The 65267-nt window shown below is 45.0% G+C and overlaps 1 long non-coding RNA gene across 1 annotated transcript; it reads right to left on the bottom strand.

Annotated features, from left to right (window-relative positions):
• Nucleotides 1-19259: 19259 nt before the first annotated feature.
• LOC120395044 lies at nucleotides 19260-23082 on the bottom strand. Its single transcript, XR_005592463.1, has 3 exons — nucleotides 22934-23082; nucleotides 21325-21477; nucleotides 19260-19685 (listed from the first exon to the last, which is right to left on the bottom strand). It is a non-coding gene; the product is annotated as an uncharacterized LOC120395044 (long non-coding RNA).
• Between the last annotated feature and the right edge of the window lie 42185 nt (nucleotides 23083-65267).

Raw genomic sequence — 65267 nt, 5'->3', positions numbered from 1 at the left:
ATGGTCTGTAAATATCTACACAAGGAAAGGATTTCTGATAGTAGAGGACTCTTTAATCTAATAATAGGTTTCAGAGTAGCAGCCCTGTTAGTCTGTATCCGCAAAAAGAACAAGAGTACTTGTGGCACCTTAGAGACTAACAAATTTATTTGAGCATAAGCTGTGGGCTACAGCCCGCTTCATCAGATGCAGTCTAATAAATCTAACAAAGGTATAAGAAGATCCTAGAAGCTGAACATAGATGAATCTAGGCAAGAAATAATACTTAGTATATTAAGTGAGGATAATTAACTATTAGAACAATTTATCAAGGGATGTGTTGAAGTCCACTGAAGTCTTTAAATCAAGATAGGTAGTCTTTTTTTAAAAAAGCTCTAGCTCAATCAGAAGATTGCTTGCTGCAGTAATTCCTAGGTGAATTTCTATGGCCTGTGTTATGCAAGAGATTGGACTAGATGATCATAATGATGCATTCAAGACCCCAAATCTATTAATCTACTCATGGTAGCAAACACTCTGGGGCTGATGCTCCACTTCCTTCACCTTTATATACTCATTTACAGCTGTACAAAGTAGGTGTGAAAATGCTGCTATTACCACAAGGCAGTGAAGAAACAAGCCCGATGCCTGGTGGTAAGTTCTTGTAGGCAATAGAGTAAAAGATAACATCACTTGAGGAGTACAAAAAAGAGAGGATGTGGAAGGGTAATGCACATGTCTAGAAGGAAATGAAGAATTATATATAATACCTTATAACATTTTAGCTTTACTTATATTATTTTGTATTAGTAATGGAAGAGAGGTTACAGTTTATGAGCTTCTTTGAATAGCAGATATTGAGAGGCTGTTTCAAGGAGGAGCTATGTGAGCCTTTTCACTGATTTCAATGGGCTTTGGACCAAGGTCCACAGTGAGAAGAATGTTCTTCTCTACTGAATAGGCAGAACCACAGCCCTAAGAACATAACGACAATTCTGCTCCCTTATAATCAATTTGAGACTAAATGGTAATTTGTATCAGTACTTAGAGAGATATAATATATACATTTGTATGCCTTTAAATGTAAGGCCTGGTCTACACACAGTTTTTGTATCAGTATACTTTTTGAGTTAGGAGACTTATTCTTTACTGAAATATTAATACTGGTACAAATCCTAGTGTGAACACAGTGATACCAGGTACCATGTGGGAATACCGATACTGTTATAAAGCACTTTTATATCACTATAACTGAAACAACATAGTGGTGTTGTACCACTTTATCTGTGCCGGTACAGTTAAAGCAGTACAAATTTTGTGCACAGACAAGCCCAAAGTCTACATGGTCCCTGGGGCATTGCTGTGAGGCAAATCAAGATGGAGAATTCACAGAATATGAGAGAGGCACTTTGCTTTCTCTATGGGTATATCTACACTACAGGATTATTCCGATTTTGCAGAAACCGATATTTGGACACAGATTGTATAAAGTCGAGTGCACACAGCCACACTAAGCACATTAATTTGGTGGTGTACGTCCATGTACCGAGGCTAGCGTCAATTTCCAGAGCATTGCACTGTGGGTAGCTATCCCATAGTTATCCCATAGTTCCCGCAGTCTCCCCCGGCCATTGGAATTCTGGGATGAGATCCCAGTGCCTGATGGGGCAAAAAAACATTGTCGCTGGTGGTTCTGGATACAGCCTCACCCCTCCCGCCATGAAAGCAACGGCAGACAACCATTTCACGCCTTTTTTCCTGGGTGAACTGTGCAGACGCCATACCACGGCAAGCATGGACCCTGCTCAGTTCAAGACAGCAATCATGAACGTTGTAAACACCTCGCGCATTCTCATGCAGTCTATGCTGAACCAGGACCTGAAAAACCAGGCGAGGAGGAGGCGGCTATGGCAGAGCAGTGACAAGAGTGATGAGGACATGGACACAGAATTCTCTCAAACTGCGGGCCCCTGCGCTTTGGAGATCCTGCTGGTAATGGGGCAGGTTCTAGCCATTGAACGCCGATTTGGGGCCTGGGAAACAAGCACAGACTGGTGGGACCGCATAGTTTTACAGATGTGGGATGATTCCCAGTGGCTGTGAACCTTTCACATGCGTAAGGGCACTTTCATGGAACTTTGTGACTTGCTTTCCCCTGCCCTGAAACGCCAGAATACCAAGATGAGAGCAGCCCTCACAGTTGAGAAGCGAGTGGCAATAGCCCTGTGGAAGCTTGCAACGCCAGACAGCTACCGGTCAGTCGGGAATCAATTTGGAGTGGGCAAATCTACTGTCGGGGCTGCTGTGATGGAAGTAGCCAAAACAATCACTAAACTGCTGCTATGAAAGGTAGAGACTCTGGGAAATGTGCAGGTCATAGTGGATGGCTTTGCTGCAATGGGATTCCCTAACTGAGGTGGGGTGATATACTGAATCCTGCCAGGAGTGCAGGAGACTGGACTAAATGACCTCTCGAGGTCCCTTCCAGTCCTATGATTCGATTATTAGCTCTGAGCGAGGAGTGGGGCTCTGTGAGTTAAAGCTTTTGGGAACCTGCAGCCCTGGTTTTTATCCTGGCTCTGGAAAGAAAGTGGGGGTCATTACGTGCTCTTGTAAAACCCGAATTTGTTCCTCCAATGTCTGTTGCTTTTGTCTGCATGACAAATAGACTGCAGGAGTGCCTGCTACAGTTAACTTTTTTGGGTCAACTCCATGTGTTAATGCATCAATTTTAGGTATTAAAACTCTCAGCTTTTCACTTTGAAATTCTTTTTTATCCTCTCCCCTGTGACCAAGTGACAGCTCTTGTCTCCTAATGTGCTCTGTGAAGCATTGCATTTTTTCCTTCATCTGATTTACCAGTCCAGTGAAAGTACTGTTTGCTGCTTCTCCCTCCCGTGCATTTACTTCTCCCGTTCTGACAGGCACCAGTCTAGGTCTCGGTTTAGGTTTTACCGGAATCAGGTTTTTACTTTATGATGGTGGATGCAATGCAGTGGCCTCTGCTCATGGGTTGTTACATGGCTGATTTGGCTCATTCCCAATGTCCCCATTGCAGCACCCATTCCAATCATTCCATGTTACAGCTTTTAATTTTGCTCAGGTCGCCTTTTTCCATTTCTGTCCCCACTTTTCAGGTACTATATAGGTACCCGAAGCCTGTTGCTGACCACCCATATTTATAACAGGACAGCACTTCTCTTTCTTGTGGAACCTTTACAGCTGTTTCCAATGTTTTATTCTGTCCTTGCACTTCCTGTAACGTATATATCTGGACTGCTTGCCACCCTGCTAGGAGAGCGGGAGCATTCCAGGGCTCTGTTGCTTCTCTTGATTCTTTTAACCCTTTGTTTCTGTTAATTGCCCTGCCAGTTTTGTGGCATGTTGTGTACATTTCTTACTCTTATTATTTTCCAAAGCTACAGACTGTGCTCTAGCCTTACAGATCCCATTCCATGTTTCTTCCCCTTTGCCGGCAACCCATACATTATCAAACTCTGTGAGAATTTGCAGGGAGGAGTTTGGTTCCCTAGCTCGTAGCTTTCTGCCACATCAGATCACGATTCCTACAGAGGACAGCTCACCTACTTACCAGACTAGTTGTCAAGGTCACCAGTGTAGTCAGTTGTTGGCTGCATGTGTGTTCACGCTGCATGCTGCACTGGCTGTAGCCAACTAGCTTGTACAGTAGGCTCCAGTCGAACTGCCCAATAATACCACAGATTCAGTTCATAGCAAAGGCACTTGGCCAGGTTTATTGACAACGAAGCACGGTCCTAATGCCCTGACTCAATGGTTACAGTTACATTAACACATATGCTCGTTGCAATGGACTCGGCTCAGTGAATGGCAGGACTTTCCATTCCCGCCTCGGCCGGGCATCTGAGACTTCTTTCTAGACACCGATACAAATGTTACATATTGTCCCTCTGACTTGGTTAGTTACCACCCTTTAACTTGCACCCTGTGGGGGAGGGATAGCTCAGTGGTTTGCACGTTAGCCTGCTAAACCTAGGGCTGTGAGTTCAATCCTTGAAGGGGCTATTTAGGGATGAGAGGGTAAAACAACCTGTCAAAGATAGTACTCAGTCCTGTTAGTGAAGGCAGGGGATTAAACTCCACAACCTTCCAGTTCTATGAGAGAGGTATATCTCCATATTTCTTTTTTTTTAAACCTGTTGGTTTGATCAAAACATTTCAATTCATCACCCTGTCATCCTGACCTTATCTTTAGGAAGGGTCAGTGTGTCCTATATTATCTTTGGGGAGTGTGTTTACACCATAACCTTGTATCATGGTGTCCTGGTACTACCCTTCTGGGATCTGTATATGTGAGTGTGCTGTGCCTAGCTTAGGAATGTTGGTGTTTTCGCAACACCAGCCCTGTTCTCGCCAGGTTCTGTGAACTTGCAAGTTGGCATGTTTTGTTACAGGGCCTGATTTCTGGTCATAGCTGGACTTTTGCTAACTCTGCTTTATATCAGCAGGGTCTGACCTTATACCAGGCCCCTTATACCAGGACTCATGTCTCAAGATCTTTTTCTACTACAGGTGATATCAGAATCCTTGGAATGATTTCAGAGACAAGACTAATCTGGGCATCTTGGTAACTCCTTTTTTGCATTCAGTCCTGAGTTCCTATCTGCCCTCTGCCAGAGTGCCAGTAGCTATGCCCTGCAGAACTTTTCTGAACCATAAATCTCTTAATTATACCAGGTTGCTTCCACTTAACCCTAGAGCACTGTACCTTCTTCTGTGAGGAATTGTCATCTTAGTTCCCAGAGGAGATCGCCCAAGAACACTAGACCAAGAGTAGGACCAGGGATAACAAGGCATGAGGGGGACAAGCAACACAATGTCCTTCTTCTCAGATTTTAGTTAATTAAATTTGGCAACTACAGTAACTAGGGGATGCTATTTGATTGTCAATAGGAGGGTAGATGGCCCACGTGGCAACAAATGGGAGTGGAGGTGTACCTGAAACAATGTCTCTATTTAGATGTTGTCTACAGTATGAGAAAGTTTGGGGACCCCTGGTTTAAAGCATTAACGCTTCCTGTGAGTTAGTCCAAACATACAATATATGTCCTTATACTAAAGAAAAAAAATGGTGATATTTTTTAATACTAACTACAAAGCTTAGCATTTCTGTAGTGGTTTTTTACACATTCAAAGTACCATACAAACATTTACTAATTTTTCCATTTGTTTTTCAATAACTATCCAGCTGCATTCTATTGGGATGCAAATTCAGGGTGGATCCTCTTACTTATTTTCCAATACATATAGGAAACACTTTGCATTTCTCATCTGGTCTGTTCAGTAAGTCACTAAAAGCAAATCACTGTTTTGTTAAACAAAGGAACTCTGGGAAACAGAGATACAGATCATGGTTTGTCTCTCCATTAAAGGTAGATTTGAGGCCAGCTGGAAGTCACTGGAGCTACATCAATTTACCCTAGCCTAGAGGAGAACTGAAGCATGAGGCAACCAAAATATAGCTCCTGTAAGGCACCATGGCAATATTTCTGAATCAGATATTTTGGTTTTTTTGGCCAAAATATCTCATTTTTCTGCCAAAAGTTGCTGGTTTTCAGCCAAAACATATTTTGTTTGAATTTTCACAACCCCTACACACAAAATTTGGATGAGGAAAAAAAATAATCTTCTGACCAGATATAATCAAAATACATTAATATTTTCTGACAAATGAATCATTGGATATACTAGAACTCCACATATTTTACTTTGTGTCTGTCCCCAAACTACCTTGTTAAAATAGATTATTACCCAGTGACTGTCAATGGGTTACTTCAGGAACTTGAACAGTTTTCCTGCATTTTAATTAATCTCAATCTCTTATATCATTTTTTAAGAGTGTTAAATAAATATGTTTTAGTTCTAAGAGTATATTGTTTGTATGGGGTTTATAACTGGGACGTTTGGGTCAGAGTCATTGCATAGATTAGCTCAGGTTTATTCCTGGAGGCTCCCAAGATGTGTGTACAGGGCCTAGTCAGGGCATCACCAAGAGTAATTTCCTTATAAATAAAAGGACTGCAGCAGAGGAGTGGATGGAGGATCCCCACCTATCCAACGTCACTTCTGGGATACTTGGGATCTGCTTTTTCATTTACAACATCAGGTGCCAGGCCACAAAGGTGAGTGCAGCCTGCTCCCGAGTAACCTGGGAAGGAAAGGGGAGGTTACATCTGTAGAAAATGATACCAGTAGCAGTTGATCAGTAATGTTAGCAGTTGGTCAGTGGGATACCGGGAGGAAACATAAGGAGGAGGATACAAAATGAGAAGCCTCCTTATTCATACTGAGAAAGTAAGGCAATTGGCTAGTTATCTTAGGTGCGTGTACACGAATGCAAGAAGCCTGGGAAACAAGCAGAAAGAATTGGAGGTCCTGGCACAATCAGGGAACTATAATGTGACTTGAATAACAGAAACTTGGTGGGGCAGTTCACATGACTGGAGCACTGTCATGGATGGGTATAAACTGTTCAGGAAGGACACATATGGGAGGAAAGGTGGAGGAGTGGCATTGTATAGAAGAGAGCAGTATGGTTGCTCAGAGGTCCAGTATGTAACTGGAGAAAAGCCTGTTGAGAGTCTTTGGGTTAAGTTTAGAGGTGAGAGCAACAAGAGTGATGTCGTAGTGGGCATGTGCAATAGACCACCGGATCAGAAGAAGGAGACAGACAAGGCTTCCTTCAGACAACTAACTGAAGTTTCCAGGCCCTGGTTCTAATGGGGGACTTCAATCACCCTGACATCTGCTGGGAGAGCAATACAGCAATGCACAGAAGTTTTTGGAGTGTGTTGGGGACAACTTCTGGTACAAGTTCTGGAAGAACCAACTAGGGGCCGTGCTTCTTTTGACCTGCTGCTTACAAACAGGGAAGAATTGGTAGGGAAGTAGAAGTGGGTGGCAACCTAGGCAGCAGTGACCATGGCATAGTTAAGTTCAGAATCCTGACAAAAGGAAGAAAGGAGAATAGCAAAATACGGACCCTATTTTCAGAAAAGCAGACTTAGACTCCCTTAGGGAACTGATGGGCAGGATCTCCTGGGAGGCTTATATGAGGGGGAAAGGAGTCCAGGAGAAATGGCTGTATTTTAAAGAAGCCTTATTGACAGCACAGGAACAAACCATCCCAAAGTGCAGAAAGAATAGCAAATATGGCAGGCGACCAGCTTGGCTTAACAGTGAAATCTTCGGTGAGCTTAAACTCAAAAAGGAAGCTTACAAGAAGTGGAAATTTGGACAGATGACTAGAGAGGACTATAAAAATATTGCTAGAGCATGCAGGGGTGTAATCAGGAAGGCCAAGGGATGATTGGAGTTGCATTTAGCAATGTATGTGAAGGGTAACAAGAAGGGTTTCTACAGGTATGTTAGCAACAAGAAGGCCAGGAAAAGTGTGGAACCCTTACTGATTCGGGGAGGCAACCTAGTGACAGATGATGTGGAATAAGTTGAAGTACTCAATGCTTTTTCTGCCACGGTCTTCACAGACAAGGTCAGCTCCCAGACTGCTGCACTGGGCAGCACAGTAGTGGGAGGAGGTGAGCAGCCCTGAGTGGTGAAAGAACAGGTTAAGGACTATTTAGAAAAGCTGGACAAGCACAAGACCATGGGTCCAGAGCTATTGCATCCAAGAGTGCTGACAAAGTTGGCTGATGTGATTGCAGAGCCATTGGCCATTATCTTTGAAAATTCATTGTGATCGGGGGAGGTCCCGGACAATTGGTAAAAGGCAAATACAGTGCTCATATTTAAAAAAGGGAAGAAAGAGAACCTGGGGAACTACAGTCTCACTTCAGTTCCCAGCAAAATCATGGAGCAGGTCCTCGAGGATTCCATTTTGGAGCACTTGGAGGAGAGGAAGTTGATCAGTAACAGTCTACATGGATTCACCAAGGGCAAGTCATGCCTGACCAACCTGATTGCCTTCTATGATGAGATAACCGGCTCTGTGGATATGGGGAAAGCGGTGGATGTGATATATCTTGACTTTAGCAAAGCTTTTGATACAGTCTCCCACAGTATACTTGCCAGTAAGTTAAAGAAGTCTGGATTGGATGAATGGACTATAAGGTGGATAGAAAGCTGGCTAGATTGTCAGGCTCAGTGGGTAGTGATCAACAGCTCAATATCTAGTTGGCAGCCAATATCAAGCAGAGTGCCCCAGGGGTCAGTCCTGGGGCCAGTTTTGTTCAACATCTTCATTAATGATCTGGATGATGGGATGAATTGCACCCTCAGCAAGTTTGCAGATGACACTAAGCTGCGGGGGAGAGGTAGATACAGAGGTGAAAGTAAGCCGGTACGGGCCAGTATGGAGGACCGGTAAGAAAAGGATACTGGCTGAGGGAGGGAGAAGCCTGCCCCCTGCATAAGAATAGTTCAAACTCAGCTGTTCCCTGAGCGGTTCAGCCCCGGGGTTAGGAGCAGTTTCTGGCATCCTTGTTAATTTCACTCACAGTAGCTGGGGGGGAGGGAGTCAGGGGGAGGGTGTGTTTACCATGGCAGAGGCAGTCCTTCTTTGCCCCCAGGGTGAGGGGATCTCTCCAATACTAATATACACAACAAATACAAGCATTTGGCTGCACAGCTTAAATCCAAAGCTAATAAACGCAGGTGGAAGGGGAAAACTCACTGTCACATTGGTTTCTCGTCTCCTCCCTCCTCCTCCAGCCAGGCTGCAGACAGTAAGGTTCTGCATTCCTCCCCATCCCCCACTCAGCAGGGGCTCTTCTCTAGGCTCTAGCTTGCAGTAAGGAGACTGGCTGAGATGCCTGCAGAGTCCTACACTTAGGGTATGGCTACACTTACAAATCTGCAGGGCTGGTAGTTGCAGCACTGGTCGTCCAGCTGTGCAGGGCCAGCGCTGGTGTGTGGCCACACTCACAGCTACCAGCGCTGGTGTGTGGCCACATTTGCAGCATTTGCAGCGCTGTTGGGAGTGATGCATTATGGGCAGCTATCCCAGCATTCAAGTGGCAGCAATGTGCTTTTCAAAAGAGGGGGGTGGGGTGGGGCGTAGTGTGACAAGGAGCGGGCGAGAGAGAGAGAGCGGATTTTTGGAGCCGACACTGTGTGTTACCTTCCTGCCTTGAAAAATCAGAACATGTTCCCGATCCCTTACCCTTAACTCTTAATTGCAAACAGCCTGCAGCCAACGGACTCCCTCTCTCCCCTCTGCCCCGTTTCTGTCAAGCAAACACTCACTCCCTGCATGCCTCATTATCTCATTTGATTGTTCACAGATTGATCACAGCAAACAGGAGCTGTGTTTGTAGATAAGCAGCTCCGGGATCAACGGAGCTACGGAGCTCGGAGTTCACAACAAAACAAAGAGAGGCTGCATAACAAAACAAAGAGAGTAATTTATAAAAGCATTCTGGGATACATCCTTATACCCTGGAGGCCAATAACAGCGCTGGTGTGTGGCCACACTTGATGACCAGCGCTGTAGCACCAGCGCTGCAATCCTTATTCCCCATGCTGAGCAAGGTGTACGGCCAGCGCTGCAGACAGGGAGTTGCAGCGCTGGAAGTGCCCTGCAGGTGTTGCCACTTACTAATTACAGCGCTGGAAAGCCTCCACCAGTGCTGCAACTCGCCAGTGTAGCCATACCCTTAGAAAGGAAGAATCCCATGCACTGCTACAGGCTGGGGACCGACTGGCTAAGCAGCAGTTCTGCAGAAAAGGACCTGGAGATTACAGTGGACAAGAAGCTGGATATGAGTCAACAGTGCACCCTTGTTGCCAAAAAGGCCAATGGCATATTGGGCTGCATTAGTAGGAGCATTGCCAGCAGATCGAGGGGAGTGATTATTCCCCTCTATTCAGCACTGATGAGCCCACACCTGGAGTATTGTGTCCAGTTTTGGTCCTCCCACTACAGAAGGGATGTGGACAAATTGGAGAGAGTCCAGCGGAAGGCAATGAAAATGATTAGTGGGCTGGGGTACATGACTTATGAGGAGAGGCTGATGGACCTGGGGTTATTTAGTCTGCAGAAGAGAAGAGTGAGGGGGGATTTGATAGCAGCCTTCAACTACCTAAAGGGGGGGTTTCAAAGAGGATTGAGCTAGGTTTTTCTCAGTAGTGGTAAATGACAGAACAAGGAGCAATGATCTTAAGTTGCAGTATGAGAGGTCTAGGTTGGATATTAGGAAACACTATTTCACTAGTAGGGTGGCGAAGCACTGGAATGGGTTACTTAGGGAAGTGGTAGGATCTCCCTCCTTAGAGAGTTTTGATGCCCGGCTTGACAAAGCCCTGGCTGCGATGATTTAGTTGGTGTTGGTCCTGCTTTGAGCAGAGGAATGGACTAGATGACCTCCTAACATCTCGTCCAACCCTAATATTCTATGATTTTATGATTTGCAAAGCTGATCAAATTACTCCTTACAACTGTGGAAGTCTGATTTCCAAAGGGTATGGAAAGCGGATTTCTCTCCATCATACTCTGGCTCATCAAGTTTCACTTCCTGGCTGCTTTCACTGCTGCTCTTAGTGGGCCAGATCCTGACCCTCACTTCAGCTTCTTTGCACTGTTGCTAGTATGGGAATAGGAGGATTATAATGTTGATGTAAGGCTACCTTTGCCCAATTCTGCATTCCATGGTGTGACGTTATAACTGTGATATAATATCTCATTGAAAGGTGAAAGGGCCAGAAAGAGTTAATTAACTCATAGACTGACCTGACCCATGGGTGAACCTTGAGGACGGGTTAGGAAGATATGTAAATGACTAGAGCTTTGAAATGCAAGTCTACATTGTTAGAGGTAGAAGGGGAGATGTTTGCTCAGGTCTTGTGATGTCAGCAAACAAGTCTTGTCTATTGCTATGGTTTTAATTCAAAGATCAAAAAAGGAATATTAACATTTATGATGATACTTGAGTGAAATAGTATTATTGTCTATGTGTCTCTTTGAAGGTTATGCTAACCTGTATCTGAACTGTTTAATGGATAAATTGCTCTGTGCTAATTGCCAGGATATTTGGGAGAAGGAGTTAAACCTATTGTTTTCTCAGGCCGAAAGGCTGCTGGAAATGTATAAGAAGCCTGGGACACGATCCTTCTTCATCTCAGATCTGCTTTGGGTTTCAAGAGGGGGAAACCTTAAGCCATAAGGATTGAGATCCCCAGTCATTGACTGGAGCCACCCTGAATATGGAAATTGGACTATAACCTATGGACTATTTCTAAAAGGACTACAAGCTTATCTCTGCTGTGTATCCGAACCTCAAGAATTGAATTCAAGTCTGTCTGTAGATTAATCTTTTAACCAACACTCTCTCTTTTCTTTTTTAATAAATTTTAGCTTAGTTAATAAGAATCGACTATAGCGTGTATTTTGGATAAGATCTAAGTTATAATTGGACCTGGGTATGTGGCTGATCTTTTGGGATTGGAAGAACCTTTTCTTTTATATGATGAAGTAAGATTCTCAGGAATCATCATCATATCTGACAGGTGTGTCTGGACGGAGGCCTAAGGCTGGGCACTTTAAGGGAACTGCGTGGTTTGGACTTCTAAGTGACCAGTGAGGTACTGTAGAAGCTGTTCTGTGCTGGTTGGTAAATCTAAGTATTGGAATAACCACCAGCGTTTGGGGTTTGTCTGCCCCGTTTGGTTTGCAGTGCACCCTGATTGAGTGACCTCAGCTGGCTCCCACGGGCAACACCGTCACACATGGGTACTGCATCCAGTGGTGCTTCATCAGACCCAAGGCTCGGGCCCCATATTTTATTTAGCAGCCTCAGATGATGGGGTTCTATAGTAGAGTTTTTATTATGCATTAGCTATTTAGCAAATTGTGATGGTTTTGTTCACCATTAAAGCTGGCAAGTACTGTAGTGTGTGGAGTGGCTGGGCTGTGATTTCTTAGCCAGATGTTGAGAATTCATTGCATGAGTGAGTTATGGAAATGGTAAATGAATAATTAGGGTGCTAGCATCATTCCAGAAGGAAAAAAAAATTCTGGCGAAAATAAAGATCCATCTCCAAGCATTTCTAGCCTCCATTTGCAAGATACAGCCTGCCCTGATCGCCCCTTCTTCAGTACAGCATCTGTCAGTTTACATGGGCAACATAATCAGAGTACTCCAGAGAGCTATGTGGAGGAGAACTAGGGAAGGGCAAATATGCCATCCCTGTTATCATTTTTCTTAACATATAGGCATTCTCATATAGGCAGCATATAGGCATGTCTCACCGGTAAGCATTATAATTTATAGTGACTGTGAATGTCACTGAGCTAAAGGCATCAACCTGTCCTCAAATGATCAAATCTTGGTCTCTCTCTGGGACTGTTTAATATTTGTGTGCAGTGCCTGGCCACAGCAGCTGATTTCTGCTTTTTCTTCTGAATAGAACTGTTGGTGTCTTGGTAACCAAAGGTCTTCCATGCTGTGAACTTTAACCAGCCTAAGATGCTAACAGACAGCAAGCAAAATGTGTAACTGTCAGCTGTCTCAGCTTGCAGCTGTAGGACAGTTTGAAACAGCAAAAAGCGGCGGGGAGGAGGGGGAGAGGGGGAGGAAAATCTGTATGCATTTGTGCTGTGAAGGCAATAGATAAATATGCGAATGGGAACTTTTCTAACACGCTGAAATGTAATGTTTAAAGTAACTGCTGTTGGGAAGGGAGGGGTGAGGGGGAAAACCAAACAAAAGGCTTACACAAACAAGCGGGGTATAAATGCTGGAACCCCGCCTGCGCGTGGGTGTGCAGGATTTGAGAATGCTTTTTCTCCCTGGCATCTTATTTGGGCTCAAATAAACATGGTTTGCTTCTCCACCCTGGTGTGTTAATTAGTGCGACGCACACCGGGCAACGAACCCTGCTGTTGCTCCGCCTCGGGCCCTTTGAGCCGGCAACAGAACCGTTCTCCTTGTGGTTCAAGAATCATGTTTTCTACTTTTTCCTGATTTTTGGCAATGTCTGCAGCTTTTGGTTTACCAGTTGCTGAAGTGCCTCCTATTATGTGAAGACAATTAATGGCACCCATTGCATTTTCCTCAGGATGAAGATGAGAAACTCCAGGCAGACATCCTGGATACTCCTGTAGCCTGGGATGTCTGTAAAGAAACCTCTCCAGGCATGATGACCAATTTCAGCATCAGTTAGAACAAGCCATCACTTCTTTTTAACAGCTACATTTCCTTCTGTCTCATCCTCTTTCTCCTGTCCTGTCCTTGGCCCTTTAGAGTAGCATCACTTTTTTAATAAAGCTCATGAAGACCCTCTGCCAGCACAACAGGTATCTGGAGTAGATCATGGTCTTTGGCAAATCTAACCTGAATGCCCACAATCATGCAATCCAAACCTTGACTTCTCTCCTCATTCTCTATATTTTCTATTACGTGCCTGAGAGTTTAATCTTTTTGGATATTTTTTTCATATGACCACACCTGGTTCTTAATTTGCATTACCTCATTTCCAATACTCCTGTTTGCACAGGCCATCACCCTGAAGCCCAGTAACCCCAGTCTGAAACTGGAAGCCTTGGGTACCCTCTGAGGCATCAAGCAATCTCCCAGCAAAGAGACAGACCATAAGCCAGCCCCTGTCTTTAGAGAGTAATATTTCTTATATGACTTTGGTCACGTAAAATGTTATATAAACGCAACTGTTCTACCTCTCCAGCGCATCATCAAAGATCTACAACCTATCCTGAAAGATGATCCCTCACTCTCACAGATCTTGGGAGACAGACCAGTCCTCGCTTACAGACAGCCCCGCAACCTGAAGCAAATAGTCTCCAGCAACCGCACGCCATACAACATAAACACTAACCCAGGAACCTATCCTTGCAACAAAGCCCGATGCCAGCTCTGTCCACATATCTATTCAAGTGACACCATCACAGGACCTAATCACATCAGCCACGCCATCAGGGGCTTGTTCACTTGCACATCTACCAACATGATATCATGTGCCAGCAATGCCCCTCTGCCATGTACATTGGCCAAACCAGACAGTCTCTATGCAAAAGAATAAATGGACACAAATCTGACATCAGGAATCATAACATCAGGAATCATAACATCAAAAACCAGTGGGAGAACACTTCAACCTCCCTAATCACTCAGTGACAGACTTGAAGGTGGCAGTTTTACAACAAAAAAACTTCAAAAACAGACTCCAAAGAGAGACTGCTGGACCTGAATTAATATGCAAATTAGATACAATTAACTTAGGTTTGAACAGAGACTGGGAATGGTTGGGCCATTACACTAATTGAATCTATTTCCTCATGTTAAGTATCCTCACACCTTCTATGGGTCATCTCGATTATCACTTCAAAAGTTTTTTTTTTCTCCTGCTGATGATAGCTCATCTCAGTTGGTATGGCTACTTCCACCTTTTCATGCTCTGTGTACGTATAAATAGCTTCTTGCTGTATGTTCCAGTCTATGCATCCGTTGTAGTGGGCTGTAGCCTACGAAAGCTTATGCTCAAATAAATTTGTTAGTCTCTAAGGTGCCACAAGTACTCCTGTTCTTTTTGTGGATGCAGACTAACATGGCTGCTACTCTGAAACCTGTTCTACCTATCTAACTTATCTCTGTCTCTCCCTAATCTATACTAATCTGTTTTCATATTTTGTAAATTCCAAGGCCAGAAGAGACCATTAGATCAACTAGCCTCACTTCCTGCATAACACCAACCAGATAATTTCATCCACTTGCCCCTGCATTTACCCCAATAATTTGTGTCTGATTGAAGCACATCTTCCAAAAAGACACCCAATCTTGATTTGAATACTCCAAGATATGGAGAATCCAAAGGCTCCTTTCAGCATGATATCTCAGTCCTTATACGTAAAACCATTTTCTATCAACATTTCTGCTTCTGTTGTTTAATAGCATGTGTTAGGATACAGATAATTAGGCCTGTCTGCAAAGGCCTATACTTTAAGAATTTAGGTATATGTTTATCATTTGGCTAGTTGTAGAGGTATAAAAAAAGAATCAAAATCACTGTCTGCCTGTTTATAGGCCTTCTCTCACTATGATAGTTTAAGGCCGTGTTCTTAGGCTGAGGTCTTTGGCTAAGCAGCAGAGGCAGCCATAAACTGGGAAGTGAACGGTCACATCCTCATATGCCAAACTAGTCACACTGAAATATGGCAATCTGGGGCTGTTAGAAAGGTGATCCGATCTATCACCTCCAGAGAAAGGGAAGAGCCTAAAAAATGTAAAGAAAACTTAGTTTGATAGCATCCTGTATGGAAAGAACTCACTTATCAATAGCTGGGGTGTAAAATCCTCATTTCTGTGTTGTTCTATCACTGTAGTCTGCCTATTGGCGGAGTTCCCCAAGGGTTGGTCCTGGGGCCAGTTTTGTTCAATATCTTCATTAATGATCTCGAAGATGGTGTGGATTGCATCTCAGCAAGTTTGCAGATGACACTAAACTGGGAGGAGTGGTAGATATGCTGGAGGGTAGGGATAGGATACAGAGGGACCTAAGACAAATTAGAGGATTGGGCCAAAATAAATCTGATGAGGTTCAACAAGGAAAAGTGCAGAGTCCTGCACTTAGGACAGAAGAATCCCATGCACTGCTACAGTGATTGCCAGGAGCAGGGACTAACTTTCATTTACTTACTTTGTTTAAGGTTTATAAAATGCATCTGTTGCCTGATCTTGGAGGGCAGACACAGGAATCAGGAAAAATTTTTTTTTTTATTAACAAATAATAATGCACTGACACTCTTGTCACAGCAGACAGACCTTCACAGGCCCCACTAGCAGCATCTCAGGTAAAAGTGTGAGTAAACAGGGGGCCTGATTCTGTCCTGTGGGTCAGCAAATCAGGATTTAATCCCGACCAATGTGAGGAATGAGCCCCCAGATATCCAAATCCAGGAAAAGTGAGTGGGAGGATCTCAGATGTCATGAAGGGAGAGAGGTGGGTCCAAACTACAGGGGGGATTATAGATCAACTCCTTGAATTGCACCATGCAATGAATGAGAAGCCAATTCAGACATCAGAGAACTGGTGTGCTATGGTCCCATGACCTATAACTCGAGTAAGAGAGAAGATAAACGTGGGTCTGCAGTGTGCCCATGTATAGCACAAGAATGTAATGAAATTGGAAGATTACAGAGCCATGGAGAACTGTGCTGAGTCCACTTCACAGACTAATCATTCCAGTGATGTAGCTAAACTCAAATGGATAAAGGCACTTCTTGTCACAGATGCTACCTGAAGATTTAGGAGTAGACTTGGGGACTGTAGAAGGGTGACTCGCTGGCTGGTGTGCCCTCACATGGCTGAGCAAGGGGTAGCAGGCTCCCCTTCTTTGGCTTCCCCTTCTCCTGGCCTGTGGTCTGCTTTTTCTCATGACTCTGACCAAGTCACGTTCAGTCCCACCCCTTCCAGGGTAGCAGCGAGTCCCACAAACAATGGTCCATTGATTTAATGCCAGGTCTTTGGCCCCTGACTCTGGGCCCAGTGTTCCTTACACTCTTTGTCTGCGCTAGTCTTTACCCCTTGTATCAGGGGTTTCATGCCATCTTCCTCGGTGGCCACTAGGGATCCCTGGCCCTTCCTCTACTCTCGGTTCCAGTCAAGGGACTCTGTAGCAAACAGCTGGAGTCTGTTTCCTCAGACTTCTTACTGCCTCCCTGGACTGCTTCTGACCTTGGCCTGTCTCTTGGACCTTTTCCACAGTCCCTGTGACAGGGGCCCTGTCTGGGCTCTGCAGCAGGATCAAAGTAAAAGCTGGTCAGTAAGAGGCATGTCAGCCATTCTCCTGCAGCACATGACCTCCATAGCTGCCTTTTTGAAATGCCTCAGCAATGATGTGGGTCTCAGTGGGGCAGTACAGTAAGATGTGTGACTAATGCCAGTTACATCCTAGGCAAGATGCAGGCCCCTGTCACCTGTGCTGGGCTTCTGTGGACCAAAGTCCAGTGTGGGTGCAATGAAAGTTTTGTTTCAATTAGTTCTTGGTGTCCTCACTCTTCTGTGGGGGAATCATGGGATCGCACAACCACTGCTCATTCCAGCCCCTTGCTCTGTCCAACTATGAAGAGATTAGGAGGAGTTTGTCTACAAAAGAACCTCAGCCATGTTTTCTCTTTGTGCCATCTGCACTCCCAACAGTCCCTGGCAGAGCGGCCCCTGCGGCTTGCCGCTCCAAGCACGCGCTTGGCGTGCTGGCGCCTGGAGCCGCCCCTGGGGCAGACACCTAGCACTGCATCTCCACTCAGAGTTCAGGAATACTGGGCAGAGTGCCAGTCTGGCAATGAGTCTTGGGTGCTCCTGGTCATCTTTGGTGCCAGTGAACTTTCCCCAACAAACCCCTCTGGTGCCCTCTTCTGCTGCTCTCTGCAAAACCACACAGAGCAACAACTTCCCCTGTCATAAACAGATAGTTAAGGGTTAATGTCTCTTTTACCTGTAAAGCTCAGTAAACCTGGCTGACACCTGACCAGAGGACCAATAAGGGGACAAGATACTTTCAAATCTTGGTGGAGGGAAGTCTTTTGTTTGTGCTCTTTGTTTGGGGGTTGTTCACTCTTGGGACTAAGAGAGACCAGACATCAATCCAGGCTCTCCAAATCTTTCTGAATCAGTCTCTCATGTTTCAAACTTGTAAGTAATAGCCAGGCAAGGCGTGATAGTCTTATTTTTGTTTTCTCAACTTGTAAATGTTCCTTTTTTACTGAGAGGATTTTACCTCTATTTGCTGTAACTTTGAACCTAAGGCTAGAGGGGGTTACTCTGGGCTATATAAATCTGATTACCCTGTAAAGTATTTTCCATCCTGATTTTACAGAGATAATTTTTACCTTTCTTTCTTTTTAAGAACCTGATTAATTTTTTCCTTGTGTTAAGATCCAAGGGGATTGGATCTGGACTCACCACGAATTGGTGGGGGAACGTTGGGGGGATGGTGAATTCTCCTTGTGTTAAGATCCAAGGGGTTGGATTGGTGTTCACCAGGAACTTGGTGAAAAAGCCTCTCAAGGCTGCCCAGGGAGGGGAAGGTTTTGGGGGGACAGAAAGTGATCCAGACACTGAAATTTCTGGATGGTGGCAGTGTTACCAGATCTAAGCTAGTAATTAAGCTTAGAAGTGTCCACGCAGGTCCCCACATCTGTACCCTAAAATTCAGAGTGGGGGAGGAACCTTGACTTCCCCACTTAGCTAAATACAGCCTCTTTCCTTATTCCCAATGCAAGGTCACACAGCCCCGTATAGCTCTGGGCAACAGTGATAGTGGGTCCAGCTCTGGTTTGTTCTTCTCGGGGGATTGCTCCCTGGCAGAGTGCTCCTCCTGGCTCCTGTTCTGGGGTTTCTCCAGTCAGTCACTCTGTCCCTCCCAGGCTTCAGGCAGGTTCTCGGCTGCTTCACTATGTGATGGCCTGCTCACTGTAGTTCTCTTGTCTGGAGCTACAGACACACACACCCTGGTTTTAAAAGGGCCACATACAAGGTTTTAAAGGGACCACACTCTCTAAACCCCAAGGCGGTTACACATACAACACAACCATATCACATATACAGAGGCATTTTAACCTTCTCTTAGATATTCCCAGAGAATATAATCTCTAATTCAAGGTCTCAGTTCATATATTCAACCAAGAGCCTCAGAGATATTTAGGCCCCACAGGATCTAAAAAAAAATCACCTGAAAACTCTCTGTTCCACTTGCCAGGGGGCTACCTCAATCTGTCTTCACTAACAGAAGCTTGTAGCACATCATAAAACAAAACCACCATTAACTGCCTGTAACCCTCCAAAATCCATATGTGCTTTTGCCCCTAGGGGAGGAGGGAGAATGAACCACACATGATGACAGAAAATAATGCCACTTAACTAAGGCCCTTTTCTGACATTTTGGGGTTTCATTCAGACCAGTAAGGAGTTGTGTCACTGCCTGTCCTGTAACCCTGGATGTCTCTGTCCTGTGCAGCTTTGGCTCAGGGCCCTGACACCAGCAGCCTGATCACAGCACAGTGGCCTCACCCTGGCTTCCACCACCCTGTTTACTTCTTGGAGGGTGACATCAACGTCACCCTTCCAGTCCTGAGACTCCCAAAATCATTTCCCCTGCAATGCCCAGTCCCTCTCACTGTACCCTCACAGAAATGATTGCATTCCCTGCCTCCACAGAGACAGGGTACACACAGAAGCCTGATAGTTTGGCTAAAACCCATGCTTCAACTTAATGCACAACTCTGAGATGTTTCTGTAATTAAACAAAAAAAATGTTTATTAATAAGGGCATAAGTTGGAGTGATTACAAGTAACAGATAGGAAAGGTTACAAATAAAACAAAACATACTTTCAGGTGACTGAAATTTAATACTAGAAAGTTACAATCTTTGCCTGATCAGTTTCATAACTTACATCAAGTCATCAGCATCCCTGGTCTCCCACACCACAGGACCCAACTGTCATAGGCTTGAAAGTGCTGTGACCTGTTGCCTGGGATAGATGACAAAACAACTTTTTGCCTTTGCTTATATCTTCTCAAAGTCCATTGACCCTGCTTCAAGAGGTAGGGAGGCTTTCTGGGAGTGTAGCCTCCATCCCCCATCAAGATGGTTAATTGTTCAATTCCCCCATGATGGCTTTGTCTACCTTGCTTGTAAATGTCCATTTCATTGTCTTAGGTCACACCTTGCTTAATTTACACTGGAGACACAGGCAAGCTGCAAAAACACATTCCTTTGTTTGAGAAAGGCAGCGCTTAGGCACAGTCTGTCTAACACATTTTAGAAATACATTTCCAGCACACATCTCTATTTCTTTATACAGCACCTGTACATACATCATGCCATTATATTAATGTGCAGCATGTTAGCAGTTTGCATAGAACATCTTACACAACACCTTTTAGATACAGATTATATGAGTGAATTGGGACAATGAGAGTGTCAGGCCTCATGAGAGTTCTGGTATGGTGTGCCCTCTCTCTGCTGGCTGTCCTGGATCACAGAATGGAGGCAGAATGAACACACATGATGAAAGACAATAATGTCACTTAATTAAGGGCCTTCATTTTAGGTTTTTATTTTGTTTGAAATTTCTGGGGAATGCCTCAGTGTTTATCTCAAAAATTAAAAAAGGGCGGAAAATCAGTAGAAAAAATTAACTTGGCAGTTTTCTGGGGAAATATCAGGGAAATATGACTCTCTTCTCCTAGGATTTTTTTTGTCTATTTGTTTTTTAACTTTCAAGCCCCCCTCACCCTCTGTATGTTCTGAAATGTAAGCAGATACAGTTTTTTTGTTTTCAACCCATTTTATCATATCATAACTACTTTTATTTTGCTTTGACTGCTGATGACAATCTACACTATCTGTAAAGCTGGTATTCTGTATGTGGTGTGTGGTGGGTGTGGGATTGACACCAGTACATACACCACCACTCAAGTTGTTCCAGTGCTTTTGACCTGGCTTCCTACTCTGGAAGGAGAGATGGTGGCATGGTAACCTGGGTCATCCAGGTTACCAAGCTGCCATTTCTCCTGGAGCAGGGAGATGAAGTTCCAGCGCTTCTAAAATTTGGGTAAAAATTGTTAAAAATGGAATAACGATTTTTGTAAAACTCAGCAAATGTTCATTAAAAAATCAGTATAAACCAAAGATGAAGGTCCTTATACTTAATGCACCACTGAAAGATGCTCCAATGCTACAGTAATGGGCATGGTATATGAATTTGTATAGAGGAGAAGAGAAGAGGATGGGATGGGGGTATCTTTTAGCTGCTATCTAATTGTGTGTGTGCATTAAGGTTCCTATAAATAATGTCCATTTATCCTCCTGGATTTTAAAGGAAAGTCTGGAGTTTGGATGGCAGTTAGGGCCATCTCTGGAGTTAGGATTATTCTGTTGCTGGGTTTTTAACCATTACCACACAAGGGACGGAATGTTCATTCTCCATCCAACACCCTATTGAACAACCTGAGGTGACATTTTGAAATTATTATTTTTTGGTGGTTCAGACTACATCTCACTCTCTTATGATCCCTTATGCACCTTGTGAGAGAAGCATCATTCCTGGAATAAACTTTTTAAAAGGATTCAATATGAAAAAGCAAAAATTCATGATGAAGAAAATATTAGGAATAAAAAAGCAGGACAAGTTCCAGGCAATCTGATCAATGAGAAATTACAAGGAAAATCACAGACCCTGTCTCAGTCACACTTATATTTCTTGCAGCTACATAAAACCCCAATATAAAAGGTGACTGAACTAGATCCATGACAGGAACTATCTCTGATGCTCCCATGCCCAGTTAGCATTTAAGAGAGAAAGAGTCTAATCATACAGCATTTACATCCTCACATGATATTTGATTGGAACTCAGCGATTCTTATATTGATGTCTCAGGGATGCCAGCTTCAACGTCATCATAACCTGGGTCTCCAGGAGGCGGGAATGGGCTGTCTCTCTCAGTCCCTAAGGCCCCTTCATTTCTTAGGGAGTGCAGATTCCAATCTGAAAATATCAAAGGAGGCACATTACAGCCAATATATCTATTCTACACCTGTGTGCACTCACCTAACATGGCTGAGCATCCTATAGTATGGGCTGTGAATTATCCCCTCTGTTCCTCTGATTGGGATTCTGACAAGTTTAATCCATTATGTCATTCTGTTCCATAAAGAAAACAGCTGGGAGTAGAGTCTCTCCATGCTGAGATCTGCCAGGTGCAGAAGTGTGGGAATGCCAATGACTTGGTGACACCTCCTTGATGCTTCAGTAGGAGCTGCTCTAACTCCCGATGGCTGGCATAGTCCCTAAGGAGACATGTGCCAGGTGAGACCGAGTGGGGAGGAGCAGGGCAGGCCCCTACCCCAGGGGACATGCAAGAGCAAGGAACCCAAAAGGGGAGGATGTCATAGAGTTCATCCTGCCTGCACAATACATGGTTGCATGTTATTCTCATCAAGTACAATGAAATGCACATTTCATCCCAACCCACTTTCCTCTGAGGTGCAAAGTGGGAGCTCAGCCCTCAGCCTCAGACTGTGAGGTGCTCTGGTACAATTGGGTCCCTATGCATACTGAAGAGATTGATTACAAACCTGAAGCCAGGCCACTAACTAACCCCATCACAGGGCCCTGTTCTTGCCATTACCATCCAGGGCACTGCCACCTTGTTTGGGCCCTGATCCTGCAAATCCATTCATGTAACTTTGCTGATCTGGCCAGTCCCACTGAAGTTGGCACTAGGGTGGGGCTTGCAGGGGCTATAGCCACCCCAAAATTTGTCTTAGCATCCCCATAGCCACCCAGTAGCAGCTGCCACTCTCCAGTCGACTAGTTCTGAAGGCAGAGTGGAGAGAGTGGTGGCTGCTGGCTGGGTGCCCATCTCCAGCAGCAGCAGAGAAGTAAGCCCGGGCCGGGTGCCGGGGTGCCCAACAGCAGCCCCCAGCACATGTCCCTGCCTGCCGAGATGCATCATCCAGGGCTGGTGGACAGTCCGGGGCTCCTCACAGTGGCCTAGATTGACCTGCTCTGGCCCAGGCTCCTGGGCTTCGCCCCCAAAGAGCTCTGTTAGCCTGGAGCCAGGTCCCCCTTTTGGACAGTTTTAACAGCTGCAATCAGCCTGTCACTGCTTGGCTCTGGCTTCCAGCCTGCAACCCTGGGCACGGGGCAGGGCCACAGAAGGGGGTGGGACCTAATGGTGAGGAGGAGCACAGCCCCCCAGTTTTCTGTCTGGCCCACCTCAGTCCCCCGACCAGGAAGAGGCTGGTGTCACCCTTGAGTCAGTGAGAATATTCATGTGACAAGTGTAACAAGTGGGCTCCAGTGTTTGCAGGATTAGGGCCTTAGCTAGGAATCATCAGGTATTTCAGTCCATTTAACAGTGTTTAGCAGAACTCAGGATGGGGATACAGCTGAGAAGGTTAGTTTAACAATAGCTGTATTTTAGTGAAGTGACAGTGACCTCTAGTGGTCAGTAGAGGCTGTTCCAGGTTATTTGCTCAGCAACCCTTTCTGCAATTTCTGTCTCAAAAGTGTCCATGCACAGAGCTCTACAAGGAGAGGAGACTCCTCACAAACATCGCTTTGGCCAGCGTCACTTATTTTCTGCATAACCCACATTCCCCCCGACCCCGGAGATTGTTCCTGTGGATCACTGGGTAACACAGATGTTGTGTATTTGGTTGTCATGGGTTTTGTTACTATGGCAACTGAGTTAGACTATTAAGGGATAGCTCAGCCGGTTTCAACCGGCTGAGTGAGCTCTCTGTCTCTGTAAATAAAATGGAGGTTTTGGTTAGCTGTCTGCTCTCTGGCCTCAAGTGATTTCTTCCTAAACTGGCTGCCCCAAGGATATAACACTGGCGACGAGGATGGGATCCTGGTGCTGCTCCAGTAACAGAAGGAAGTAGAAGTCAAGGTAAAGACCAAACAAAGAAGAAAAGCTGCTTGTTTGCACTGACTGTGAAAGTGAAACTAAAAATCATGGCTACTCTGACCAGGCCCCTGGAGCCTTTTGATGAGAATACAGAGCATTGGCATGTGTATACTGAGCATTTTGAGCTTTTTGGTATTGCAAATGACATTACAGAAGTGAAGAAGGTGCCAATATTCTTAACTGTTGTAGGGGCTAAAACCTACTCTCTGCTACGCAGCTTACTGCACCCTGTTAAGCCTGAGACTAAATCTTACAGTGACATTGTGGAAATCCTGGGGTCTCATTTCTCCCCAAAACCACTGGTAATTGCTGAAAGATATAGGTTCCACAAAAGAGACCAAAAGGAAGATGAAACAGTTGTACAATTTGTAGCCATTTTAAAAAAGCTAACAGAACACTGTGAATTTAAAGAGATGTTAAATGATGCCCTGTGTGACAGGTTAGTGTGTGGCCTCTGCAATGAAGCTATACGGAAGCACCTACTGACAGAGGCTCAGCTTACATTACAGAAGGCTGTTGATATTGCTGTCTCCATGGAACTGGCTACAAGGGAGGCACAATACATCGGTGCATCCCCTAGGGTGCAAAAAGTGTCACAAGAACTGACCCACAAACGGTGCAGAGTCAAGAATGTTACCGCTGTGGTAAGCTGGGTCACCAGGCATCAGAATGCTGGTGTAAGGACCTGGTGTGTCGACACTGTGGCAAAAAGGGACACATCGAGTATGCCTGTAAACAAAAGAAAAAGAGGCCTGTGGTCTGGCTGACAAAAAGAGGAACCTTGCATACCCTAGAGCAGACCCAGGATGATCAAGGTGACACCTCCTCACAAGAGGAAGTGCCACTGCATGCTTTGTCTTTGGCAGCGGGCTCACATGAATACTGGGTAACCCCCTTATTGGAGGGCAAACCTATACGCATGGAACTAGACACCGGTGCAGCTGTCTCGCTGGTTCCTGAGACTGTGTATAAGGAAAAGCTACAGCATCTTCCGCTTAAGGCAACAAAAACTGTTCTGAAGATGTATACAGGTGAAGCTGTGCCCATGTTGGGCACTATTGATGTTAAGGTGGAGCTCAATGGACAGGCGGCTAAATTGCCACTGTTTGTGGTGAGAGGTGACTACCCAGCCTTAATGGGTAGGTCTTGGCTTGGGAAGATTCAGCTGAACTGGGCAGAAGTGCACCGGATGACTAAAGAAGAAACCAGTCTAACCCCTATACTAAGGAAACATGCTGCTGTTTTTGGAGATGATTTGGGAAGTATGAAGGGAATCACTGTGACATTGAACATTAAACCTGGCAGTCCACCAAAATATCTGAAAGCCCGAACTGTGCCATATGCCATCAGGCCAAAAGTTGAAGCAGACCTGGAGCACCTGGTCACCAATGGAGTCCTAATACCAGTTACCCATAGCTCATGGGCCACTCCTATCGTTCCAATAGTAAAGAAAGATGGCTCTCTCCGGATTTGCGGTGATTTTAAAGTCACTGTCAACCCAGTGTTGTGTGCAGAGCAATACCCGCTTCCCCGCATCGATGACCTCTTCGCAGGCCTGGCTGGGGGACAAAAGTTCAGTAAGATTGATCTGAGTCAAGCATATTTACAGATGCACATCGATGAAAAGTCCCAAGAGCTGTTGACTATTGTGACTCATAAGGGGCTTTATCGATACTGTCGCCTACTCTTCGGAATCACATCGGCTCCCGCCCTGTTCCAGAGGGCTATGGACCAGATCTTGTGTGGCTTGTCAGGAATTCAGTGCTATCTGGATGATATCCTGGTCACTGGAAGAAATGAAGAGGATCACTTAAAGAATTTAGAGGCTACCCTACAAAGACTGGAAGAGTATGGCCTACGAGTTCGCAAAGACAAGTGTGAATTCTTCAAGCCCTCTGTTGAATATTTGGGACACATCATCGATTCTGCAGGTCTTCATAAGGCCCCTGCAAAAGTTAAAGCTATTGTGGAGGCTCCCCCACCTCGAAATGTAAGCCAGCTGTGCTCATTTCTAGGACTACTGAACTATTATGGGAAGTTCATCTCACAGTTAGCCACACTGCTAAAACCACTTCATGAGCTCCTTGGGCAGAACAAGGCCTGGAAGTGGACTGAAGCCTGTGATGTTGCATTTAACAAAGCTAAGGATGCATTGTTAAATTCTGAAGTTCTAACGCACTTTGATCCGTCCTTACCCCTGCAATTGGCCTGCGATGCTTCCCCTTATGGAGTGGGAGCGGTCGTGTCACACATTATGCCTTCGGAGAAGAAAGACCTATTGCTTTTGCTTCACGCACTCTAAGCAAAGCAGAAACTAACTACGCCCAAATCGAACGTGAGGCATTAGGAATTGTTTTTGGAATTAGGAAGTTTCATCAGTACCTATTTGGGTGAAAGTTTACTCTTCTTACAGACCATCGACCTCTGACATCAATTTTTGGACCCTACACAGGCATTCCCCCATTAGCTGCTAGTCGTATGCAACGTTGGGCATTGATACTTTCTGCACACACATATGAAATCAAATATTGGAAATCCACTCTGCACGGCAATGCAGATGGCCTCTCAAGGTTGCCTTTACCGGTCAAACATCAAGATAGTGCCCAAAAGGAAATCTTCTACTTTGAACAGGTAGAGAATACACCCATCACTGCTACTCAGATAAAGAAGGCAACCCGCGTTGACCCAGTATTATCCCAAGTTATGGACCTGGTGATGCATGGAAAATCTCGACAAACCTCTTCGGTCTCACCCGACCTTTTTCCCTACATGTCCAGGCGGACGGAGTTATCGGTCCAATCTGGTTGTTTGTTGTGGGGGAGGCGTGTCATTATTCCACCACCCCTGAGATCACAGATGTTAGAACAGCTCCATTCCGGTCACTGTGGAATAGTGCGCATGAAGGAAATTGCACGAAGCTATTTTTGGTGGCCTAGATTGGATGGTGCTATTGAAGAGAAGGCAAAAGCTTGTATGTCATATCAGGGTGTAAGAAATGCACCCCAGTGGGCACCCCTACACCCATGGGACTGGCCTGAAAACCCGTGGCAACATATTCACGTTGACTTTGCTGGCCCCCTTGAAGGAAGCATGTTCTTGGTGGCAGTAGATGCCCATTCTAAATGGCCAGAAGTCTCTATAATGCAGTCCACTACTACAGAGAGTACTATCCAAAAACTACGAGGACTCTTTAGTCGTTTTGGTCTGCCAGAACAACTTGTGAGCGACAACGGACCGCAGTTCGTCTCTCAGGAGTTTCAAATTTTTATGAAGGCAAATGGGATACACCACATCACGTCAGCACCATATCATCCGTCCACCAACGGATTAGCTGAAAGATTTGTGCAGACAATGAAAAACGCTTTGAAATCAGCAAAGGGACAACACTCCATTCAAAAGCGTCTGGATACCTTCTTACTTTCCTATAGAAACACACCTCATGCTACGACCCAGGTTTCCCCAGCCTTTCTAATGATGGGACAACAGCTGCGCACTTGCTTTGATCTGCTGAAACCTTCTGAACCCAGACAAACTGTGCAACATCAGCAGCAATATCAAGTCATCAGACGGGCACCCAGAGCAAAAGACCGAACCTTTAGCCCAGGACAGCCAGTTTTGGCTCGGAATTATACTTCCAGAGCTAAATGGGTCCCGGCCACTGTCATCATTCAAACAGGACCTGTTTCCTATACAGTCCGGACTGCAGAGAATCTTACCTGGCGGCGACATGTAGATCAGCTGTTGCCAGGTCATGCCAGTCTACAGGACCCATCTGCAGTTGAGGGGTCTGACTTCACCCCTCCTGGTGAGACACCGAATCATGAGTCACCTGTTCCTGACTGTTCTCCTCCATTACTGCCAGCAGCTGAGATACCCCTTTGCCCAGCACGAGCTGATACCACCTCCTCACCTATTCGTGCTGCGGACCCTGAGCCCCTAGTACTTTCGGGTGCAACAACACCAGAAGTTCGCCGTAATCCACCTAGAGACAGAAGGCCTCCTCATCGGCTGGATCTTTAGTTAGGGCGAACCCACGGTTATGGGGCAAAATAATCCCCAGGGTTTAGATGGGAATGGAGGCAGTCTACCCTCCTTCTCTAGTTTAGTGTGTGTTTTATTTAGGGGATGTTCTTATTAGGGGGGGAGGAATATGTTGTGTATTTGGTTGTCATGGGTTTTGTTACTATGGCAACTGAGTTAGACTATTAAGGGATAGCTCAGCCGGTTTCAACCGGCTGAGTGAGCTCTCTGTCTCTGTAAATAAAATGGAGGTTTTGGTTAGCTGTCTGCTGACTGGCCTCAAGTGATTTCTTCCTAAACCGGCTGCCCCAAGGATATAACAACAGACATTTCCAGCACTGCCATCTCCAAGTGTTTGGAAATCGGGAGTAAGGCCTCAAATATCATGAGATTAGTTTAAAAATCTTGAGATTAAAACAAACATTTTGGTGTCCTTTTGGTTTCTGTTTGTCTTCTGGTTCCTAAGCCTTTAAGTTAAACTTGGTTCATGATTTGAGGCTTCTTTCTGCAACCATGAGGGCTAGAAAACTTCCTTTCTTAAACTGAAAGCTGAGATTCTCATGTAACCACCTAAGTCTAGGAGCTGAGTCTTTTACCAAATATCGGGAAAGTCTACACTAGAAACTTAAGCTGGCCTATTTCAGGTCACTTACACCACCACAGTAATTCCTGCAATGGTTCATGTACACACTGCCCTCCTTCTGCCCGTTGTGTGGGTCCTCACCAAGAGCTTTTCCACAGACTTAAGAGGGGCAGTGTAGGGGGCTGAGAGCCGTGCAGCTCCCCATGAGGAGCCTGGCTACCCCTGATCTCTTGGCTCCCCTCTGCTGGGAGCCAGATTCCCGCTTCCTGCTGCCAGGAGTGTGGCTGGCCCCCTGGGCTCCTGGCGTGGAGCTCTGTGCCCGTAGTCTGGGTGGCTCTGTGCCTGTAGTCCCAGGCAGCAGCCCAGCTGGGAGTGGGGAGCCAGACAGGTGCAGCCGGGCTGGGAGTAGGGAGCAGGGGAGCCTGGCAGGCACCACCCAGCTCTGAGTGGGGAACAGGGTGAGTGTAGCCTGGCTGGGAGCAGGGAGCCTGGGGGCAACCAGGCTCTAGCTGGAGCCCCCCACTCCCAACTCTCTTTTTTGTCAATTTCATGGCTCTAGCATGCATCCATGAAATTGACAAGAATGACAGCCAACAGCTGACGTAAGTAAGGCAGTGTCTACACAGACATTGTGTCACCCTAACTGCACTGACATAAGCCCCAGGCCTCTCGTGGAGGTGGAGTTATGATGTTGGTGTAGTAGGGCACTTACATCAGCAGGAGCAAGGTTGTAGTGTGTACAGTGTCAGAATTAGGTCAATGTAAGCTGCCTTACAAGTCTGTAGTGTAGACCAAGCCATAATGAGACTAGCAATCAAACCGCAAGAATTGCAACAGGGCTTTTCCCCACTCACCTCTCTGTGAATCCCTGTTCCTGTCACTCTCCCGAGGGGCCAAAGTAACCTCCCGAGCACACTGCCCTGAACCAGGATCATCTTCAGGGTCAAAAACTTCTCTGACATCGTCATAACTATCCCCAGGGACATCTCCAGGCAAGGCATGGCCCTCTGAAACAGAGACAGGAATTAATGGTAAATGAGAAGAGACCTTCCACTGAATAGAGAAATAAATTTTACACCAGGTATGAAGGGCCCTGAGGTACTGACACTCCCACAATGATAAGAGATCAAAAGTTCCCTTCTCCCCTGCAACCTCAGTGTCAGAGGAATTTTATACAGGTCACATTTATCTGACACATTTTAAGAACTTGATGTGTCTATAAATTGCTGGACGGAACCTAAAGCAGAAACCCAGGTCGGGGTGTGGGAGACCTGGAAAGAGGTGGCTGGGGATAGGGTCTATGTCAGAGGAAGATTTCTTCACTGTAATTTGTTGTTATACTAATTATATATCAATTAGTAATTAGCAACAGATAAATGACACTTTAATTTGTTCTGTTTATCATCCACTTCCTAAATTTTCAATTATGGTTAAAATCTTGTTTTGTTCCATGTCCCTGAAGTAGTCTAGCCCATAAACCACCCTCAGTCTGCAGTCTCTGGAAGCTACACTACTAGTTCAGGACAAGATATGGGTCTATGTGTGAAATCTGTACATCCCTTCACCTATTACAGTGCATGTGAAACTCACGTCTAGATCAGTGGACTCAGCACAGGCAGGAATGGTGGAGAGGGACCATTACCACAGATCAGAGGGCTGTGCTCAGAGAGATTGTCCCTAATATTGTGAGTAACGTTAGTGCATATGAAAGTGAGGGCCAAGGATCAGTGCGTAGAATTGGGTAGCATGGGCACGGGGAGAACAAGCTTCTTCTAGAGTCATGGGGGTGAACAACTTCCTTCCAGGGTCACACTGGTTGGCTAATGTGCCTCTATTCTGATCTGCTTCGCCACATGCTTTGCTACTTCTTGGTCCTCTCAGTGCATCTCTGGACTAAACCAGTGCACAGAGCCATGCTTTATGGGAGAAGAGTTTGTCAAACAGCTGCTTGCAGAAGGCTTGATCCTGTGAAGTGCTGAGCACTCTGAGCTCCCACTGATCACAGCAGGATTGAAGATGCTCAGCACCTTACAAGAGCAAACCCATAAAGCACAATTTTTGTCTTTACAAGGACAATATTATTCGCTTTTTCCTGGGCTAACGTAGCTCCCAGAAGGCAGATTCACTCCTCACCTTGGTTGTCTGGAGTCTGGGGGTCATCATTCAATGCAGGCTCCTCCACATTATCGTAATCCAACTGAGACCCCTCAGGGGAAGCTCCCTCTGGAACAGCAAACACAACACTCAGCTCCCTCTGAACACACCCAGTTCCTGAGCAGGATTCTAGTTCCCCATTAAGTGCCTGTTGCATTGGAGTCCAGGCTATTTATCCTGGCATTTGTAGGAGAAGTCACAGGGTGATTAAGGAGAAAAGGGAAAGTCATGGACATTCTGTAAACTAGGAGTGGTGTCACTGTGACAGATTCCCCCCAGGGTGCCACCTGGAACTGAGGTACCACTGAGCCCTCTGACTCACCTGCCTGGGCTCCGTCTCACACTGTGTTGCTGTGACAAGCTGCAGACCCACTCCCAGTCCTACACTTCCACCAGCATTCACACAGGTAGGGACACACCCAGTTGCAGTTACATGCAGGCTTTCTGACCAGCCACTGTATGAACTAACTGTGACGGTACCTCCCATAAGGCTTTATGGAAATAAGCTTAGAATGTGTTTTATGCTACATATGCCATGTAACATATATCCGTAAAGGTTATGATCTACTGAATGTATTAATCCTATTTGTATGCATGTATCATTTTTGTATTCAAAGTTATGAATGTTATGAATGTTGGCTGTGAGTCATGTGTGAACATGTGACTTGCCCAGGTGACTTCTAAACTCCATCTTGGAGCTGGACTTTGCATAGGGGTGAGGAGGGGGTTTCCACCCACAAGAGAAAGTCTATTTAAACCCTGGGGAGACCCCTCCATTTTGTCTTCTGCTGGCTGAAAGAGGAGCCATCATGAAGAACCCCTTAGCTACCACCTGAGCTGGAAAAAGAGCTGTACCAGGGGAAAGAATTGTGCCCAGGCCTGGAAGGGGTCCGATCTGAGAGAAAAATTACTAAAGCATCTCTGAAGATGAAATTATCTGTATTCAGTTTGATTAGACATAGATTTGTGCATTTTATTTTATTTTGCTTGGTGACTTACTTTGTTCTGTCTGTTACTACTTGGAACCACTTACATCCTACTTTCTGTATTTAATACAATCCCTTTTTACTTATTAATTAACTCAGAGTATGTATTAATACCTGGGGGAGCAAAGAATTGTGCATCTCTCTCTATCAGTGTTATAGAGGGCGAACAATTTTTGAGTTTACCCTGCATAAGCTTTATACAGGGTAAAACGGATTTATTTGGGTTTAGACCCATTGGGAGTTGGGCATCTGAGTGTTAAAGACAAGCACACTTCTGTGAGCTGCTTTCAGGTAAACCTGCAGCTTTTGGGGCAAGTAATTCAGACCGTGGGTCTTTGTTGGAGCAGACGGGAGTGCGTGGCTCAGCAAGACAGGGTGCTGGGGCCCCGAGCTGGCAGGGAAGGCAGGGGTAGAAGTAGTCTGGGCACATTGGGTGGCAGCTCCCAAGGGGGGTTCTGTGATCCAACCCGTCACACCAACCATAGAGAGACTACAGCCAAAACAACTGCCAGCTTCCCAGTCTAGGACCCCAGAGCTGTACCGTCCTGCCCTGGTCAAAACCCCGACCAGTATGAATTTATTATCCAGTTTGCCTCCCCCTCAATGTGCAGAGGAAATGCAACAGCCTTTTCTCCTTGAGCTAAGATTTCCAAGCACTTCATTCCAACTCACTCATTTAGATAAAGAAAAAACACGTTTACTAACTACAAAAGATAGATTTTAAGTGATTATATGGGATAGCAAACAGATCAAATCAGATTACCTAGCAAATAAACAAAAATGCAAACTAAGCTTAACATACTAGAACAGGGGTAGGCAATCTATGGCATGCGTGCCAAAGGCAGCGCACAAGCTGATTTTCAGTGGCACTCACACTGCCCGGGTCCTTGCCACCAGTCTGGGGGGCTCTGCATTTTAATTTAATTTTAAATGAAGCTTCTTAAACATTTTTAAAACCTTGTTTACTTTACATACAATAGTTTAGTTATATATTATAGACTTATAGAAAGAGACCTTCTAAAAATGTTAAAATGTATTACAGGCACGCAAAACCTTACATTAGAGTGAACAAATGAAGACTTGCCACACCGCTTCTGAAAGGTTGCCGATCCCTGTACTAGAAGGATAGGATTTGACTTAACAATCTCTCATCCTGACTGATGATACAAGCAGGATAGCAGATTCTCAAGGTACAAGCTGCACTTGCTTTAAAGCTAGGAATCCCCAGGTTTTCATACACAGGCTAGAGATCCCTTTAGCCTGTGTCCAGCTCTTCCCCCAGTTCAGTCTTTTGTTCCTTTAGGAGTCTTTTTGTGTCAGGAGTGAAGAACCATGGATGATGTCACTTATTGCCTGATATAGATTTAGCATATGGCAGGAGCCATATGTTTTAATCTTGGTTCCCAGGCCAGTTTGTGGAAAAATACTGACATCCCAAAATGGAGTCCAGTGTCTTGTGGCTTTGTCACATGCCCTTGCATATCTTGCTGAGTCACAGTGACCATTACTTACAGGCTGTCTGGAGCATTCTCAGGAAGTTTAAGCTATTCCACAGCCCATTGTCTTTGTTGATGAGCCATTGGCACTGTCTGTCTTCTTCACTGTAGTACCTGAAAGGCTGGCTGTAGGTGTGTTCCAGAGTAATCCCAATACAGATCCATAGTCAATATTTATAACTTCAGATACAAAAATGATACATGCATACAAATAGGATAATCATATTCAGCAAATCATAACTTTTCCAATGACACCTTACATGACCTCTCTTGTACAAAATTCATCATAATTATGCCATAATCATATTATAATAATATCACTGTGAAGAATATGGGGTGCAGTGTCACAGCAACCTTTACTTTCTCATAAATAATTTGGGGCCCATCCCCACTGAATCCAATAGCAATGTTGTCAAGCCCTTCCATGGGATCTGGATCTATGTTGGTGCTGAGCTAACTCTGGACACACTGACAGTAGCTGCTGCACCAGAACTGACTTTTGTGAATCCAGCTGCACTCTCAGCAAGTTTGCAGATGACACTAAACTTGGAGGAGTGGTAGATACGCTGGAGGGTAGGTATAGGATACAGAGGGACCTAGACAAATTAGAGGACTGGGCCAAAAGAAACCTGATGAGGTTCAACAAGGACAAGTGCAGAGTCCTGCACTTAGGACGGAAGAATCCCATGCACTGCTACAGACTAGGGACCGAATGGCTAGGAAGCAGTTCTGCAGAAAAGGACCTAGGGGTTACAGTGGACGAGAAGCTGGATATGAGTCAACAGTGTGCCCTTGTTGCCAAGAAGGCTAACAGCATTTTGGGCTGTATAAGTAGGGGCATTGCCAGCAGATCGAGGGACATGATCATTCCCCTCTATTCGACATTGGTGAGGCCTCATCTGGAGTACTGTGTCCAGTTTTGAGTCCCACACTACAAGAAGGATGTGGAAAAATTGTAAAGAGTCCAGCGGAGGGCAACAAAAATGATTAGGGGCTGGAGCACATGACTTATGAGGAGAGGCTGAGGGAACTGGGATTGTTTAGTCTGCAGAAGAGAAGAATGAGGGGGGATTTGATAGCTGCTTTCAACTACCTGAAAGGGGGTTCCAAAGAGGATGGATCTAGACTGTTCTCAGTGGTAGCAGATGACAGAACAAGGAGTAATGGTCTCAAGTTGCAGTGGGGGAGGTTTAGGTTGGCTATTAGGAAAAACTTTTTCACTAGGAGGGTGGTGAAGCACTGGAATGGGTTACTGGAATCTCCTTCCTTAGAGGTTTTTAAGGTCAGGCTTGACAAAGCCCTGGCTGAGATGATTTAGTTGGGAATTGGTCCTGCTTTGTGCAGGGGGTTGGACTAGATGACCTCCTGAGATCCCTTCCAACCCTGATATTCTATGATTCTATGATTCTAACTGAACTATATAAACATGGTGTAAAGTCTCCTAGTTTATACGGGCTAGATTATGATTTGGGCTTGTGTTCATGGCATAGAAGCAGGTGGGTAAGACCATAAGCACAGATTAGGGTTTTGTTTAATGCTCACTGCCAGATGTGAAATTCAGATTTTTCTATTGCAAGCAAATATTCCTGGGCCCCATTCCTTGCAGGTCGTCCCGCGGGGGTGGGTACCATGAACTGTACACAGGAAGGGCCAGAATTTGATCACATATTTCCATCACAGGGTTCATCAGAAATATTTGAAAGTCTGGTTAAATCTGATCCCACCAGAAGGGATACAATCAGTGCTGGGCCATGAAATCGAGTGAAGGGAAATGATGGCCTTTACAGAAAGTGCCGTGGAAATTAAATTCTCCACCCAGATTTGAGTCTTTGTCTTTGTATGACACCTTACCCCATTACCTTGTTCTGATCCAGAATCGTTTCCCCCCTCACTGTCCCCGGTGTAATACTGCAGTTTCGTCACTGAATCCTCTGCATAGGAGACTGGAAAGACAACAAATGAGATGTTATCACAGTGAGAGCAGCTAAACTGACTGCTGGCTGATGCACCCAGATCCTAGATCAGGATTTACAGCATCCATATATTCCAGGCATAGCTCTTCAACAGTTAAAGTGCAGCTCGTGGAGAAACTATGGTCTAACACAAGTTGTGGCTAAAGTTAATATTAACACCATTTTTTTTAAAAAGCTATACAAATTGGTGAAAGAATTTCAAAATTGGTTTTTGCTCCTACTGAGTGAACCCGATAGTGTGAGAGTGAGATTGATAGAAAGAGAAGCTCTCACTCATATGTGCATTATATCAAGAAATTGCATCATTCTGTATTCAAAAGTTGTGCTGTGTGGACCTCAGGTGCTCGTGATCTCCCTGCATTCCACAGAATACAGGCTGTGTTTACTGTTCATATGTCACATTTGAATAGTTTTAGATTTAAGTTTTAACCCTATGTTAATTTTGTGGATAACAATGGCGTCTTCAGATTGTAAGAAACACAAGCATGAAGAAAAAAAACCAAAGTTTGAAGTCAGAATGGGAGGAAGATTTTGATTCACTGTTAAAGATGTCAAACCCCTGGGCCTTATCTGCAGTGCATTGCTCGGTCACTACAAAGCAAGCAACTTGAAAAGTCATTATGAAATGAATTACAATAAATTTTCATCTAAATACCCTTCTGAATCAGAATTAAGGAAAAACAAGATAGACACATTAAAAATACACCTAAACAGTCAACAGACACTACTTTCAGCGTTCAGTAAAGAAACTGACACAACGACCAAAGCTAGTTTTGTTATGGCATGGAATAGCACACATGCTCATTTGTGTGAACCCCTGTATAGTGCAAATGATTGGTTAGTGTTTTTGCATAGCTATGTTTTAAGTAAAATAATTGGTTAAGGCATAGATAAGAGAAATCCTTATTTTAACTACATAATGAGGGTCAAAAGACAAGCTTGTTGGAACTTAACTCTAGGATACAGCTCAAGACCTTTTAACCCTGCAGACCAGACTGTGCAGAAGCCAGAGCACAGATGCCACGACCCTGACTGGCCATCAGGAGACGTCCATCTGTTTTATTGGAACTGGAGAGCATACGATGCTTGGTGTGTGTATTCTGTTGATTTGTTGCTAATTGTTAATAAATTATTGTACATGTTTAAGGATATTGACTGTGTTCTGAATCCATCTGGAATGGTGTTAGCTCTGAGCCCACGGAAAGAAAAAGTTGGGTCCCTTATGCCCTGAGTACCCATGAGGATGGGGGGAGCCCTATATTATGCTCTGAGTATCCATGAGGATGGTAAGGGCGGAGTCATAAATTGTACAGGTAACACCACTTCTTAAAGCAAAATACTCCCTCTCCCCCTGTCATGAATATATGGGGAAGGGTGGCAACCTTTATGTATGCAGTAGCATAAAATCTCTCCTTGGCAGCTGTACTGGATTCCCTTATCTGTAAAGGGTTAAGCAGTTCAAATAACCTAGTTGGCACCTGACCGGAAGGACCAATAAAGAAAGAAGATACTTTCAAAGCTGGGTGGGAAGGATTTGTTTGTTGTTCTCTCTCCAGACAGAGGAAGAAGACAAGCAGGTACAATATCACCTGAAATATATACCCGGAATAATCCATCTAAAACCACAGAAACTGTGAGGACGGCAAGGAGATGTGTTAGGTTATTTCTTGTTTTGGCTTGTGAATTTCACTATGCTACAGAGGTAGTTTCATTCCTGTTTTTGTAACTGTGAAGCTGAGCCCAGAGGGGAATCCTCTGTGTTTTAAATCTTTTTATTACCCTGTAAAGTTACCTTCCATCCTGATTTTGCAGGTGTGATTCTTTTACTTTTTTTAACAATAAAAGATCTTCTTTTAAGAATCTGATTGATTTCAAGGTCCTAAAGACAAAGGGTCTGGTTGAGCTCATGTTGCTAAGTCAACTGGTTGGTATTTTAGTCTCAAGCCTCCCCAGGAATGGGGGTGAAGGGGCTTGGGGGGATATATGGCGGCGGGATAGGGACTCCAAGTGATCCTTCCCTGAATTTTTGTGTAAATCACTTGGTGGTGGCAGCAATATACCGTCCAAGGACAAGGAAAGAAATGTGTGCCTTGGAGAAGTTTTAACCTAAACTGGTAGAATATAAGCTTAGGGGGTCTTTCATGCAGGTCCCCACATCTGTACCTCAGAGTTGGGGGGGGAACCCTGACATCCCACCTTGTTGAAAGATTAGGCCCCTCGCCTCCCAGGATCACAGCCTGTGACCAACTGGATGCACTTACCATGCTCAAGAGAGCCTCACAATGTCCTAAACTGAGAGTAGCAACTGATAGATATTGAGTCAAAGTGGCACAAAGGTTGAAAGGGCCGTGACTCAAAGTTACCCACATCTCCTGGGCTGATCTCTCTGATCCCAGGGCAGGAGGGAGCCAACCCAGCAGACCAGAGGCTGCGGTGGGAGGGGGGCACAGAACATCCCCTGCTCCAGCAGTTTTCAAATGATGCTATAGCCTGGGCCCAGAGACAGTCACTTTGCTGACCCACAATTAGTTACACTCCAAGGCTACAAGATGGGCAGACGGGACTGGCTGTCCTGAGAATGGGGTCTAGCAGAGTCCGCTGGGGAGGGGCTCACCTGACCAGATGTGGAGTACTGTTTTGTGGGGCCCTGAGCCAGAGCAAGCGGGAGTCCCTCTCCACTCTTTCTATCAGTAGTCCCCTGCCCCTGCATCTGGCGCTCCTGCCGAGAAGCAGGGTCAGGTTGTGGGGGCTTCTCCCTCTCCCTGGGAGGAGTGCCGGGCAGGCATACAGGGTGAGGCACGCCCCACACCCTGATCCCACTCCCTGGAAGGAGAGGCAGGCGGAGCAGGTCAGGGTGTGGGAGCACTGATTTTTCCAGGGCCCCCAAATTGGCTGGGGACCCTGGACACAGGCCCCATTGGTCCAGTGGCTAATCCATCACTGCTCCTATATGAGTTCAGTAACTGATCTTTCCACAAGCCCAATGCCCACAGCAGCCCAGGGTTCACAGAGCTGGTGGCCAAGGATATCTAGCTGTGGGTCATGGCCTCAAGATGGAAAGCTCAGTAGGAATGAGACACACATACCTGAGTGACCCAATGTCTGCTTCTCTCCCATCAGGTTATAATCAATCTCCTCATACACGGGATCTGAGGGTCTTGTGGCATCTGGAAAAAAAGGACAGTGTTTGCATAGGGTCATAGAAACTATAGATAGGAAACCCTATTGGATCATCCAGCCCTGAGCCCTGGGGCCAGTCCAGGACCGATCCCTACAGCACATTCCCAATGCTCAGTCCAGCCTACATTTGAATGTGCCAGGTGATGGAGACCACGTCCCTTTCCACAACAACCCTTTGATGATGGTTCCCATGGGCTAGTTCCCTGTCACAAGTCTCTCCTCATATTTAGCCTAAAAATTCCCATTATACATTAATCTCATTAATCTTTGTTATTCTCCCTGGTATCACCTGAAATAATTCCTCTCCCAAACTGATGTTTACAGCTATGAGCAAAACAGCACACATATATATATATACACATACTTAGTACATACATATATATATATATATACTTAGTACTTCTTAGTACATGCTGCCAAGGGACTGTGTGGGCATTAACTAGTGAATGTTTTTGTGCTTTTTAAAAAATGAAAAGTGCCAAATATTGGAATTGTCTTTGATTTTTTGGCAATTATCACCCAAACTCTTTTCCAGCATTTCTTCTTCCTCAAACCCTCCCTCCTACTGAGGCTCTCTGTTCAGTGTCCTCCCTCACATGCACTTTCTTGTACTTTCTCCTAACGTGATCTCTATTTTTTGCCAATATTTACCATCTCTCTAATCCCCTATTTTATTATTTCTCTGTCACCACTGCTCTCAAATTCACCCAGGTTAGTGTCATCTGAAAGTGTTATTGCTCTCCTGGTTATTTCTACAGCCAGATCATCAATGACAATATTAAATAAGACAGGACTTAGCATAGACCTGAGGTCCCCTCACAGCTCTGCCAATGCCCACAGCTCTCCACAGCTGCAGCTCCCCCTGCTACTGCAGAGACATTTCAGACAGTGACACTAATCAGGACCCACCTCTGTGCTGTGCCCTGGCCCTCTGCACCTGCACAACCAGAATGATTAACAGCAGACAGAGAAGGACCCCCAGGATAATGCAGATGACAACCGGCACCGTGACTCTCCCACTGTCGGTCAGAGGGCGGCGTGGGGGAGCTGGATGGAAATGAACATGCAACAGGGAGAGATTAATCTATGAGAGTCAGGGGGTCCCAGAGGAGCTCACCAGTGTCTGAGTGAACCATCTAGGAAGCAGGGTAATGGGCTGGGACACAGTCTGTGCACCATGGGCGCAGCTCACAGGCTGCTGTTTAAATCACAGCCCTGGTAGCTAGAACCAATAGACAGGAATTGTCCTGCTCAACATGGCCTGCAGCTCCCACCCGGGTGTCATTCACCCTTAGATTTCACACTCTGTGTAAAGAAGCTCATTTTCTTAGGCTGGAGGTTCCAGCTCATCCCCCTGTGAGCCTGGCACTAGGTAAATTTAACCCTTGATTGGAAGAGAATGTGTTACCTGTTGTAGCTGGTGAAGCTGTTGTTTCTGTCACACCTGCAAGGGGAAAAAGAAGGAGAGCTGGAGTGTGGAGTGAGGGGCTGGTGACATGCTGTCACATGATTGTTCCTCTGACTCCCCATGTGCCTCTGCACATCACCTACATTTCACCCATGATATCTTCCTCAGAGCAGCACAGGCTTAGTGGCTTAGCCTGTGCTGGATAAAGGAAGTGACATGGTCTGATGCCATAGCACATTAGAATACAAGAAGTCCCAACACATCCCATCCATTAAGGTAAAAGGAGGCCTGGTCTGTGGGCAGGAATGGGGACCCAGCTGCTGTGACACTTGCTCCCCCTTAAAAATTATATAATGAAGCAGAAACATCTCCTGTCACTTACCCGAGCAATTCACAGCAGCATCTTCCTTATGATCACAGTTACTCTCGCCCCATGGCATGGCAGGACAGTCCCAGAGAGATGACTCTGTCCCTCTGCAGTTCACTTTCTCCACCCAGATGGGACCAGTCCCCTTGCCAAATGCAGCCTCTCCTGGGACAGATACAGCAGATCCACAGCCCAGTTGTTTACACACAACGTTAGCATCTGCCATGTCCCAGCCGTCATCACAAACTGTTCCCCAGGAACCACGGTACCAAACCTCCACTCTGCCCAAGCATCCATTTCCTCCCATGACGCGTAACTTCTCCTGGCCTGGAAATGCAGAAACCTCACATGTTACTGGGATAGCTGGGAATGTCCTTAGGGACTGAGGAGGAGACACAGAGAGGCAGAGATACCTGTGCAGTTCGTAGATTTCAGGCATTCAGCAAATGGATTCTGAGATGGTTTCCCTCTCCTACCTGTGGAGATAAAATGCTGAGGTGAATGGACTGGGCGCATGTGTGCTGCAGCACTTTATAAATTGTCCAAAACTAAAATCTGGTAATTTTGATAATTAGCTCTTCCAGTGTTTCTCTAGATTTTGTAGTCTTTGATCAGTTCCCAGCTGGTATGCATGTGTCTTTATGTAACTGGCAGGACAGTATATCTAAGGGTTTGTCTACACTTGAAATGCTACAGTGGCACAGCTGCACCACTTCAGGTAATAACAAAATGTTTTTTTAAGTACATCAGAAGCAGGAAGCCTGCTAATCAATCAGTGGGGCTCCTGGATGATTGAGATACAAAAGGAGCACTTAAAGACGTTGAAGTCATTGCGATTAATTCTTTGCTTCAGTCTTCACGGATGAGGATGTTAGAGAGATTTCCCAACCTGAGCCGTCCTTTGTGGGTGACAAATCTGAGGAATTGTCACAGATTGAAGTGTCACTAGAGGAGGTTTTGAAATTAATTGATAAACTTAACAGTAACAAGTCACGAGGACCAGATGGCATTCACCCAAGTGATCTGAAAGAACTCAAACGTGAAATTGCGGAACTATTAACTATGGTTTGTAACCTGTCCTTTAAGTCAGCTTCTGTACCCGATGACTGGAAGATAGCTAATGTCACGCTAATATTTAAAAAGGGCTCTAGAGGTGATCTCAGCAATTGCAGACCTGTAAGTCTAACGTCGGTACTGGGCAAATTAGTTGAAACAATAGTAAAGAATAAAATTGTCAGACACATAGAAGAACATAAATTGTTGGGAAAAGTCAACATGGTTTCTGTAAAGGGAAATCGTGTTTTACTAATTTATTAGAGTTCTTTGAAGGGGTCAACAAACATGTGGACAAGGGGGATCCAGTGGACATAGTGTACTTAGATGTCCAGAAAGCCTTTGACAAGGTCCCTCACCAAAGGCTCTTACGTAAATTAAGTTGTCATGGGATAAGAGGGAAGATCCTTTCATGGATTGAGAACTGGTTAAAAGACAGGGAACAAAGGGTAGGAATAAATGGTAAATTTTCAGAATGGAGAGGGGTAACTAGTGGTGTTCCCCAAGGATCAGTCCTAGGACCAAGCCTATTCAATTTATTCATAAATGATCTGGAGAAAGGGGTAAACAGTGAAGCGGCAAAGTTTGCAGCTGATACTAAACTGCTCAAGATAGTTAAGACCAAAACAGACTGTGAAGAACTTCAAAAAGATCTCACAAAACTAAGTGATTGGGCAACAAAATGGCAAATGAAATTTAATGTGGATAAATGTAAAGTAATGCACATCGGAAAAAATAACCCCAAGTATATATACAGTATGATGGGGGCTAATTTAGCTACAACTAATCAGGAAAGAGATCTTGGAGTCATGGTGGATGAAGACATCCACGCAGTGTGCAGCGGCAGTCAAAAAAGCAAACAGGATGTTAGGAATCATTTTAAAAGGGATAGAGAATAAGACAGGGAATATCTTATTGCCCTTATATAAATCCATAGTACGCCCACATCTTGAATACTGCATACAGATGTGGTCTCCTCAGCTCAAAAAAGATATACTGGCACTAGAAAAGGTTCAGAAAAGGGCAACTAAAATGATTAGCGGTTTGGAACGGGTCCCATATGAGGAGAGATTAAAGAGGCTAGGACTTTTCAGCTTGGAAAAGAGGAGACTGGGGGGGATATGACAGGTATATAAAATCATGAGCGGTGTGGAGAAAGTGAATAAGGGAAAGTTATTTACTTTTTCCCATAATACAAGAACTAGAGGCCACCAAATGAAATTAATGGGCAGCAGGTTTAAAACAAATAAAAGGAAGTTCTTCTTCACACAGCGCACAGTCAACCTGTGGAACTCCTTGCCTGAGATGGTTGTGAAGGCCAGGACTATAACAGGGTTAAAAAAGAACTAGATTAATTCATGGAGATTAAGTCCATTAATGGCTATTAGCCAGGATGGGTAAGGAATGGAGTCCCTAGCCTCTGTTTGTCAGAGGGTGGAGCTGGATGGCAGGAGAGAGGTCACTTGATCATTACCTGTTAGGTTCATTCCCTCTGGGGCACCTGGCATTGGCCACTGTCGGTAGACCTTTGGGCTGATCCAGTATGGCCATTTTTGTGTTCTTATGTTCAGTGTAGACACTAACTCTGCTGAAGGGAGGGGTTCTCAGTGTAGGTAATCCACATCCCCGACCTAGTGCTGTTTACATAGGATTTAGGTTGGCTTAATGACATCGCTTGGGGGTGTGGATTTCCCCGGCGCAAATTAGCAGGGTCGACATAATTTTCTAGTGTAGACCAGCCTGGAATTTACTCTAGTTCCCCACTCAGACAACATCATTGAATCCCCTGCACGGTGAATGGAATGTAAACAGACACATGAATTGAAATGCACCCTCACCCCTGCAGGAACCAATAGAAGAGGATTGTTAATATTAAGAACAGCCTATATAGGAGTTGCAGGTCTGTACCTTCCTACACTGAGAGGCAGTGTATTGACACTGGTTATGGAATTAGACTAGGACTTAAAAGACCTGTGTTCTATCTTTGTCCCTGCCCTCAATCTGCTGTGTGACCTTGGGCAAGTTACTTCATCTCCATGTTCCTCTGCATCTCCTCCCACCTGCCTTGTCTGTCTCGGCTGTAAACTTCTTATGGCAGTGCCTTTCTCAGTCTGTGTTATTACAATGCCTGGTGCATTGAGGCCTTGGGGACTTTAGGTGTTACAGTAATATAAATAATGCTTCAGACATGGATCTGTCGATGGACTTCACAGCCCAGACCTCTGATCATTATTCCCAGGAAGATTTTTAACCATAAAGCCACACTACTGCTGTTCTTTAGTCTACTCCTGGGGGAATTCTGCATCAAAATATTCAAAATTCTGCGCACAACATTTTAAAATTCTGCAAATTTTATTTGTCAAAATAACACTATATAATCATGCCAGTTTCAATTATTTTGGTAATTTATTTCAAAATATCTGTCAGCAAGTATGTCTGTAACAATACAGACACACAAATAGTAGTGAGTTAAGGAAACCCCTATGACAACCCAGTTCCTGTTTCTCTGCCCCCTCGCCACCCCCCAGACATTAACTGGGAGGCTAGACACCCACAACCCCTCTCCCCTTGGGCCAGCCACAGCCCTCCCCCAGCCAGTACACCCAACCCCCCTACCACGCAGAGCCCAGCCGCAGGGGTCTCCTGGCCCAGATACCCGGACCTTCTCCCCCCACAAGCCCAGCCGCAGTGGCCCCCCTTGCCAAGATACCCACTCCCTCCCCCCCAGAGCTCAGCCATGCCCCCCCACATCCCAGACACCTGCCCCTCCCTACCCTTCAGAGCCCAGGGATCCAGAGGGAGAAACAGCCTGATGCTCAATCCCAGGATTGTGTGGAGTTTCCTATGTGCTGACATCTCCTTCCCTCAGAGTGTGCTGGGAACTGCAGCTCCTGGGAACACTTTAGCTCCCTTCCCCTCCCCCCCAGTAGTGTCTTCTATGTGCGAGCTGGGCTTTGCTGTGTCCAGTGGTCTCTAGTGGTGGCCAGCAGCACTGCAACCCATTTCTGTGGGGGGAAAGCCAATGCTGGATGCATAACATTAATTTCTGCAAAATTCTGCATTGCGCAGTGGTGCAGAATTCGCCCAGGAGTATTTAGTGGATAACTCTTACTGGATCTCACTAGGGGACTGATCCAATACCCATGGAAGTCAACAGGTGAAAAAGGTGGTCTTGAGGTTAAGGCATTGGCGTGGATTTGCAAGTGATTTGCCGCCAGTGCCTTGTTATACTACAGACTCCTTGAGACAGTTTTTATGTCTGTTCTCTACCTATAAAATGGGGTCCATAATGCTTTCTGGAAAGCAGTGTTCTTGTGTGGGTGACATTTGAGTTTGCCACAGTAGACAGCAGGATTCTGATCCCAGTTTTTGCAGCTCTGAAGTGGAGTATGAAACACTGCCTACTCACATTGGCAGTGAAGGGCTTTATTAGTTAATAGTGTTTACATACCTACATGAGAAGATTTCTGAGATCAGATAGCTTTTTAATCTAGTACACAAAGGCCTAACATGATCCAGTGGCTGCAAGGGGAAGCTAGACAAATTCAGAACATTTTTTTTTAACAGTCACCATAATTAACCGTTGAAACATTTTACCAAAGGCTGTGGTGGATTCTCCATTACTTTAAGTCTTTAATTCAAGATGGGAGGTTTTTCTAAAAGACATGCTGTAGCTAAACCAGAATGCATAGGCTAGATTCAGAAATTACTCGTTAATACTCTATGGCCTGCAAGATTAGATTATTTTAGCAGGCTCTTCAGACCTTAAAATCTACAATTTGATTACTTCACTGGGTGTTGGATTAGGTCAAAACTGATCATTCTCTGTAATGTGTATTTTTTAATCATTGATTTCCATGTTTGTTATTAACAGACTACATTCCTATCTCTATAACCTCAGAAACTGAAAATAAGTTTGTGCCATTGCTGAGTATGTTAAAAGAATATAACTATGTATTTCATAAAATATAGTGAAAATATAAAATATCATAATTATATCAAAACCTGTCAGCAAGTTAGACTTGTGTTTTGAGTGTTTATATAGTACAAATAGTTTACTATTTACCTTCACAAGAGATGTGGGTTTCTTGTTGTCTGTTACATGACTGCTGATTCCATGGGTCTGACGGGCATTCCCACAGGGAACCGTGCTGCTTATCGCACTGAATACCATCCACCCAAGTGGGGCCAGAGCCTATTCCATATGTAAAGTCTTTTTCAAGAATCCCACTGTCTCCGCAGTCCAAATATTTGCATATAAGTGCCCTGGTGGCTTCATCCATAGGACTGTTGCAAACACTGCCCCATGTCCCATTGTAGAAAATTTCCAGCCGCCCAGCACAGTCACTGTCGCTCACCAGCCTCAGATCTGTGAACCCTAGAAGAAAATGCAGAAGTTGGCTGTGACATTTTCTGATTCTGAAACACAATGTGGTTTGAAGGCTGAATCCCTGAGATTGCTAACAAACCTTCACATTTTTCTACAAAAGCAAGATTAATTTCATGAGTCAGAGAGACTTTTCTGGAGACCAGTGACAGACATATTAACAATGGAATTGTTATTTAAAATACATCATTCACCAACAGTTACACACAGTGTTACCCAACATCCAGAATTTAATACATGTTCTAAAGCTAAGGTAATAATGCAATATTTCCAGTACCCCTTGATATTAACTATTGTCAGTGTAGACTTTTTAATGGTGACCATTTCAGGTGGATAGATCAGGAAGAAAGACAGACAGAGAAAGGGAAAGGGAGATAAACTTTCTGTTATCCTTATCTCTCTCCTCAAACACCCATATACTTCATTAAATCCCCTGGTAACCAAACTCATGAGATCATTCACAGAACAGACCTGAGCAGAGAACTCCTGCGTCCTCTTTATGTTTACAGTTGTGCTGGTCCCAGCCCCCGGAAGGACACTCCCAGAGATCAGATTCATTCCCAGAGCAGTTGACATCATCCAGCCAGATCTGCCCAGATCCTTGCCCATAATGAGCAGAGACAGTTGCATTGATGGCATGTCCACATCCCAGTTGATTGCAAACAACATTGGAGTCTGGAAGGTCCCAGGAATCATCACAGACTGTTCCCCAAGTGCCATTGTAATAAATCTCCACTCTCCCAGCACAGCGACCTGGCCCATTCACCAGCCTGATCCGCCTGCTCCCTACAAGGAGGAATCCCAGTGGGTAATATCAACACAAATCAATTACACTGCTCCAATAGATGAAATAGTCAAATGCTTTTAAAAGTCTGTCTTTAACAAGAAACATAAAGAGAAGTCTGCAGAGTTAGAAAGTGATTAAGGCATGGCAAAGAGATCTTAAAAGTGCATAAGGGAATAAGGCTTAATCCCGAATGCTTTCTCCTAGGAGAAAGAACTAGCTAAGAGTTTGTGGATTTGCAGAATCAGTTGTGCCTTTAAAACTCAAATCTTTTCAAACATGTATTTGAAAATAAGCTTAGAGGGCATTCAAGGAATTATTAGCTCACAAGTTTGCTTAAGTACTAATAATTATGTTTTTAAGTGCTGAAGAATTGGGAGGTACTAGCAGATTAGAGGAAAGCAAATATGGCACCAATTTATTTGAACAATTATGTAAGAAAGACAAATTATCCTGATTACTACAGTCCTGTAATTCATATTCCTATCCTGAATCCAATGTAACCATAAGCCATTAGCAGCTGAAATTTACAAAGAAACAAGTCATGCTAAGTACCTTATACTGCTTTTTAATAGCTATCACATCAATGGATGATAAGAATACAATAGATCAGGGGTAGGCAACCTATGGCACATGTGCCGAAGGCGGCACGCAAGCTGATTTTGCTTGCGTGGGGGGAACAGCAGTTGAACTTTGTGAAAATGCTAAAGAGAACAGTTTTTCTTCGACAATTTGGGGGCTCGTCCGGGATGGCAATGCCCACGGACCCACAGACAACTACTACGGATCATTCCCCTTCGAACCCCATGGCGCCACATGAGAGGTATGAGACCTTTTGAAATCTCTATTGGGGTATCGGAGGAGGACTTTCCGTGAGGACGTCTGTCTCTGTTGGGCTCACGCCATCTGAACTTATTGACTGTGCAGCAGGATCAGATGCAAAGTGGTATTGGGGAGAGGCCCCAATAAGGTTAGGTTATAGCAGTACTGGGAACTGCTGAATTGGCCAAGGAAATGCATAAGGTAATGCATAAGGTAATGCATAGGTAAATGCATTAGAATGCACCGGTGCTGAGGGGTTTTTACTGCCTCAAGAGGGGTTGTCATACCGCCTCATGGTATTGGTCCGGACCAGGTAAAGATGCATCGTGGTTAAAAAAAAAAAAATTAAAAAGAGATAAAAAAAAAAAAAAAGAAAAAGGAAGAAAAAGAGGCCTTGGTGTGTGTGTGTGTACACCAGTGTGAGTGGCTGTTACCGGGCTAGCCCGGTAACTAGTGGATCTTTAGGAGATCCGACCCACGGTGGGCTGACTCAGCCTGGCATAGTCCGGCGAGGAAGCTGCCTGGGTCTAGGAGTGTGTGAACCCATCTTCCCTCCCCTTTCCTTGTGAGTCTCTCCTGTGTGAGTGGAAAATGGGTAAGGGACTGTCTAAATATTCCACCTCACCCCCTAAGGGTACCCCAGCATATTACATGTACGTACATTATGGTCCTAAAACCTGCAGGTATTTAGCGAATTGGAATCTTCACACGCGTGAAAATCCATCTAAATAATGCCCATTAGAAGGTACCTTCAATCTAGATAAGATCATATATCTCAGTGGAGCTTTAATCACAAAGAAAAACCTCTGTCACGGTGTGAGCTATTTGTCTAGGAACGGGTTAATTTGAAATTCGGCTTCACCCAGAGATAGGAGAAGTTGTTTTGTGTTCAAGGTCGAGAATCAGTGCGGACTATGCTAAGTGCAAAGGAAAACTGCTTTCAGACCCAGCTGCTTGTGGAAAATAGAGACAGGCAAACCAAAGGCAGTACAAGTTACAGAATTGGAATTATATTTGCAAAGCTTAACTTCCCAGTGAGACATATGTGAGTATTAAAGTGGTTTAAGGCTTGGGGCATTCATGTTTTTCCTGTGTGAGGTGGGAGCATTCCCAATACTCTCCATTGTTGTTTTATTATTTTTAATGAAGCTTTAAAATTTGATTATATGCTCTGTCAGTTTGATCACCTGACATGAGGGATAAATTAGTAACAGGAACTTGTCACAGTTTGGTGAGCACTTAATAATGGGGGAGCCCTGCAGAATTTACACCATCTATCTGTTTTACCCTTGTTATTTTGTGTTTGCTTTGTTTGGTATTGTTGGTGTTATATGATAAGGATTGCATGATTAAAGGTGAGCTCTGATAGAATAAGGAAACACTATTTGGTTTTGGTGCACTATTTAGCTTTGGCTCTGTTTTGTTTAACCGGTTACTGATGTTTTTCTGCTCTGTTCATTTGGGCGTTGGGTGTGTGAGCGGAACTGAACTTCTCGTTCGTAATTCCTCAGGGTGGAAGCCATGTGTGCGATGAAGCTCTGAGGTTGTATTGAGATAATTCTGTCCCGCCCCCCTGTAACGGACAATGTAATAGAAGTGGAAAAATCTGGCTTAGACTGTAATTTTCTCTGCTCTCTGTGTACTTTTTTTTTCTGTTTAAGTGTCAGCAGACAAATGGGTGGGTCTCTGGGTAGACCCCCTTAAGTGATTTGGATTATGTGTTAAGTAAATGGCCTTTACCCAATGGCCATGTATTTTTGCCCAGGTGGCAAGCCTTACTAGGGAGGACTCGGGTAGTCTTGTAAGTAGAAATGTTTTAGGGACAAGACCAGAAGGGTGAGGGCTAGTTGTGAAGCCCACCCTCCTAGCTAAACTGGTAGTGCCTAGGATAGGGACGATTCAGCGAGAAAAAAGGATCGGGCCCAGGCAGGCGGGCAACAGACAGAGAGATTTGGAAAACAGGTTGGAAACTTTTGAGGGTGTAGTGGAAAGAAGGAGTAAGTGAATATAAGCATGAGGATTTCAAATACTCAGAAGGATATTTGGAATGGTGATTTGCATTGGTAAAGTGGCTGTTGGAAGGGAAAAGCAATTGATTTTTAAGGGAAAATGAAAAATTGACTCTGTGTTTGCTGGGGGGAACAGCAGTTGAACTTTGTGAAAATGCTAAAGAGAACAGTTTTTTGGTGTCTTTGACATGTTTGTGAATAAATTCAGGCAAATAAATTATTAGATTGTAATAATTTGGCTGTGACCAATTTTGTTGAATTAGCTGAAAAATGGATACAGTGCTATGTAATTAAAATTGTATTAAGCTCTAACGGCACTGTAAGAGGTGATGTTGTCTGTCAGTGTTTAAAAGCAGGAGTTAACAGTAAAAAAAAGCAAGCCAGAAAGCATCTGTGTTAATGCTAATTAACTAACTGATTGAGATGCAGATACTTGTTTTGTTCAACTTAGAATACAAAGTGTTTGGTTACATCAGAAAAATGTGATATACTAAAGTCTAATACATTTTCTTAAGTAAGAGAAAGAAACTACATTGGCCAAATCTTTTAATTGAGAATTGTTGTTAAAATTTGCATACTGACAGTCTTTGGAAGCAAGGACATGAAAAGTTAACCCACTCCCCATATTGTACGAGGGATCCTTCTGGCTACCTCAGACTTTTAGCCAGAGGGCTGGGGATGGTGGAAAGCTATTGGACTGGAGGTTATATTAAGTGAACTTGTCAAAGTGGGTGTGCTTGTCCTGGCTTGTTGTTCCACAGTTCTGTAATAAGGTTATTTTAATGAAAGGGTATATGTGACATACATTGAATAATGAGACTAATGTACTGTATAACGGTAATGTTTATGTGTTCATGGTATGAAAAAGGTGTATACTTGAAGAGTTAAAGTTTCCTTTGTAGGTTAAATGAAAAAAAAAAGAGAATGGCTAACATGCGCTGGCCCCAGTCAAGGACACCGCTTGGCTGCCTACCAAGGGAAGGGGGGGGGAATGGTTGCTGCAGTTACACGAGATTGGTGTGCAGCGGCCAGCCCACTCTCCTCCTTGGGGACCTTTTGTAAATATTCAGATTGATTTTATTTCAATGTCTAAATGTTGTGGTTATGGATATGTATTAGTTTTAGTTGATGTATTTTCCAATTGGGTTGAAGCTTTTCCCTGCAGGAAAGCAGGTGTCAGGACTGTTGTGAAATTTTGCTTAAAGATTTTGTGCCACGTTTTGCCATCCCTGTGGGTATCAACAGTGATCGTGGAATTCATTTTTACTGGACAGATTGTAAAGGAGTTATGTGCAACTCACTGCCCTCACCACCCACAGTTGGGACAGTGGAACGCCAGAACGGGATTTTAAAGAATAAACTGGCCCAGATTTGTGCTGAAACGAACTTAAGGTGGCCGGATGCCCTTCTTTTGGCACTGATGTGTATGAGAGCCATTCCCAATCGAAAGACTGGACTCAGCCCTCATGCAATTTTGACAGGATGCCCAATGTGACTACCAACTGCACCCCCACTAACCCCAGTTCAGATGGACATTCATTTGCTGGATAACATAATGCTTAAGTATTGTCAGGCACTAATGAAATGTGTTAAGTCTTTTTATACACAGGTGAAGGAAGCACTACCGAAGGATCCTGTGCAACCTTGCCACTCGTTGGGACCAGGAGCCTGGGTCTACATAAAGATCCATCAATGAAGGACTGCCTTGGCTCCACGCTGGAAAGGCCCTTTCCAAGTCCTGCTGACTACCAACACCGTTGTGCAGTGCCACAGACTGACTGCTTGGACCCAGGATTCTCACTGCGAAAAAGACCCCTCCGCATCAGGAGAATTTTCCTACTGATGATTACCCTATTCTTTCTTTTAGTTCCACTGTGCTTCTGGACAGCAGGAAAAAGGACAAGGTGCCGTACTGGCAACCTCTCCCTTGTCCGCTGACAGACCAACTGTGCCTTTGGACTTTTCTAGAAAAAGCAAAGCCATTACAGGGTGATATGTGCTGGCAACCTCTCCCCTGTAGGATGCTGAAGCACAACTGCTTCAGGAAAGAAGAAGAAACACTCACTCCACTGACTTTGCCAAAGTCCAGGAATTCCTGACTGAAAAGGACATTGAGAACTGACCCTGGTGAAGAAACAAAGAATTGTACACTGGCAGGAAGAAATTTATGGGACCCATGCTTGGGGATGTGGTATTAATTGGATTTTGGGGTTTGATCTACAGGCTGCGCCCTGTGTTCTGGATAAATCCTTCAGTATGTATTGCCCTCCCTAATTGGATTTTAAATGACATTGCCCTTATCAGGTTTTCAAATCACTTCTACATACCCAGATTGCTCACAAGGGGCTGCCATTAGATTAGCACAACAAAAAGGCCTGGGTTATTTCCTCTGGACAAAAAGGGAATTGACCAGATCCCTGTGGGCTGGGGCCAATAGTGTAGTAGCCATTTGGACTATTCTTAAAGGCAACAAACATGATAAGAAATTGGGCCAACTAGAAAAGGCCACTAGCCTTATTTTTTGAAGCTCAGCTATCTTCAGTACAGGCTGGAGTTGGTAAGTTACATGTCATTTCAGCCCTTCGTTCTATGACCCAGAAGTTACTGACAGAGATGGTATTGAATATCACTGAGGCTGGGAAGGCATTGCAGTGGGATCTAGACTAGACTTGGCCCACTGCCCTTCCAGACACGTCGGGATTACCATCTGATCTGTGGTCATGAAGACATACTTGGACACTTTCTGGATGGACGTGTGGACATTCACAGTGCTCCTTCCAAGCATATGGACCGGTTAGGGTGGGTGTGGGCTCCCACATACCGAATCCTGCTGGGTCCATGGGGAGGATGCCTGTGGGACTGTAATTGTTTACCGAGACATCTGGGGAAATTAGGCCACCTGGTATCTCCAACTGATTTCTAGACAGTACCCCTAGAATGACACCTGACATTTTGGATAAGAATAGAGAGTCAATGGACATTTTGGCCATTAGAACCACCACAGCTCAGTATATCTATAAACTGAAGCTAGGGGAAGTTGTCACTGTTTATGACAATATTTGTTGAGAGGATGGAGGTCAAGGAACTACCCTGACGGGACACCCACTTTTTCAAGCTAATGATAGCTGTGTGTGCGTTAATGCCACCACTTTACAAGATATACATATTGATCTTACCACTGCTGCAGGCAATCCTATCATTTCCTGGCCTGCAGATAGAATGTTGCCAGTAGCTTTTAGATTTCAGGTATATTTTCCTTGAACTAGAGTAGTGCCTGATCGGTTTCAAAATTTGCTTTCATTGTTACCAAAGGTTCAAAGAATCTCTGAATTGCAAGGGCAAATTCATATGCTTCAGAATGTATATCATGCTGAATAGTATGCCTTTCATACAGCTTATAGAGTGTCTACTTTAGGTACTGAGTATGGTGTATTGTGCTTTGTAACCAAATTGTACGACACCACCATTATTTTATTCCTATGGGAATGTTATTGTTTGTGGTGTTGTTAGTTAGTTTAGGATTATGTTCTTGTTGTTGTAAAGGATATAATGCTAGTAATAATACCTTTCATGTTCGTGCTGATCATGCATTGTCATTACATCCCATGAAAACCCCTAAGATTGACATATTTGCTGTAGAATCTGACATCCATGGTTTGATGCAAATTGAGATTTGAAATATTTGTTGTACTAGAAGTACAAAAGGGGGGAGTGTGGAAGCCAGTAAATAATTAACAAGGTTTGAAGAGATCTTAATGAATGTTAGTTAGCAAGAGTCAGGCCATACTGTAACCCTAATGACGTGAGACTTGTAGGAGCAAAGATAGTGCGAGGCGACAGGACAAGAACTGTGTACAAAGTTATTACGACCTTGCAATCACTAACCAAAATGCAGGCTTGCTTTTTGTTAGGCTTATCTTATTGTCTCACTCCTTTCTGCTATGTATAAACAAAATGTATGTGTTGCTTTTTACTGTCTCCATGATTGCTAGAAATTGTCTGAAACAAAGGTATAAAGGCTTGATGTAATTGTTTACCAGTTGAGAGACCTGTCCAGGACCCTGTGTCCTATGGCACTCTCTCCCTCCATTGTAATTACTGGAGAAATAATAAAGTATTTAATTTTGCTGCACCCAAACAAAAAGCGAGAACTAAGTTTTTCTTCGACAATAGCTATCACATCAATGGATGATAAGAATACAATAGATCAGGGGTAGGCAACCTATGGCACATGTGCCGAAGGCGGCACGCAAGCTGATTTTCAGTGAATAAATGAAGACTTGGCACACCACTTCTGAAAGGTTGCTGACCCCTGCAATAGATATAATAACTGTTCATTTTAGTAAAGCATGTGATAAAGTTTCTCACAAAATCAAGCTTTCAGCATTGAGCATTCTGACTTAGATATGATTTTGGCTCGGATGTGATCAGCTGCAGGGCTGAACACAAAATGTAATGATAAAATGGCACTGTGTTATGTATAGTGAAAGTCTCAGATTACACAAAACTGGGAGAGACTGTGAACACTGAAAAGTGGCAAATCATAAGCAAAAAATATAAAGCCCCATTCTATACTATTAACTTTTAAGTATAAATCCACACTGAAGTCAGGGGTGGCCAAACTGTGGCTCACAAGACAAATGCAGCTCTTTTACTCTTAAATTATGGCTCGCAAGCCCCTTCCACCCTCCCTTCTCTGCCTACCAGACCCAGAGGTGCGGGGAGCTCGGGACCTCTGCCTTGCAGTGCAGTGGTGGGGTGGGAGCTTCTGTCCAGCAGGGAGGCGGGTCTCGGGACCTCAGCCCTGTGGGGTGCACCTGCCAAGGCTCAGGGCTTCTGCAGGAGTGGGACTGAAGCCCCAAGTCCTGGCTCCTGGCAGGTGTGCTCTGGCTCTCGAACTTCTGAAGACCATCGTACAGTGGCTCGGTGGGCCAGTACATTTAGCCACCCCTGCTATATGGCCCTTGGATAAGGAAATCAAAATGAGATTCAGTTCAGGAAAATGGAAGTGAATATGTCTGGGGAAAAATAATATGAAGCACATATAATCATTGGGATCAGCTGAGAGGGAGCAAAAGTGAAAGAGACCTAGTGGCAAGAAAGGAAAATAGAATAGATATGAGTCTGCAATCATGGGCAGCAAGTATCAAAGGCAGGGGGAGGCTGTGCCTCCCCAAACTGCCTAGCGTGGTTCTGCCCACACTCTGCCTCCAGGCCAGGCCCCCTCCTGCGGTTCGCAGTGCTCTGCCCTGGCTGTTCCAGGCTGGCTGGCTGGTGCTGGGGCCGCATTGCCCAGCGCACTGGGGCTGGAGGTGCTGCAGCCACACAGCCTGGCACTCGGGCTGGCTGCCTGGAGGTGCTGCAGCCATGCCACCCGGCTGCCTGAAGCACTGAGGCTGGGGCTTTGCCCCCCCCCCGCTCCCTGGCCCTAGGGCTGGGGGCCACGGAGGGGTGCTCTGGGCTCCTGGGAGGGGTAGAAGAGAAGATGCTGGGCCTTAGGTACAAGGGGAGGGAGAAAGTGGCCTTGGGCACAAGGGGAGAGACTGGGGGCTAGCCTCCCCCAAAGGCCAGATCACCAGCCACCCATGTGTGCAATGTGATACAACTGCAAGAAACTAAGCTGTCTACTCTAGGCTGCATGCATAGAGGCATCATATCAGAGAGCCAGGAGAGGAGAGTGGTTCCCAGTATGGTTCTGAGAAGAACTAGTTGAATTTTCAGACAGAAACATTTTCCATTGGAAAATGATGATTTGACAAAATTGCAACAATTGTATTGATTTTTTCAGTTTTAAATCAAAATTATCAAAATCTATTGTAATGCTGAAATGATTAATTTCTGCTTTATCATTTCTACTTTTATGTTACATTATGTTATATTACAATTATAATAAACATAAAAGTCAAGGCAATGGGGTCAAAACAAAAGGTTTTAATTTTTCTGAAACAAAATTTTGGAATTTTTGCTTGCATGAAATTTCAAATTTTAATTTGGAGGGAAAAAATCAAAATTTCCCAGTTTCCTGTGGAATGGGAATTCTCGTTTCTGACCCATGAGTTCTGAGGCGCACACCCGTGAACACTCCTGCCTGATCCTACTCCCTTGACACCATGAGGGGAAAATATGAAACAATCTAATGTGTCTTTAGAAATCTGTTTAATTTACTTTGGGACAGCAAATACCATTATGCATTAACCATAAATGTAAGTTATTGTGTGGTGTCATAAAATATTAGGGATGGAAGGGAATCTCAGAAGATCATCTAGTCCAAGCCCCTGCTCAAAGCAGGACCAATCCTCAGACAGATTTTTACTTCAGTTTTCTAAGTGGCCTCCTCAAGGATTAAACTTACAACCCAAGGTTTAGGAGGCCAATGCTCAAACCACTGAACTATCCCTCCTCCTCCTGTCCTATCATTACAGGGCAGAGTTAAGGGTTGTCTATTTCCAGGGCTCTACTACCACTCAGGACAGGGCTCTCATCGGTGAGCTATGAGACATCCTGATGTAGGTCTCTCTCTCTCATTGACATTGTTCCACTTTAATTAAATAAATATAATTGGGCAGAGAAAGAATCATCCTATTGCCTAGCATGCTCATCCTAGAGGCAGGTGATCTCTGTTCAAATCCTTCCTCCTCATCAGGGAAAGAGGGGACTTGAACTGGGGATTTCCCACATCCTAGGTGAGTGTGTTAACCACTGGGATAAAAGGGGCACTCTGTCTTTCTGTTTCCTTCCTCCCCACACTCCCTTTTGCTGTTCATGGAGTTAGCTGTCCTCTGAGCATGTCTACCAGATCGCACTCTGGACCAGAGTTAGGCACAGAAATGCCTCTCTTCCCCCAGTTCCTGGAGCACAATCTGAGACTGGTGCCTCCCTGCAGCTCAGGCTTAGGGTACATCCACACTGGAATAAAAGACTTGTGACATGGCTGCAGCTGGCCTGGGTCAGCTGACTCAGGCTCATGGGGCTCAGGCTTCAGGGCTAAAAATTCCTGTGTAGACTTTGGGCTTGGCTTGGGGCCCAAGCTCTGGTATCCTTGCAGCACCTGACCTGGGCCAATCACAGATGTTTAATTGCTGTGTAGGTGCCTGTCTCTGTGGGCTGGTCTACACTACGGGGGGGGAAATCGATCTAAGATACGCAACTTCAGCTACGTGAATAACGTAGCTGAAGTCGAAGTATCTTAGATCAAATTACCTACCGTCCTCACGGCGCGGGATCAATGTCTGCGGCTCCCCATGTCGACTCCGCTACCGCCGTTCGGGTTGGTGGAGTTCCGGAGTCGACAGGAGCGCGTTCGGGGATCGATATATTTGCGTCTAGATGAGACGCGATATATCAATCCCCGAGAAATCGATTGCTACCCGCCGATACGGCGGGTAGTCTGGATGTACCCTGTGAGAGGGGCAGAGTTTAGGACACACCCCTCTCACTAGCATCTCCCATTGACTAGTTTACAAGGCTCCCTGCCTAGTGAGCTGGCTTTTGTGAGTCCCATTCTAAGGCTTCTATCTCACTCCCACTCACTGTATAGGGTGCCTAACTCAGGTGTTGTAAATCACGTCATTCCTGTGATTTTCTAAACTCTTAAAAGATACGTTTTGCAATGCCTACTTCCCTTTGTGTGTCCGGGCTTTAGTGATCTTTCTTTGAGCTCTCACATCTCTATTGTTTGCAACAGGTCTTGGCTATTCAGCAGAGGGAATCTTCTGTGGCTACAGCACTGCCTTTTCTTTGTCCCATGAAACTCTATTCAGATTTGGCTAAGATATACAGTGTTCAAATTGCCATTTCCCTTCTCTCATTTGAGTTCCTCAGGAAAATGTTGGCAGCCTGTCAAAATTACTGACCTTTCCCATGCCAGACTAATGCTATCATCAAAGCAACAGCAGCAGCATTCACTGTACTGTGACCAGCACAGTTACCAGAGCAGCTGTAGAGGGGGAAGAGAGCAGGGCCTACTCCTCTGTAAATCCCCAAACTCAGCACTTGGCCTCAGTGGCCCATTTACCACCACACCCCAAACTCTGAGGGCAGAACATGGGATTAGAACCCCAAGAACCTGGCGATGGAGTAAAAGAGACACACAATGGATTTCCCCCAGCCATCCTGCTTGCGCAGCACATGGCCCAACAGAAAATCACACAAACTGGGGTAATATATGGAGTGGGAGTTCCTCCAGTTTTGAAGGTGAGGGAGAGAGAGCCAGACTGGGCTGGATTTCCCCACAACCATTGTGCAGACCCAGCAACCCATCCCTACTCTTGGATAACAGCCTGCTGCTAGCTAATATTGTTAGTTCTGCAGGTTAAATTGTAGCAGCAATCTGGGCTCTAGTCCCAAAGGTATGAAGTAGGGGTCAAACCCCACTGAGGAGTCACAGGGGGAGGTGAGTGGTAGGGGTGCATATAATAGAATTTGTTTTTACATTTCTCTTTTAGGAAATTTCACATAAAACTACATTTAAAAAAACATTATTTGGGTTGCAGATTCAATCTGTCAAAAGTTAGGAAATAGATTTACGTTTGTTAGTGCAACCTTAATATGGGCTCTTTGTGCATGTGCATTATGATACAGACGTGGAGTATGTGATCACATACTATTTTTTTCACAGAGCCCCTGCCTCATTCACAGTGCACAGGCTGGATTGGGCAGAATTGCTGCTTTGCATCGGCACTTAATTGCTAATGTAGTTATACTGTTGTTTCTGCATATAACACACATACTTTTACTGGAGACAGTCCATAATGTGAACCTCAAATCCATATCTGTTTGAGATCTCAGCACAAGGTGGGGTGGAGGCAGGCCCCAGGGTGGGTCATGTGCCTATTGGACAAGGACAGGCTGTTTGTAAAATGTTTACAGTAAGTCACCTGAGCAAACGACACCGGCATCCTCAGTAATTCCTGCCTGGGCTGTCCCAAATGCGGAGATGTTGCAGAGAGTCAGACGAGTCTCATTTCCTGCACACTGGACACTTCTCAGCCCCACAGGGCCCGTTCCTCGCTCAGACTTAGGGGGGTTATAAGCTTTCTCAGCAACTCCACACTGGAGCTGCCTGCACACCACACTGGCATCATTCATGTCCCACTGGTCATCCAGTACTCTGCCCCACACGCCATGGAGGGAAATCTCAACTCTCCCATCGCACCGGCTCTCTCCATTCAGCAGTCTGAGTGATTCCGAATGACCTGGGCTCAGGAGAGATGGGAAACAGACTATGCACATTAGGAACAATACAAACTATAGTAGCTCAGTGAATTAAATGACCCATATTCAAATCATTGCATTGATACAGGCATCTGCATGTGTCACAAGGAGGTAGTTATCATGTATGGCAGTGGCGTGTGTGACACAGAGATCCCTTGGCAAAGGCTCCCCAGTCCTTTGAAATTCTGTCCTCAGACCTGACAAACTCACTACACCGAATACACATCTTGTAGGGAATTTATCCATAAGGGGTAACAGGTAAGTATCTACAGAAAGCTCGTAACTTATCATGACTCAGAACCATTATGAGATGTATGTTCAGGTAACATTTAAGGAATCATGGAAGTATATTGAATGTAGACTTTACAGACTGGCAGTAAAAGTTAGTCACCAGGGCTAACAGATCTCAGTGACAGCCCATTCAAGCAGGCAAGAGCTGTCGCCCCTCTCTGGTTAGCTGGTGAGGTAATGCAAGGCTCAGTTGCTCCATTCCCAGACTATCAATGGAAAACCATCAGAGACAACTGCAAACAATCAAAACCAATACAGAGGTAAAAAAGGTAAAAAAAGGAACAATACAACAGCAGGGAATCATCCTGCCTATGAATATAGACAAAAGACTGGTTCAGTATAACACTGAGTGGGAAAGGCATTCTGGATCCTGTCACTGAGGAGACACTTTTTAGAGCAGGGGTGTGTTTGTACAAGTTTGGATCCTGATTCCTGTGAAGCCAGACAGCACTGCAACAGACTTAACTTTTCCGGGAAACCTATTTTTTGGATAGGAAAGGTAACTGTTGATAAGTGTAGGCCTTAGGTTGTGTTTTATGATTTTGTTTTATATTGTAGCCATTTGTTTTCATCACTCTCTCTTGTTTTTAGTGAACTTTCTTTCTTAAATACATTTTCTCCTGTTTTATTATAAGTGCTTACAAGTGCTGTGTGTTATACAGGAGTTTACATTAAAACCAGTAAACTGGGGCACATTGCACTTTTGGAGAATCTGGGACTTCTGTGAGTAGCCAGTGTCAGGGGCTGGATATCACGGGGGAATGATTCAAAGGGACTTGGAGTCTAGGATGCATCTCTTGTTAACCTGCAAGGCAAAGACATGGCTGACATAGCCCAGAGGAGAGTATTTGAGTGACTAACAGGCTGGTGGTTTTAGGGATCTAACACCCATCCACCATGGACAAGGCAACCTCTTGCTAGAGGCATGAGGCCACTAGGTGCCCTGGGTTCCTCAAGAATCCTCACAGTTTGATCAGAGTGTACCCACGGTGTGCCCACAGTGCACAACAATACAGCTATTCTCTGCTGTAGACTATGGGGAGAAAAGTACAGCTTAGAACAGCCCTGAAACTGCTCTTAGTTACACTGGGGTCTGGGCAAGGCCCTACATGGCACCAGAATAAAGAATGTAAATGTGGCTTAAAGCTCCCTTCCCTACCACCAAAGTGCAGGAATGGAGTGACTGAGAATCAGGTTTATGGTCTCAGTGAGACTTAAATACCTTGAAGACAGAAAATGGCACCTGAGTAGGCAAATGGGTGTTGTGATTTATCTCAGGGAGTTTGGCCAAGGGACATTAATGGCTTGTGGTGATTAAGGAAACAATCCAAGGTGCTCTGGAGAACAGTCACCAGTGAGTCTTTATGCCAAAATCTCTAGAAAGAATAGAAGAGAGAGAAAGAGAGGGCGAGAGACACCCTCTTTATGATGGGGAAACTCTAGTACATGGTTCCACATAGTTTGTTTTGTTTGTTAGTCTTGATTTTAACACAAAGAAATGAACTAATAGATCCAAAATATGGTGCGGTGGCAGCCACTGCACACTTACAGTTGGGACCAAGTTTCTTTTATAATTTTGGCCACCCTCCTAACTTATCCTAATAAAGGAGTATTGGCTTCTATGTTGCCCATTCAAATCAGTGGTAAAAGACCATTTTCACTGTCTAATTTAAAGAAAACCAGTTGAGGGTGCACCTTAAAGTACAAAGGGGTTCACCAGTCTAAAAATCATTTAATGTTTTATTGTTTTGTTTCATGACAGAACAAGAAGCAATGGTCTTAATTTGCAGTGGGGGAGGTCTAAGTTGGATATTAGGAAACACTACTTCACTAGAAGGGTGGTGAAGCACTGGAATGGGTTACCTAGGGAGGTGGTGGAATCTCCTTCCTTAGAGGTTTTTAAGGTCAGGCTTGACAAAGCCCTGGCTGGGATGATTTAGTTGGTGTTGGTCCTGCTTTGAGCAGGGGATTGGACTAGATGATTCACTCCGCATCATGAAGAGGAGCAGAGTTGAGGCTGGGGGGCTGACCTGAGGGGTGGCACCCGGGAGGAAACAGAACTGATGGGTGGTTGGGTGAGGACAGAACTATTTGCTGGGCAGGGGACAGGCAGATATAGGGGTGAGAGCTCCTGCAGCCGGGCCAAAATCATCTTACCCAGTACAGTGGGGCAGCCACTGGGGCACTCTCTGTACCAGTCTCATGAATTCTAGCTCTGTCCTAGCTGCTCCTTTCTGTTGGAGGCTAATGTTCCTAGTCTTCTTGTTCAGTCTTAGTATCTTCCATGATAAATAGTCTAGTAGGCAATGTTGCTGAAGTTGGGAATACAGAGATTTCTATTTTATTGCATAATCCTTGATCCTAGATCATTCTTCCTCTCCCTGTGCTCTGGAGGGCAGTGACGGACACTGAGGGGCAGGTGTCATTAATCCAGCATTTCTGCTGCACTTACCTGAGCAAATCACACTGGCATCATTGTCATGTGGGCACGGAGATGCCCCCAGGGCAGTCACAGGGCAGTGGCCCAAATGGGGTTCAGTCCTTTACAATGAAATGTGTCTGTCGAGACAAAGCCTGTTCCTTTCCCAAAATGCCCTCCTCCTGGAGCTGATACAGCAAACCCACAGTTGAGTTGATGACAGAGAACATTGGCATCTGATAGATCCCAGTGTGAGTCACAGACAGTTCCCCAGGCATCACGAACCTTGATCTCCACCCTCCCTGAGCACTCTGTGCTGCCGTTCACCAGCTGGAGCCCTGTGAGCCCTGGAGAGAAGGGAGAAGGAGTTTAGAAAGGGAGCTTTGGAGCAATTTTATACTAAATTGCTGAGTATCATAGAATCATAGAATATCAGGGTTGGAAGGGACCTCAGGAGGTCATTTAGTCCAACCCCCTGTTGAAAGCAAGACCAATCCCCAACTAAATCATACCAGCAAAGGCTTTGTCAAGCCTGACCTTAAAAACCTCTAAGGAAGGAGATTCCACCACCTCCCTAGGTAACCCATTCCAGTGCTTCACCACCTTCCTACTGAAAAAGTTTTTCCTAATAGCCAACCTAAACCTCCCCCATTGCAATTTGAGACCATTACTCCTTGTTCTGTCATCTGCTACCACTGAGAACACTCCAGATCCATCCTCTTTGGAACCCCCTTTCAGGTAATTGAAAGCAGCTATCAAATCCCCCCTCATTCATCTCTTCTGCAGACTAAATTATCTCAGTTCCCTCAGCCTCTACTCATAAGTCATGTGCTGCAGTCTCCTAATCATTTTTGTTGCCCTCCATTGGACTTTCTCCAATTTTTCCACATCCTTCTTGTAGCATGGGGCCCAAAACTGGACACAGTACTCCAGATGAGGCCTCACCAGTGTCGAATAGAGGGGAATGATCATGTCCCTCGATCTGCTGGCAAGGCCCTTACTGATACAGTCCTAAGTACCTTTAGCCTTCTTGGCAACAAGGGCACACTGTTGACTCATATCCAGCTTCTCATCCACTGTAACCCGCAGGGCCGGCTCCAGACCCCAGCGCGCCAAGCGCACGCACGGTGGAGCTTCCACAGTCATGCCTGCGGGAGGTCCACCGGAGCCCTGGGACGACCGGACCTCCCGCAGGCATGACTGCGGCAGGTGCGCTGGTCCCGCGGCTCGTGTGGACCTCCCGCAGGCATGACTGTGGAAGCTCCACCGTAGGCGCGGGACCAGTGGCACGTCTGCGGGAGGTCCCGTGGAGGCGCGGGACCGGCGCCTGGCCGCGCAAGCGGCGCAGCGCGCCGCCTTGCTTGGGGCGGCGGAATTCGTAGAGCCGCCCCTGGTAACCCCTAAGTCCTTTTCTGCAGGACTGCTGCCTAGCCATCCGGTCCCTAGTCTGTAGCAGTGCATTGGATTCTTCCATCCTAAGTGCAGGACTCTGCACTTGTCCTTGTTGAACCTCATCAGATTTCTTTTGGCCCAGTCCTCTAATTTGTCTAGGTCCCTCTGTATCCTATCCCTACCCTCCAGCATATCTCCTCCCAGTTTAGTGTCATCTGCAAACTTGCTGAGGGTGCAGTCCACCCCATCCTCTAGATCATTAATGAAGGTATTGAACAAAACTGGCCCCAGGCCCGACCCTTGGGGCACTCCGCTTGATATCGGCTGCCAGCTAGATATGGAGCCATTGATCATTACCCGTTGAGCCTGACAATCTAGCCAGCTTTCTGTACAGGAAGTCAGGGGTAATTGATCCCTTTCCTATTGTTTGAGTTTTACCAGAAGCTGATGGCACGCTATTTTCCCAGCTCCCTACAGAGTGACATTGTTTTATTGTTGCACCCTACTCTAGAATACACAACACTGGGATTTTAAAGGCATCATGCTGAATTCTTACGTGAGCATATGGCACTGGCATCATTTGCATGTGAGCACGTCTGATTCACATGTGATATCCTGGGACAGTACGCAAGGTGTGACTCATTCCCCACACACCGCAACTCTTCAGTCCAGATCAGCCCATGTCCTTCTCCAAAGTGAGCTCCTCCTGGGGTAGATAAAGCTCTTCCACACTCTAATTCATTACAGATAACACTGGCAGCTTTGATATCAAAGTGTGCATCACAGAGTGTAGCCCATGTTTCACCATGTCTTATTTCCACACGTCCTGAGCAGGGATTGTCTCCTCCCACCAGCCGAGGCTGTGAGTAGCCTAGAGAGTCAATCAATCCATCAGTGAATGTTAAACTTACACTCCATACTCGCTACTACACCTTTCAGTAGATAGACATGTTTTTCAAACTTTTTCATAATAATGTTTAGAAATCATGGATTATAACTATGAGTACATAAAAAAAAATTAAGTACCTGTAATTAAATATCTGTTCTTGAAATATGGACCTTTGTGTCACTGTTTAGAAATGAACGCACACTGTCAGTGGTTTTTAACTAATTATGAAGGATGTGAGAGAGGCCTGTATTTTATGAAGCTTTGCTTGTTTGCTTGTTGTGTTGTCTGCTACAGGATTACTAAGGGTACTACAAGAAGAGGTGTGTTCTTAATTAAGTTGAGCTAACTTGGGTTAAATAGGAGTGAGGACACACCAGTTCAGCTTTTAACTCAGGGCAGGTCTATACTACAAATGCTGCATCAGCACAACTGCACCGATGCAGCTGTAGCGCTTTGATGAAGTCACTCTAAGCCGAAGGGAGAGAGCTCTCCTGTCAGCTTAGTTACATCGAGGTGACAGCTACATCAGCAGGAGAAGCTCTCCCACCAACATAGCACTGTCTACACGGAGGGTTAAGGTCGGTATAACTAGGTATCCCAGGAATGTGGATTTTTCACACCTACGAGTGATGTAGTTATACTCGTAGTATAGACCTGGCCTCAGATTAGCAGTTCAGATCAAGCCTAGGGAAGCCAGAGGTTGAATTTGAGCTGCTAACCTGAGTTAAAAGGCAAGTTGCCATGTTTTCACTGATATTTTAATTAGAGTTAACTAATGGGGGCCAGCTAACTCATGTTAAGAATACACTTTTTTGCTGTCTATCCATACCCTGAGGGTTAAATCAGACCTGGATGGTTTGTTTCCACAAGAAACAAGACAGTGTTTTAGATAACTCATTTACTGATATTCAGAAGACCATACACCTGACAACACCTTTGAAGTTTTAACACTGTCCATGCTGCGATCAGCTTGTTGGCTAGTGAAGTGGGGGGAGATCCAGGTGGGAAACTGGACCAAAATGCTTTGAAATGGATAAAAAGAGTGTTCCTGAAGAGCAGGCAGAGGAAGTGGTCAAGTTACTGCTCAAGGGGAGCAAACTGGCACAGAGACAGGCCCTGGAGGATGGGTCTTAACTTTTAAGCAGCTGGACTTGCCTAAGCTTTAAGGGATATGCTAAGCTTTAGGTAAGATAGAAGCATATTTGTTGTGTAAAAACTTGTTCTGCCTTATTCCTGCTGCTGCGATTAAATAATACTGATACAGAGGCGGTGGCAGTGAATAACTAGCTGGCTCTGTCCCTGATGTAAGGGCACTCTGCATTGGAGATATTCCCTGGGGGAGGTTGCACTTGTCCTGTGGCCCCATGCTCCAGGTTACCTCTGCCACTAACCTGCTGTCTGACCTTGGACTACTCATTTCACCTTTCCGGACCTCAGCTTTTTCCTCTGGTTTTTGTCTGTCTTTTCCATTCAGACTGTGAGGCAGAGACTGACTATTACTTTGCATTTGTACAGTGCCAAGTACACCGGGCTCTGATCTCATTTGGGGCCTCAAGAAGCTATACAAGTAACTAATAATAACAACTGTGGAGTTGCTACCAACACCTTCATAATTATGCTTTGGCTGTCAATTTGCCGTCTTTCACCATGAGCTACAACCTAAACTCCTGACTTTGTTCTTACTCAGTCCTTACTGAAAACAAAGGCAAATTTGTATTAAAGCCAAAAGAAATTTTACCAGAGTAAAGACTGAGAAGAAAAAATGTGTAAGGGCCTTAGGAGTTGGCAATATGAATGGGTCTGAGCCTAACATCAGGGGAGGCAAACTTTAATTGCAAGAATGGGCATTATTTTAGGAGGCAGAGAATACTCCTTTCCCCAAGTGTGAATTGAGGGTGCAAATGTATTTATTTATTATTATTAATTATTATTATTATTATTAGGTTATGGTAGCATGTACGGTGTGCTAGATGCTTTCCAGACATTCTAGAAGGGAAGGTTCCTGCTACAGGGAGTATATCTTCCAAGGGCCGAGAGACAGGTACAGAAAGTTTAGGGGAAGGGGAGAAGAAATAGGGCAATTTTATACAAATTAAATAGATTCACTGTTGTCAGCATGGTATGTGAGATAATTATTGTTGCCCACTCTCCCCACTGTACTGGGTAAGATGATTTCGGCCCCAGCTGCGGGAGCTCTCACTCCCGCATCTGCCTGTCCCCTGCCCAGCAAATAATTCTGTCCCGACTCAGCCACCCATCAGTTCTGTTCCCTCCCAGGTGCCACCCCTCAGTTCAGCTCCCCCAGCCTCAACTCTGCTCCTCCAGGGAGCTCCGCCCCCTCCCAGGTCAGTGCCGCAGGGGGAAGCCAGCCTGTTGTTCACAGGAAGGGAGGGAAACGGCAGGGAAGAGCCACCCTGAGCTGATGGCTCTTTGC

The sequence above is a fragment of the Mauremys reevesii genome, unplaced genomic scaffold (genome assembly GCF_016161935.1).
Source record: "Mauremys reevesii isolate NIE-2019 unplaced genomic scaffold, ASM1616193v1 Contig90, whole genome shotgun sequence".
Classification (NCBI taxonomy): domain Eukaryota; kingdom Metazoa; phylum Chordata; order Testudines; family Geoemydidae; genus Mauremys; species Mauremys reevesii.
Note: the sequence above shows the minus strand (reverse complement) of the source record. Positions and strands in the feature narration are given on the sequence as shown.